Here is a 72089-nt window from a genome sequence, read left to right on the forward strand (position 1 = left end):
GAAGAATTACATAGAGATGCAATTAAAGCTTTCAAACTTTTGGCCTCAAATAAGAAAATATTTTCATATCTTGAATCAAAAGTTGAGAAAACCGAAAGGGATATGGAAGCTTTAAAACAATCTATGCTAGACATTCAAAAGGACAAAGTTGAAATTGATCCTACATCATGGTTTGGTTGTGAGACATGTCACATTTGGCAAAAAGAAGTGAGAGATATAAAAGCCAAGTTAGACAAGGCTCTACAACCAAAAGTGACTTTTGCGGTTGATCCAAACAAGTTCAAAAGATCGTATACTCCTTTATATAGTAAATACACTTTTGTACCAAAAGTATCAACTAGCAAAACTCCATATTCTCATCATATTACCTGTCATTATTGTTGCAAAAAGGGACATACCATTGAAAAATGCAAATTTAGGAGAATTTTAGTTCCTAAAGGAGTATTTCAATGGTTGCCTAAGTGCAACAAATTGTGTACTCACCATCCAGGACCCAATGAAGATTGGGGACCTTCTACTCTAATTTAATCTCGCAGGAAAAGTGTCTTGACATCGCCGAACGGTGGTAGTTCCTTGACAGCTGGTGCTCAAGACACATATAGGTAGACATACCAATTTTGGTAGGTCATCTATGAAGACAGTTTGAAGAATCATACTCGGCAAAGGAAATGTAGGTGTTATAGCCATCGCAAATGTATGAGATACATCACAAATACAGATATTCCGAAAAACACTTAGGACGCAGTACTTGATGTGCAAATTGGCAAGTTGCATTGCAAAGAGATTTTAAACTTATTCTTAGCAGAATATTGTTTGGGACTATGTCCCGCATCCGGGAGAACATCGAGTAATCGATACTAAATAAGTTTTTCGCAAAAATCAACCTGTGAAACATTCCATCAAAACAATTCATTATCAAATCTAGGAGTATGGCACACTGACAAGAAGACTCCACACGATGATGACAAAACACCTACATATTGAGAAAGCGGTAACATGTTTATTGTTCACTTCCAAAAATTTTATTGATGCTATAATATGCTATCAATTAACATGCTTATAGTGACTTCATGTGCTCTTATCTACTCTTCTCAAATACTTATGTATATATGTTCATCATTTCATTCATAACATACAATGGTTGTGCATTCAAGCAAATGACAAAACAAAAATACATCATATAGAAACATTTCTAAGGCATTTTCATCATTGAAAGAAACTTAGGTCGACCTACCCTGTATTTGAGTCGACCTACATAAGAAGCTTCTTTAGAAAAACCAAAAAGGTCCAGTTGCGTCGACCTACTCACAATTTAGGTCGACCTAATTTGGTCATTTGTTGTTATTACTTCTGTTAGGTCGACCCAGCTTCACTTTAGGTCGACCTACTGCGTAAACTTTTCCATATTTGGGTCTGTTAGGTCGACCCGACCCAATAACATTCATTCAAAACACTCCATTCTTGCATTCCCTCTCATTCTCATCTCTTTTGGTACGGCTAACCCTAATTCCTCAAACTCAAAACTGTCAAAAATCTTCCCTCTCTCACTCAAAGCATCTCCAACCATGCCTCCAAAATCAAGAAAAGGAAAGGAAATTGCTTCCAGTTCATCATCTCAACCGGTAAGTGCTCTTGTTCATCCTAATTGTAGAGAAAACTTTGAGAAGTGGCAGATGAAAAGGAAAATTGTTAAGCAATATACTTATGATCCAAATCTTGTCGAAAACATGCATATTCCTGATGTCGCTGCGTTAATTGAACATCAAAATATTCATCCCTTATTGCAATGTGATACCCCGTACTGTGAAAATACCGTTAGGGCTTTCTATGCAGGATTTACAAAAGGAGACGGTTGTAACTTCCGTTTCAAAATGGGATCTAGATCGCATGTTGTTGACAAACGGGTCTGGATTAGTATCTTCGGTCTGACAATTGTTGGTGATGAACTCCGTATGGTAGACGGGGATGTACCGGGAAACTATGACCATGAGGCCTACATGAAGTCAATCCTCAAAGATCCTTCCGTATTTGACAGATCAAATGAAACAATAACAGCTGGTCATTTGAAGCGAGATCCTAGGCTCTTGAACTGGGTAATCTCAAGAATCATTCGACCAAGGGCAGGAGGATATTCGAGAATTGAAAGAAATGAAGTGGTGCTCATGTATCTGCTGCAAAATAGAACGCGTTTACACTGGCCTCACTTCCTAGCTGCTAAGTTTCATGAGGTCAAACAGAAAACTACAGCCCTATGTTATGGTTCAATCATTCAAACAATTGTCAATCACTTTGGTATGCGACTTGATCACTTACACTACACTCGCGTACATCAATCCCAGGAATTCTCACAAACCACCTTGACTCTTATGGGATATCATTGGAATCCTGTGAGGAAAACATACTATCTCATTCAAAAAGGAACAGGGAAGGTTATCTACAACTATGATGATCCTACGGAGTTTGGAAACAATGTAGGAAATGAGGAAGAGGGAAACGATCAAGAAATAGCAAATGATGAGGATCAAACCATGGAAGACACAGCTCATGACACGGATCCAAATTGGCAATATGTTCCGTCTCAACAGGAAGAAGTTCCTTGGGGATACACTGCTCCACCTCCTCCTGATCAATCCAACATAATATCTATGCTTGAGGCTATGCAAATTCAACAACAGCAGAACTTTGAAACTCAACAGCTTCAATTTCAAACAATGCAGCAGCTTCAACAAGATAGATATGAGGAACAACAACGTCAATACCAATCCTTGTACGGCTTGGTTCAGGAACAAAGGAACGATTTTGAAACGTTTGCATCCAACTCCATATTGAGGCAGAATCAGTTTGAGGAAACGGCGTTGCACCGTCATGCTAACATAAGCCAAAGCTTCAACACTCTTAACATGTCTGTGCTGGATTTATTGGAACAGGTTGAAGAAGATCGACCTCATACATTTCAAAGAGGAAGAGGAAGAAGGGGCAGGCGTTAGGACATATTGTTTATCATAACATCATTTCATCGCATTTCATGACATTAAGTTTTTGTTGTCTTGTTGTTAAAAACATCATATGATGTAGTACTCTCTGCTTTCTTTTATAATTCTCTTGAACTACTATGTATGTTGTTAGCTTGCTTTAAAACATGATTAGCTCTTATGATTTCACCATTTACATGTTATCTATCTCTATGACTACCGGTACTCTTTATTTTTCTTGTTTCTCTCCTACTCTGCTCTCTTTGTTTCTCTTTTTGATGTTGTCAAAGGGGGAGATAGATACAATAGATGCTGAGTGTACGGGGGAGCCGTGGTGAGAGATTGCCCTGTTGAGAGATAGATGCTGGATGTACGGGGGAGCTCTGTTGAGTCTTTATCATTTACTACCAAAGCTTAGACGAATGGTTGACGAATGGTTTGCCATCATCAAAAAGGGGGAGTATGTGAATACAAGATTACACTCAAAGATGTTTTTGATTCATGGCAAACTCAAATAAGCAATCAAACAACAAGACGGAAGCAGAAAATTTAAAGAAAAACAAGCATTGATCATTCATAGGTCAACCCATTATGTTTATATGTTTATAGGTTGCCTCAACACAAGCAAAACAAGAAGAATGCAGAAAAACAGCAGTTAGGTCGACCTACCATCAACCCAGGTCGACCTAAATTGATGAATTCTACATACCAGCCTGTTAGGTCGACCTACACATCAACTAGGTCGACCTAATCTGTGAAAATGTCCCCAGAATGCATCAGAAGAAGATTCTGGTCGACCTACTCCTTCAACAGGTCGACCTAACTGGGAGCAAAATTCTGCAAGCTCTGATAGGTCGACCTAAGCACTACAAGTGGTCGACCTAACTGATCAAGAAAGTTCAAAAATCAGTTTTTCTTGGTTCTAACTGTTATGCAATCATATATATTGTACAAGGGTAATTATTCAAGTAACATCAACGACTGAAAGATACACAAACGCTTCTCATCTTCGTTCTTCATCATCTCCAACACAATTACACATAATCATTCTTGCGTTGCGGGTTAGTGATGAGTTCGATAACGTCCATGGAACGGAATTGAAGATTCCTAGTGGGTGAAGGTTTGTGGGGTTTGTTGGTGAATAAAATCTGCGGGTTTTGTCCTCCACGACGGGTGGTTCTTGGGGGTTTTTATCAAGAGGCGTTCATTGAGGATTCGGCTGAGTGTAACGATTGAGGAACGGGGAGTTCAAGGAATCAAGACACTGCAGAAGGGAATCAAAGTGAAGCTCTTGGATAACCTTGATCTGGCTCAAGATTAAGGGGGAAGAAGATTCAAAGGATCGACATAATTGGTTTATCGTTTATCGCTTTGTTATCTTCTTTGTATATACTACTTTCAACATTAATGAAAGATTACCCAATTTCAATTTGGAATTGGGGGCAGACGTAGTCGTAGCGAGGACGATCGACGAACTGCCTAAACAAATATCGTGTTCTTGTCGCTTTTACTTTCTCTTTTACTTTCTGTTCATAATTGGTTATAAGTGCAAAATTGATCAACGATTCAAGTGTTAAAATTGTGAATTAAAGTTCTGCACAAACATCACAATTCACCACAACTTGAATCACTATCAATTTGAACGTATCACCAAGTGTTTGTGTTTTTGCTTAATCCGATCTTACTGCATTGCAAATCAAAATTGTCAATCTAGAAGTTAATTGGTTTTCAGTTGTAAAACGTATTGTTTAGCTATCATATTACTTCACCATCAATTCCACTTACTCTTTGGTTTTGAAACACATACGACCTTTGCAATAGCGGTCCAGAATAGACGCAAGTCGATTCAGAACCGCTTTCGCTCGAGTCAGTAGAAAAATCCTCAAAAACTTAGTGAGATCTATTCACCCCCCCTCTAGATCTTTAGGCCAGCGTCTAACATCTTAGGGTTATGTAATTTTAGCCTGGAAACATAGATCACCTATGTATTAAAATCTCACACACCAATAATGTACCTTCACGTAGAAATTGCAATACATACTTTGGACAATTCAGCATGAGTACTACTTATTTCAAGTGGATAGAACATAAAGGATAAATTGAGAATTTTGTTAACAGAACACTCTCGTGATATAAATGAGTACATACTCTATTAAGTGAATGTTCATTCTCATTTTCTGCTCAAATTATTTTGAAAAATTAATGAGATAATACAAAATATCAATGAACCAAAACACAAACATGATGAAGAATATAATCGATTTACTATAGATTCTTTGGCCCGTGTTCATTGCATGAGAAGTTTCTTACCATAAAATAAGTAGAAAATTTAAACAAAGAAATTAGAGGAAAAAATTGAAGAAAGATTTTTCCCCTTGAAAACAAATATTATGAAATCTTTAATTTCTTAAACAAAAGTACATATGCAAATTTATTACTTATAAGCTAAAAATCAAAATATATTGAACTAATAAGGCAACAAGGTACAAAGAATGCTCATAAAACTCAAAAGAATGTTGATAAGGTATGCACCTTCTCGATATGTTGGTAAGAATTAGCAACATAGAACATATACAAAGGTGATTAAGAAATAATTAGCAACATAGAACATACCAGTAACATTAAGAGCGACTTCGCGCGCTGCATTTAGAGAAAAACCACCAATCTTCTGTCCTCTCAGTGAAATTGTATACACAATTTCATTTTCCATAAATCTGACAGATGAGAACAACATACACAGAAAAAAATCTCAAACTTGCAAAATCAAGTAAATCCACCCATATTAGAATATGAATCTTCCTGAAACATTTTGAACGAATAAGACATAATCCTACACTATCACGTACTGTAAATAGAATTAGAAGTTGTAACAACAATATGAAACTAATTTGCTTATCAGAATGCAAAATCAATTATAAGAGCATAACCAATCTTATCAAAGAAGGTTTACTCTTTAGTTACAATGAAAAAGTGAGCTCAGAACTAAATTTATACAAATTAGTTTTATTTTGAATAGCACCACTTCTCGCATAAACTACCAGTCGACTCATCGACGATAATTTCTTAAGCTCTTTAGTCTGCAGTATTTGACATGTAAAACATAAGTATAACCTATAGTTTAATTCATGAGAAATGATTGATGTATATGAGCATCCTTATCCTTAAATTAAGTGAGAAGAAAAACATGTCATCTCAACAAATTAGAAGAAATTTGTTAGAGAGGAAAGGGATAGAATCACACTATTTTGATGCACAGATCAAACACAGTGAATACATAAACATGAAGTGATATCATGTTCAGATATTTCTCTAACAAATAACAAGTTGAAAATAGCTTATGGATATGTTATAAGTTGTTTCTAGAAGTTTTCTCAAACAGTCTCACGAATATTTATATTATTAGATAAACACATGTAAGTAAATACAAACAGACCCTAAATCAGACTAAGACAATGAATTACCTCAGAGTCATTGATGCATGCTTCGTCACTCTCTTTGAAGGATTTTGCAACTGATGCACCGCCTATAGCCTCTTCCACAAAATTATCGCTAAAAGTAAAGTACATAATCAACAAGTTTAGATAAAAATTGAAAGCTACCTCATACCTAAAATAAATCCTTTTACCAAAGAATAAACATGTACCTCAAACGCAGTTGGTGATGGTTGTATATAGGGTGGAGATAGTGGTTATGGCGGACAAGAGCATAGAAATGGAGAGAGAGAGAGAGAGAGAGAGAGAGAGAGGGTTTCAGAAACCCTATTGAATGAGAGAGAAAGTGAGATAATGAATGTTTGAGTCTTTTGCAGAAACCCGGGTATAACAACGGTCCTGGGCATTTGAGTGTTTTTTCGAAATTTCTCTATAATCCTTGCGCCACCTGGACACATTGGATTATTTGATTGGTCAACAATATTGCATTTAGTCAATTACACACATATGGGCATAATTTAGTGTGGCTTAATTTTTGTAAAACAAATAATAGTATCAGTTATGTAATGTATAAGAAGAACATGTACAACAAAGAAGTCCCACTGGAATGCTAGAGTATGTTGTGTTGAACTAATTCAACATCTGGAACAACATGTCACATGAGATGTCACGACATCATGCCTGAACTGAAGTAAAGAGTTTTAGTTAAATCAGTTATGATTTAACTACTACAGAAGAGCGCAGAATATTCCTGAATATTGTGCAAATCATATACAATGTGATTTATTTAACAGGTCCAAAGAATCAAGAAGAATATTGAAGAATAAAGACTTTTTATAATTGGATACAATTTAGAAAGATTTAATTGAATACCTTGATTGTAGCAGAAGTAACTGCTATATTGTAACAGCAAATATGCTGTGATTGAAGGCCCAAATCCAGTTGGGTATGGGTTATAAATAGAAGTGTTTGTAACCTAGAAAATAAGCCATCCAAGAACAGAAAAGATGTAATCATTAGGGCTAGGTTACGTGAACCTCCCGGGTTGTGGGAAGGTCACCGTAATCCTCGAAGCATGTAGGTAAGATGAGTACGTATTGTTCTTGGAGGAAGCTTTGAAGTAAATCCAAGTTGTTGTTTATATTCAAGAGTCTTGGCTAGGGATTATCATGGAAGTGTGTCTTCTAAACTGTTTGTCTGTGTGATCAGAATGTTGGGTATTAGGTCGTTGCTACAGCTCCTGGGACTGGAGAACTGTACAACATCACTGCGGTCTTAGGAAGTGGGATGGGGATATTCCATATCTAGAGAGGATCTAGGTAGAAGGGTAAATGGGTAGGGATTAAGTGAGAAGTTGTAAACTGGGATTGTTTAGCTTCAAATTAATACTACTGATAGTGGACTTTATTCCTGGCTTGGTATGCCCCAGAGTAGGTGTGTTTGTCACCAAATTGGGTCAACAATTACTAGTGTCATTTATCTTTCAGTTTGGCATAAATATGTGTATATACCTTGCTAATATTTCTTGACAGAACAAATGTTTAAACATCTTTCAAAACATCTGGGTCTGTTACACCAGAATTTCACTTATGTTGATAATACATTAATCTCATTTTATCATTTCTTTCATGTCATTTATTTTTACTTATGTATTAATATTGTATTCCCTTCCCTTGTATTATTTCTTTTATGCTTTATTCACTCTATTTTTTGTATTTTTCTTTAATTATCCATTATTATCACAAATGTACTCTCATTCCCTTATTTGTAATTTACTTTTCCGCTTATCATTGTAATCTCCCGATGTAAGTGATACAAAAATAGTAGATGGGGATTTAGGGTTTTGGTTGGGGTGTGGGTATTTACCATGTATGTTTATTTTGCTTTTGTTAATTAGTAAAAAACCAAAAACGTAAAATGAACCATTTTAAAAAAAACAAAGAAAAGAAAAAATAACACTCGATCCAACATCGAGTCATTTTTAAAATAAAAAACAAAACAAACATAGATATTTATAGTTTGGAAAACTTGATCAATATCAAGGGCATTTTCTAAAACAAGTAAGTTGATTGCGTTCACATCTACTCACTTCACGAATAAAATCAATTTCGTATTACCATTCAAAACCTTTTTCAAACTTGAGCCATTTTTTTCAATTTAATAAAACCTTGGTCAACACCAAGTTCTTTTCGAAACCTTTTCTCAAATAAACCCTCCACGGATCATTCACTATTTCATAAATAAATTCAAAATCCATTTTCACAACAAATGCAAAAATAATTAAGCACTTGATCCAATGTCGAGTTCACTTCAATCTTTTCACAAAAACCTAATAACAACTCAAACTCATCACTGTTTTCCACCCACGTGCAAAGCATCTCATTGCCCACGTGGAAACCTCGTTTCAAACTTGTCTTTCTGTCCACGTGTGATTAGACCCCTTTTCATGAATAAAATTAACCAACCCACGAGTTTTAGTTTGCCAAGAACTACGTGTGTCTTGAGTTTGTAATCACACCTAAGGATATGTAGGAGAGAGATCCCAAAGTCTTGTTAGACACCCTTTTAAAAAAATTCCAAAAGAGTTTGTCAAGAATTAGGTAAGCTCTGACTTTCCCATGACACTTGGGGAATACATAGGCACAAGATTGCGAAATCTTGTCAATCTCCATGATAGAAAATCAAAAACATTTTCCCCGCATAATAAGTAGAAGAATGTAGAGATAAGCTAACTCTCGATTGTGAAACCAACTAAATGGATACCATTGAGTACAACGGATGTGAGGGTATCTTCCTTTCGCATAACCAACTCTTGAACCCTAATTTAGTTGCGATGACCATCTTATCCTTTCTCTTTCAGATTTTATCGATATTTTCTCTTTCCTTTTGGAATAAATAAAGTTCGGTGGTGACTCAGTTGTATTTCGAGCGTGCAATGCGCTCGAATATTTTTCGTGCCGGGATAGTACCAAAGGCCTAAAGACCATTTTTTTTGGGTTTCCATTCTTTACCCTCAATTTTTTATTTACTTCTTTATACCCAACCACACCCCTTTCCAATTTCAATTGTTATTACTAAGGGTGTCTGCGGTTCAATTTGGATCGATTTTGAGATAAATAATCACCTGATCTAAAGATACAAAGAGCATGTGGTTGGTTTAGTTTTTGGATGACTAAAAAATCCCGATCCAATCCGTTCCAATTTATGCGGCTTACTTCAGTTCGTTTGGTTTGGTTTTATTCGATTTTTAAACAAACAATAAATAAATACTTGTAAATAGTTTAAAATTTTATTTTTAACTAGAACTAACTTCTTTTAAAAAAATTAAAAATTAAGCAATCTTAATTGATTTAAAACAATGTCAACAACCATGACCTAATTGGTTTTAATGTTGCCAACAAAGTTTACACAAATGACAATATACATATTGGTTATATATATATATATATATATATATATATATATATATATATATATATATATATATATATATATATATATATATATATATATATATATAACACAACAAAAGTTCCATAATTGAGCACAATAGTTCAAAACTTGCTAAAATAAAATCATTAAATTTCCAGCATAATAGTTTGAGAATAATTGTTTCAAGCACAACGGTTCCAGTTTGATAAAAATAAAATTAGCAAATTCTCAAAACAATATTTCCACCATAATAGTTTGAAGCACAATAGTTCCAACTTGGTTAAACAAAAACAGTAAATTCCCAAAACTATTCACTAAATTCAAAAAACTTAACATATAATGAGTAAATAAAATCAGTAAATTCCCAATGTCATTTATAGAGATATGAAAAACAAAGTCTTCACCATTCTTTTAAATTAAGCTTGTAAAAAAGAAAATACAAATATATCAATAGAGTGAACCAAGTACAACAAGTAAACAAGAAATATGATCATATTAACATAAGCAATATAGTAATACCATAACAAAAATAGATCAAAGTGCAACAACTAATCATAATCAATATCATACACATCTTCAAAAAATTGTGGGATTAGATTATGTACTATAAAAGTATATCATATGCTAGATAAAAAGAAAGATATATATATATATATATATATATATATATATATATATATATATACACACACACACACACAATATGAATGAATAACAAATTTTGACAAAGAAATACAAGTTATATGTAATTTACCTAATTATGAATTTTCTAACTCGTCTACATGCTTTTTAATATCTACTGACACTGGGAAGGATTAACAACAATTTGTGTACAAATTAAAGCTTCAATTGTCTTTGGCATAAGATATCTTCTATAATAAGTAAGCATTATACCCTCGATTTAGAATGCAAACTCTGAAGCAACTTTAGACATAAGCATGGCCAATACATCTCCATCCATTCGACCAAGAATAGGATATTTGGTGGAATTCACCTTCCACCAGTTCAAGATATCAAAGCTGTAACACCCCATATTTTACATTTATTAATTTAATGGGAGTTTAAATTAATTTCTTGAATTATTGGTATTTTAATTGTACTTAAGTTGGAAATTGTGTAAAATAAGCTATTGGGCCAAGTTGTGGTTAGTAATGGAGGGGGTGTGATTGATAGGCCCTATTACTAAAGTTATTTTGCTTTATTTTCATAAAATAAGAAAAAGAAGAAAATTGGAAAATAGAAGAGGAAAACCTAAGAGGAAGAAGGAGAGAGCTCATGGACAAAGACCTATTTTCGTATTCATGGAGCAGCTCCCACAAATCATGTCATAACTTTCTGCTCGTAGCTCCAAATCAGGTAATTCTTGAAGATTCGGATTCTACATGAAATTTCCTTCGATTTGATATATTAATTCGTGTCAGGGAGATTTTTGATGAGGGAGATAAGCGAGTTCGGAGATGGGAGATTCTTGCTGAATTTGAGGAAAAGGGCTTACGGGTTTGATGGAGAAGAAGGGGAAAAGTCCAGATTCTTGGCTAAGGTAAGGGGAGACTCTTCTGATTAACATCTATTATCGGGTTATGGATAATAGGACTGATATAGGTATATTATTTCATGTCAATTGAGTCGTATGATACAGTTGGATTTTGGGGATGTTTGTTGATAATTATTTGTTTTGATGAATTCCATGAATTTGGTGTTGTATGACGCTTGATGATGCATAATATATGTTATATGTGTGTATGATATATGTTGTGTGGCTGTTTTGTGGTGTTTAATCAACTAGAATTTATTTGGTCGAGGTTGAGGAATTTGGGATTCAGGTTCGCATGCTGTCATTTGCGATTGGGATCTCTGATCTGGTCAGTTCGCGCCGCGTCCAATTGCTGGCGCCGTGAACTGCTTGGCAGAAAGCTTAAGGAAAGTTATTTCACTCAGTTCGCGCCTCGTCCCTTGTTGGCGCCGCGAAGGCGTCGTTTCCTGGAAGCGCGTCGCGAACAATGTGTGGCGCCGCGTGCTGCTAGTAAATTTTGAAAAGTTTAAAGATGCATAACTTTTGAACTGTTGGCCTGTTTTAAGTGCCGTTTCGAGTAGGATGAAGCTTATGAAATATTCTTTGTGTTATAATGATGAAATGAGCAGCATCTTGAATTTATTTTATCATTATTTGCTTGTTTTGATGTATGATGTGTTGTGGATATATATCATAAGATATAACGATGTATGCTATGTTTAAAATGTGAGTCGTATGATGATTTTTTTTGAATTATATGACGACGCGTATGAGACATCTTATGCGAGGATATGAGTATGATGTGAATATTTTGTTAGTTTAATGAATGATGTATTGTTGACATATATGATGAAATGTGACAATATAAGATGTATTTTGAAAACATTATTATGTGATGATTGTTGAGAATTATATGATGATGATTGATTTGTTTTAGAATGATGTGGATAGATGTATGTTATTTCTTATTGATGATGATGATTGATGCGAATACATGTACGTTCTTTAATGATGATGATGATTGAATTGTAATTGAATGATGCTAATATATATGAACATACTTGATGATGATGATGATGATATTGATGATGATGATGATGGTATAAGTATGTTGTATATGTTGCATTCATTCATATTCATTGTTGATGATGTATCCATGATGATGTGTTGGATCAGTAAAGGGCATGATTCCCATTATGTGGAATATGTGCTGGCAGGGCCGTATCTTGATGATATTGGATCGGTCATGGGTTATTCCCATTTGATGATGTTGGTACCACATGCATAGCGTCAGTTCATACATATGCATACTTTTATAACATGATTGGATGTATTCCAGTGTTATGAATATTGATGATGTGTTGGTTGTTGTGATGATGAAACTTGTCTGAATATATGTATATGATACAATTGGGTGAATAATGTGACTATGATGTGTTATTGTGTATGACTCTATAACATTTGTTAATTTGAATGAGACTCACCCTTACTGTTAACATTTTCAAATTGGCGAGTAGCGGCTTTTGGCTTTGGTGAGGATAGCTCATAGGCCAGTTTGTTTAAGAATAGCGTCGGTGTCATGCTCTGATATTGTAACACTGGGGGAACGCTAGTTTAGAGTTTATGATGATACTCTATTTTGTTGTTATCGGATTAACTTTGTGAGATATTGCATGGATGGTGTTATGCTTATCCGTTGATTAATGTTCCGCTGTGTAGAAACATGATTTTGTTAAATTGATGATTTGTCCCTAAGTGAAGCATGACAATTGATTTATGATAATTTGTTTTAAATTGAATTGTGGCACCCTTGTTTTCATGTTTTACTCTGAATTATTTTATTAATTTCCGCGGGGTTTAGAGGGGTGTTACAAAAGCCATGAATTTTCTCCTCCAATTTCTCCATAAGATATAAATCCACTTCATTTTTCTACATGCTCTTATAAAGATTCATGTCCATCTCAACCTCCAAAGCAAATTCATCCTCTTACACTTTAAGTTCTACCATTTCCACTTCATGGGAGGAATGTGTAGGATTTTTCGTTTGACCTTGGCCAACAAAAAGCCTATGTGTCATACCCCAAAATTTGCCCATCTTATTTCTCTTAATTCAAACTCACATCAAAGTTCAAAGTTCAAAGACACCTCTCCTAAACAAAGGCTCAAGAAACTAGGGTTGTGTTGTTCTGAAGAAAATCAATGGATCAAAAGCTCGAAGGCATCTCATATGGTTTATGATATTCCAAACTACCCCCATGACAAAATTCAGGTCTCAATTCAAAGAGTTGATCACTCAATTACTCAGAAAGTCAACAGTCGACTGATTTGACCTAAAAGTCAACTGTGGTCAAAGTACAGTCAAAACTCCTGATTTTTTGTCAACATCCTTATTTTGAAGTATCATTCACCATTTGATCATGAATTGATCATGGTTCATCAAGGAAATATCAGAAATCAACAAATTCAAAAGTTTCTAAATTAGGGTTTTCATATGAGAAAGTCACAAGTCTAAAAATGCTTCATTTGAGGGATATGGATCAAAACATTATAGGTCCTTTTCAAAAGTCAACCAAAAGTCATCTTTTTCCAAAGAGCACACAAGGAGCATGGAAAATTATTTTGACATGGGACCAAAAACATTGGTTATAGGACTCTTCAAGGTTTCTAAAAAGTCCTAGAACCCCTCCATACCTCAAAAATTGAGAGAGATATGCCTTGTCAAAGTTGACTAATTTTGAAGGAAAAATGTGAAGAAAAAGGATTCAAAATGAATATTTTTGCAAAGAGGCCCAAGTTTTTATGATCCAAGCTTGTTCTCCAAGTCATCAAAGATATCCAATCTTAAAGCCACGAAAATATTATTAATAGTTTATTTTATTTGAATTTTTTATTCATTTAAATCATATATTTAGTCAATATTTGAAGAAAAATTGAAGAGATTGGATTTCCTTTTAATTTCAATCACATTTAATCATCAATTAATCAATATATTTGATTCAATTTCGTGGAAGAAAGATTGGCAAAAGATTGGATTGACATTGGCCTATTTTAGAAGTTTATGCAAATCAAATTTTCCAACATTGAAATTCATGATTCAAAGAGATTTGGTCCAAGATTAGTGACCTAAATCCTCCTACTATAAGTAGACAAGCATTGCAGACCTAGAAGGATTGATTTCTCTGCCTCCAAGAACCCTAGTCGAGTTCTAAAAATCTCAAGAAAAGTGAGATTCGGTTTTAGAGTTTGAGAAGGATTCAATCCAATCCAAGGCTTCTAAGACGTTCCCTGGACATCACTGAAGCGATCCCAATCCTCACACGCAGGCATCAAATCCAACGCTCCAGACAACGCAGGTCCACCATGTTCCTCACATGCGTGCCACACCGGATCAAAAGTTAAGTTTTTTATTAATTTTTTATTTTTAATTACACAACCTAATATTTATTTTTTTATTATATATATATATATAGGGAGCATATCAAGTGAGAGCATTTTTAAATGAGAGATGAGAGGGAGAAATATCAACCATTGGTTTCATCATGAGAGAGAAATTAATAGCCTCATTAATGTGTTAATATTCTCTCTCTTGATGAATCAAATGGTTGATATTTCTTCCTCTCATCTCTCATTTAAAAATGCTCTCACTTGATATGCTCCCATATATATATATATATATATATATATATATATATATATATATATATATATATATATATATATATATATATATGTTTAGATATTATCTTTTTAACCTTTTAATAATTTCCTTAATAAAATTATGGGATAATAGCTATTTTGCCCCCTGCCATATGGGCGAGGTTTGAAAAAACGCCCCTGTAAAAAAAAAAGTTTGGATTCGCCCCCTAACATATGAAGATTCTCCTGTTTTGCCCCTTCAAGAAATTTAATCATCAAAATTAATGACGTGGCAACCTTTTTTTTTTTTTTAAATTATTTTTAATGACGTGGCAGGCTTAGTTGGATTTTTTTTATTATTTTATATAATTTTTAATAACGTGGCAGAGCTAAAATGTTGTCTCCCATAGGTATTGAACCCATGTCCTAGTAATTGCAAGGGGACACCACCAACCACTAAGCTATTTTACTCTTCTTATCATATTCTTACATTAAGTTGTATTTATCTACTTTACTTTTGTCAAATATTAGTTACTTTTGTTGTTCTATTTTACTTTTGTAAAATATTAACGTTAATATATTTATCTACTAAAATATTTTTTAATAAATTAGTTAATATATTAGTTAATTAAATTATAAAATATATCAGTTAAAATATAATAATTATATTATAGTTATTAGTTAATATTAGTTAACATTATTATTAATTAATATTGTTATAATTAATATTTATTTTATTGTTAAAATTAATTAAATTATAAAATATAAATTAATTTACTTTTAATTTAAATTATTTTAATTTGGTTTATTTTTAATTACATAAACAAATTTAATTTAGTCATGTTTTATAAACTAATTTAAAAAATACTGAACCAAATTAATTTAGTTATATTTTATAAGCTATGTTTTAAAATATAGTATTAGTCATGTTTCATAGGCTATGTTTTAAAAAAATAATGTAGCTTTTAAACTAATTTATTAACGTTATTTTTAATTAATAATTTAAATATTTAAATTTATTTAAATTTTAACGTTTTTAAATATCAATGATATTTAATATTTTTTAAATATTTATGTACAATATTTTAAATATTAACGGTAAATATGCAATTCATGTAATATATTAATGTTAATATATTAGTTAATAAAATATTATTAGTTAATAATAATAATAATAAAACATATATTAAAAATTCATAACCTAAATAAATATATTAACGTTAATATATTGATTAATAAAACATTACCATTGATTAACAATAATATTAAAACATAAGGACCTAAATAAATACTTAATAAACATGTTTTCAGAAATTATTATAATATATATACTTTAATGCAAGATTAGAACAACAAAGCTAAAATAGCCTAGTGGTTGGTAGTGCCCCCTTGCAATTACTAGGTCATGTGTTCAATACCCATGGAAGACAAAATTTTAGTTTTAATATTTGACATTTTAACAAACAAACAATTAAATAATAATAATAAAACATGCCACATGGAATTAAAATAAGTAAAAAATAAATAAAAGTTCCAACTAAGCCTGCCACGTCATTAAAAATAATTTTAAAAAATAAAAAATTCCAACTAAGTCTGCCACGTTATTAAAAATTATATAAAATAATTAAAAAAAATCCAACTAAGCCTGCCACGTCATTAAAAATAATTTAAAAAAAAAAAGGTTGCCACGTCATTAATTTTGATGATTAAATTTCTTGAAGGGGCAAAACAGGAGAATCTTCATATGTTAGGGGGCGAATCCAAACTTTTTTTTTTACAGGGGCGTTTTTCAAACCTCGCCCATATGGCAGGGGGCAAAATAGCTATTATCCCTAAAATTATTTTCTCTAAAATTTCCTTTTTCTTACAAATACTAATAAAATTTTTATTTTAATTTATTATTAATTATGTTATTTGATTTAATTTGGTTTTATTTATTTAAGTAGCTTAATAAATCATAATTTGTTTTTACTAATTGATAAAAAGTTATATTAATATTAGATATTTAATCAAAACTTATTTTTTCACCGATTTAATTAATTAGGTTGAAAAACCAATAATTAATTAAATTGATTTATTCATTCTAGTAACTAGGATTAACTTGTGCCCTAATCAGGGTTTACGAGGATCATTCCTACACTGAAAATTTCCTTTTCTTTGTGCGGTTTCAGGGTTAGCATCAGAGTTTCCTCCGACTACGAACCATATCAGATCAAAGCTAAGTCCCTGATTCCATTCTTATTTATTTATTTTTTGCCTTAATTTAAATATTCATTTTTTGCCTTAAATTTAAATATTGATTTTTGCTTTTCTGATTTAAAAATTATGGTTTTATTTTTAATCAACGAACTAGCCATACACTCACCCCTTTGTGTTTGTTTTTCCTTTTCCAATTTTCAGGGTTAGCCAACCGTCAAAGCCCGACTAGTCGGTAACCCTAAAACCTCATTCAAATTATTACTTATGTCAAACCTCCTTGCTCTGTTGGGTTTTTATTATTGCTTTCTCCCCTCCCCATGTTTTATCATGTAACTGCTTTGAGGTTGTATTGTTTGGCCTTGAAGGCACTTAAAACTGCATCATTATATTAACTGCGTGGTTAGTAATTCTAGGGAGTGTTAACCTCGAATTGAAATAGAATCACTTAATTACAAGATAATTTATTCTGAATCTAATCACGTGATTGTTGCACCCACGCACCTTTTATGGTACCCCTCTTGTTGCCCGTTGCCTGTTGCCCGTTGCCTTGTGTTTTAATGCAGAATAGCCAAGTCCCTCGAATACGAGGATACCTCAGCGATGTTGCCCTCAGTTCATTCTCAAGATCATAGGTCCCAATGATGCTGCCTTCGATTCGCTAATATGATCTCGTCCCTTGAAGTTGCCTACGAAGTGCTGAGGTATCCTCTGGTTGCCTAAACGAATGGCTATTCTGATCCTTCCCTTAGACTACCTGCCCCTCTATGGCATGGGACAGTCTTGTGGCGAACGATGATTCGACGACCCTTTAACCTCCAAATAAAAGGACTTCCCTACCCTCATATGGTATGGATAGCCCTGAAAGGCTAAAAGAACATTTTTCATCTAACCAGGTAATTTGCCCCTAATTGCTTTGCTCTGGTTTAAAGATCTTTTTATTACACTTCTTCTTAAAAAACTTCAATAAGGCTACGCTTATTTACGAGCTAAAGTCCTTGTTTCTTATTCTTCTACATTTCTAAACTTTTGGTTTCTGAAAGAGCAAAGCAATTAAGAGCCCATGGAAAACCATGGATGCAAAGGGTGCCTTACACCTTCCCTTTGTATAAATTACCCCCCAAACTCAGTTTTTATTTAAAAGGGTTTTCCTGTTCTTTTAGCCTTTCTGTTAATTTGAATAAAATAAAAGTCGGTGGCGACTATTGCTCAACGCGACATTTCGATAAAGTCAGTTCACCGTATTACACTATGGGTATCAAATATTTCGTATAATGTCCTCTGTTTTTTACACAAATATTAAACAACATCAATCACATAAGCCTTGTTCAAGCCCCACCTAACAAATTGATATTTAGTTGAGGATCAAACACAACAGCAACAAAGATCAACATATTCATATTTTTAACATTACCCCAATATTTATCATATTTAGCTTTTTTATTTTTCATCCATCTTACTAAGCAAGTTTTCTGAACTCTTTAATTATATTCATCCCTTGAATGTAGTCAATATCATAATGTGTTCATTGAAATATTGAAAAGAGGTTACAAAAGTAGAACCTGACACCTTCTTTGTGATATCAAAAAATATTTTCAAAAAATTAACAAACATTTTGCACAATCCCAATCCTCATTATTTGGAATACCACCTTGCATCAACACAAAATCAACACACTTCTCATTCGATCTCTAAAATACCTTTTAAAACTTCAATGCATTTTTAAGGATAATATATGTGGAATTCCACCTAGTGGAAACATCCAACCTAATGACTTTTCTTGTAACCTAACTTACTTAATGTAAGTTTTAAACCTATCCATATGACCTGGAGATGCACAAACGTATCTAACAACATTCTCAATCTTATTGATTGAAGAATGATAGTATTTTAGTCCATCTTGTACCACAATATTCAAAATATGTGCACATCAGCAAACATGCATATGTTCCCCATTCAATGGATATGAATTCCAACCATCCATTGTATTTTTCAAGTGATATCAACATCAATGGAACTAGAATTATCAACCGTAATGGTGAAAAATTAAACTATTAGCCATTTCTCCAAACATTTTACAATTTTATGCCAATGGTCAATCCTTAATGATTCACAATTGGAAAAAAATTAAGAATCCTTTAATGTATTTTCCAATCATGATCAATGAAATGTGCTGTAAGACAAAGATAACTCAAATTTTGCATAGATGTCTAACAATTAGTTGTAGGAAAAAGACATTGATTTGATTTATTTAACACACTTTTTAACTTATGTGTCTCACTCGTGTACAAATTCCAACAATCGCTAGAAATTGTAATCCTTTTTAAAATTGAAAGTTTAGGTTGCACAACACTTATAGATTGAAGAAATCCCTATCCCTCAACAAACTTAAAAAGGAAAATCATAAACCATTATCATCCTAGCTAAAGCTTTCCTACATGACTCAACATTAAAATTAACACCAACGAGAATTTTACAAGATCCGTTCCCAACTTCTTTTATCAATTGTTGAATAACAAAAGTCTCTTAAGTGGGATCAAGACACTCTTTGGGAAACTTTTTACATTGGTGCAACAAATTACTAGTGCCATTTCTATATGAATCAATAACATATGATACATCACACCAATTACACCTAGATCTTGATCCTAGTTTTGTAAAATGTTTCCAAGTCCAAGTCCAAGTCCTACGTTTAATAGGTTTTCTGTTACTTGGATCTCCAGCTGCAACATTAGGATAATTGGATGTGACCAATGTTGAAGCTTCTCCAAATTTCCTTTTCTTATTAGCATTTCTTCATCACTTTCACTTCATTAATTTGAACCAATGGGTAGGGGGTTCAACTGTTTCACGATGCAAAATAAGAAATAAAGAATAAACATGTCCTTAATCAAGAATCATAACCATTGTAGAATATTAACCAACATTTACTAAGGTAAAATAAACTATGATACCTGCATGAGATTACCAATAAGATCATGGGGAATAAATGAAGCAATAGGATCAAAGGGATTTACATGACTAATTCTTTTAAAATAGACGATGGACAATTTATCAAAATGAAAAAAACTAGAAAATAAAAGCTAAAATCAAACACAAAAAACTATAAATTTGAACATAGAAAAGATAAAAAATTCACTAAAAAGAGAAGGAGTTCTTGTCTTCTGTCATGAGAGTGAGGGAAGAAGGGTTCAGGAAGGAAGTGATGGTTTAAGGGAGACAAAACAAAAGAGAGACCCGAGTGAGATGTCAATAGTTTGAATAAGGTGGCAGTGTGTAGCAACCTGCCCTAAAAATTAAATGTTTTAGAGTCGCCACCTATTCTGAAGGGCGAATAGGAAACCCTACGCAGTTTAGAGATTCAGGGTAAGTTATTATAATTAGGTCGAGGGAAGGTGTTAGGCACCCTCAACCCTTTCCTATGGCTTTGAATCTAAGGTAACAGTTTTATGGCTAAAATTTAGAGGTTTAATAGCTAAGGAAATGAATAGGGGAAAAGTGAGATTTTGGGGAAGGGGACTCGCCTTGGTTATCCAAGTGCCTACGTATCTCCTTAGGGAGAATCAGAGTCAACGTAGTTCAGGCACAGGGTTGTACGCCTTAGGATTGAATTTGTGGTTCGAAATTGATTAAAGGCTTTTTGAGTGGCCTATTCGCAGTTTTGAATTTGATTTGAAGATGAAAAGAGTTTTGAGGTTTGGCATACAACCCTGATTTGATATGGCACCGTTTGAATAAAAATCTCTATTTTCGTGTGATTTGATGCTGTTTCCGTTTTCGTTTGAGATTTGATTATTGAAGGTTTGATTCTCTGTGGGCCTGGGCAAGAGATCAAAATAGGTTTGGTGTTTGGAGGTGGCCGCCGCTGGGTTCCGCAAGGAGGGAGATAGGGTTTGCGTTGATGGAGGAGGGTGGCGGCGCCGTTTGGGGAGAAGATGAACAGGGTCCACCAAAAAACCCTAATTTGACTTATTGACCAAGTCAAACTAAATTAATTAATTAAAAAAAACCCAATTAGATATTATATTGAAATATTAAACAAATATTTGGTTAATCTTATTAATAAAATTATTAATAAAATTTAATACCATTAACAAGTAGTGTTAACTAATTGATATTAACATGATCTTTTAATAATACAAAGATGTTTAATTAAAAAAAGATGTTTTAATTAAAAAATTAGTCATATGCTTTTTTTTTCTTTTTTTTTCGCAAGTATATATATATATATATATATATATATATATATATATATATATATATATATATATATATATATATATATATATATATATATATATATATATATATATATATATATATATATATATATATATATATATACATTAGTGCAAAATTTAAGGCAAAAGAAATGTTAAAACCAACAAGGTTTTTCTACATGGGCTTAAGTCGCTTAACTTAATTGGGCTTGTCACACCCTTTTTTCTTTGAATACACCCCCTCCCCTTAATAATAATACTCCCTCCGTCTCATAATAAGTGTCTCATTTGCATTTTTTTTCTTGTCTCAAATTAATTGTCCATTTACAATTTCAATGCATCAATCATTATTATTTTTCCACTATTATACCCCTATTTATTAACTTTCACGTTATTCAACTACTATTAATAGGGGTATTCTAGTAAATGACATTAACTTTTTTACTAAAGCCAACACATCCAATCATTTTTTTAAAAACCGCGCATTCCTCAAATAAGACATTTATTATGAGACGGAGGGAGTAATACATAACTTAAACCCATAATTAATTAATAACCCCTATTAATCAACATAAATTAATGATGGTATTTAGTAAATAATAGTAGGAATGAGTAAATAATGAGAAGCAAACGGGCCCAAAACAAATTGGATCAAAATATTTGTTGTTCACACCTCCACTTATTTTAGACCAATTTATACGGGAATTTTATAAGAGATCGAGTTTAGTAATAGGTATATTAAACCCTATGGCTCCTAATTTTTAACGCCCTTAATAGATTGACAGATGCAAATTAAGTCGGGTAAATTTTGGGGTATGACACAGTGGTTTGAGGGAGACGAAACGGAAGCGAGAATTGTAGTGTTCTGTCTTCTGCTTGTCACTACAAGAATTAAATAATGTTATTTCTAGTTTAGCGCACTTAAATAGATAGACAAATAGTTAGATTTTATGAAGTATACTTTAGTTTTTGCTCCTTTCTCATGCAGCCAACTGAAAACCAAACGGAACCAATCAATTTTACTATAAATTGACCAATTTTACAAAACTAAGTAATACGAGACTTCTTTAACATGTATATTTTCAATCAACACCAACAATTTTCACCTTGATTGAAAATAATACAACAATTTTTGTTGTCTACACTAAAAATCATAGTTCAAAAGAACTATCATACTACACAATAAAGAGTTCATATTCTTAAAACTACATCATTTCAAAAAATTTCACAGTGTCTTCACCAAGAGTCATTGTTTAATAGAACTATCATACTCAATCATAAAGAGTATATTCATTTGAAGCTACATCACTCTAAGAATTTAACACTGTCTTCACCGACAATCATAATTCAAAACTATCATTCTCCAGCTAAAAATTATAATCACTTGAAGTTAAACCACTTAAATAATTTTCACATTGTCTTTCTTGACAACCATATTCCAAAAGAACGACCATACTCCACCGTCAAGAGTATATTTCACCATAAGTTAAACAACTCCAAGAATTTCCACATGTCAAAAATCAGATTGAAAATTTATGGTGCAACTTTCATGTTGGTGTAAAGCTTTTCAACCACTGAAAAATCTCACCCATATTGCATCAATGTCAATCAATACTCGTGTATTAACCAACACCTTGTATAATCTTGATTGTATAAGCTCATATTTGACTTGAATTTTTCACATGTCAAAATTGATTCTTCCATAAAAATTTTCTAGCAGAAATTTCACATCCGAATTTGTGATTGCTACTCAATAACACTCCCACATTTTTTTGATGTGGAAGATCAGATAATGCTGCAACCACAAATCATATGGATTGAACCAAAAGCTCAGATATTAGTTGTTGGAGAAAAATGACATAGAGAAAATAAAGAACACGATCATATCACGATTAACGTGAAAACGATTAACGTGAAAACTTTGAATCTGAAGAAAAAATCATGATCATTGTCAAACGACAACCAAAGAATATTGCTAAGTAAATTTTTTTACAACACATCTACTATCATTGACTACCCCATGACCCCACAACCCCTGATACACGCACATTCCCCAAATATTTAACAACATCTCTACAAAAGTACAAAGAAAAATAAAAAAATTCAAATACAAATTTAATATGCTTTTGACTTTTGCATCTGTAATATAATGTAGAATTATAATTTTTTTAACTTTGTATATTTTTTCTTACAAAATTAAACGATATTTTTTTTAAATATAAATATTTTCAACCAACACCAATAATTCTTTGTATAAGAACTATTTGCTTAAAAAAAACAGCTACTTGTAATTTAACCCTCCTAGATACACACAAACTAAATGTGTAGAACACAAGATGCAAGGGATACCAATAAAGGTACATAGTATATTTTCTATTTATCTTTAAAGATTTACATAAGAGTCCATGCAGTAATGGTATAATCAATGGATGACATCTTAGTCAAACATTTAAAAAAAATCCATAAGAATAAATAACCCAAGCACCTTGAATGCCCTTCAAAAGGAGAACCAATATCACCCAAACCCAAAAATTCCCAAAAGAACAAAGAATCACTTTCTTTTATGCTTCATTCCCTTAGGGACATTTCACATTTCTTCCAGGTCCACCATAATAAAAGTAATTCCCCCAAACATTATTAATTCCTCCTTGTATATCATAGCAATTTGGATGATCTGCTAGAACCCTAAGATTTGACAAGGGTATCAAATTGTTATCCCAATCCACAACTTGCAAATTCCTAAAATATGATGCTTTCCCAAAACCTTCTCTAGCAAAATGTCCACTCCCCATTTGAGTTGAAGTGTGTGACCCTTGATTCGAATTCACAATTTCCCCGCCAAATTGTACCATACTCGCATGATCTTTTAAATGCGTAAACAAAAACGATGGCCAATACCCGACTAAAATCCCCGATCCGAACTCGAGCCACCAATTTCCATGCTTTGGATCCTAAAAAAATATAATAGCACAAACAAAACCTTCAATGACACTTCTTTTGTTGCTTCTTTTGTCATGTAACAAAGCAAAACAATTCATTTAAAGAGAGACATAATTATGAATAGCAACATGCTAGCTTGGTTGGTAAGTGAAATAGGTCAAAAAGAGAAGTAAGAAAAAGTGTGAAGAGTATTTACATAATATTATGATTTTTTTTATATATTAAACAATAGTAAAATGATGATCAAAAGGGTGAAGAGTTCAGAATTAGAAGCTCTTTTGTTGGGAAAAAGAAAGAGAATCTTAAAAAGAAAGGAAGCATAATAAGAAAAAACACAGTTCATTATTCGAATTCACTAGCATGCGTGTAATGTCCCAAAGTATCTATATAGTAAAGTGACTAAAGTGTTGCATGTTAATTACGACTGAACATTGCACAACACTTTCATTTTCTTTGTCTTTTTTCTAAATTTAAATTTTTATAAAATTTTTGCAATGAAAAACATAAATTAACTTACCCTATGCTTCTTCTAATATTCTATTTCACAAAATTCAATGGTTTTTGTTACTTCCAAAACAATGGAGGCCCCACCATTGAGCATTTTTTAATCATATTGTTTATTTATATTTGTTTTTTGAGTTTCTTTGAAGCTTTTGACCATGGAATTTGAAGACTTTAGTGAATATAGTAAAGTATTCAAATCAAAGGTATGAATCAATACTTTAATGAAATATTTTATTCTCTTTTGGTGGGACGTTTAATGTGATCCATTAATATTGGTAGTTGTATTTCAACTAACTTGTATATACTCAAGATTTTAAAAAATTAATTAATTAAAATACTCAAAAAAAATTAGTCCTTTTTATAAAACAAATTATTATCAAATATAATCCTTTTTATAAGACTTGTGTGACAAAGTTTAGCTTTTCAAATCAAACACTAAACACCAAAACTATCCACTAAAAAGAAATTAAAAAATAATAGCAAAATTAAGTCTTAAATTTTTTTTAATAGTTTTCTTATGTAGTTTTTTTTTTTTTAGAAAAAAAATAAAAATTACCTTCCAAATGAGCAAACTAATATCAAATTGACCTCCGGTATACGCTGAAGTTGGAGATATTGCAGCTCCAATTGCAATTTTATTGTTGGTTTGAACAAAACCCGAACATAATAAATTGTAACATCCAGTCGCTTGATAAGCATCACTCTGCAAACAATAATTAATATTATTTTCATTATTGAAAGACTTTTTAGTAGCAATCTTATCTTACACTTCAAGCAAAGGTTCATAATAATATGCTATAATATAGAATATAATTTCTCTTCTTTTTCTTTATAAAGTTTACATACCGTCCAATAAGTAAAGAATCTAGGGTAACTGTCCCCATAGAGCTCAGGGCTAACCTGAAAAAATATAATATAAATTAATTTATTTGGCTAAAAAACAAAAATTAAACTCATGAAAAAAAAAGTATGGTAGGTAGTTGAACATTGTAACTATCTTTGAATGGTAACCAAATATATAAAAGAGATCATTGAAACATGCCTGCCAACCAGCTTCAATGGTGTTTAGATCATCTCCAAATGAACCAGAAATCACCCACATTTGGGATAAACTGAATTCATATTGATTTGCAACTCGTGGGGCCCACACATTTATGCTTGCTTTTGCTCCATAGTATTGATTTCCAGTCACATACCCAACTGCATGCTATATACATCAATAACAACTTATTGTTAGTTAGTTAATGCGAAGATATTCAAATCTGATACGACTCTAATATGTTGACATTGATATAAATATTGAAAAACTTGAAGTTGTTGAATCAGTGTCATCTTATGTAAATTAGTCACTGAATCATTTGCGATAGTATGTCTTACACGTTTTTAAAGACAGTTCTGATCTGATCTAATCCGATAGTAAATGAAATATGTGATGTAAAGTTTTTTAGGGAAATTAAATGTTAAGGTAGACTTTTTATGTAAGTTTTTTCCTTATAAGATTATGATAAAATTAATTTCAAGTTGGACTTTTTGGCTAAATTTTTCTTTGACAAGACAATGTGAAAGTTGAAGCATACACAAGAATGGAAGGATCATTTACTTTGAAATAAGTGAAACATTAATTAACAGAAGAATCATGAAATTCTGTAATCACTAAAAATAGGAAAAAGGTTGAAGTTACACCATCCATGAAAATCCAACTACTTGTTTTCATACCAAACAAGACTAATAAATGGACATTAAAACATGAAAAATTAAAAAAATTAAAACAAAAACTTCAATTTCTTAGTTTGATTTTTGTAGAAATTGAGTTGAATATATATACCTCATGGCCATTGCTGTTTGTGTCTCTTCTAACACGTTTTCTTAATTTTCTTCCAAATGTGTCTATAGAATTAGCTCTTAAGATGTCTTCTTCTGTTGTTCTTCGGATCGGAATCGTTCCTTCCGGACATGATTCTCCGGATGATCTCCATAACTGAAAATTCTCACTCATCTCATCCATTTCGTTATGAGCTTTAGGCCTTTCTGGTGGATCCTACATACATACATGCAAGAAAATAATAATGTCAATATTTTAAAAAATAAAATCACTCATACCTCATCTTCAAACAATAAAATTCTAATTCGTCTATAGCTCAACTGGTAGAAGACGGTATTGGTAGGTTGGATGTCTGAACTCTGAACTGTGATACTCAGAGTTGTGTGTGTGAATTTCAAATAGTTATTATACATACTCAAATGTTTTTGAGTAAATTTAAAATTTACCAATGGTCTTTGTCCTTTTAATAGAGGATGATCAAAAGCTGGTTGAATATGAGAAACAACACATTCTATGATATCACCATCAGGACTCTGAAAAAAATGTGCAAAAAAAAATAATCAACAAATTATGTTCCAAAAACAGAAGAAAAAACAGGGGAAGTAAAAAGAATGAAACTTAGACAAACCTGAATTGTTTTAATGGAAGGTTTATTGATTTGTTGAAGATGATTTTGTATGAAGTTCAATTTATGCAACTCTTGATTTGGTTTCAAAGTGTTGTTATTAACAACAGGGTTGTTGTCAATTTTTGAGGAACAAAAAACCGGACAAAGTAAAGAAAAAACAACAAGAAAATGTACAAGGTTATGAATGATTGGAGGAGTAAAACAAAAGCTAAAATCCATGCTTGAGAATTTTCCTTTCTTTGTTTCTATTGAAGAATCCGTTTGAATCTCTTCACATTGGTCTTGTCCTCTTCCTCTTCTTCCATGCACAAAAACAAAATTGTGTGTTTCTAGATTTTGATTGTGCCAAAGGAAACACATCTTCCACCAAAGGTAGACTATAGAATAATATACATAAACGACTATTCTAAGGAAATTTAGTTTACTATGTTCAATGTTTTGGAAGGAGAGGTATATAAAAAATGGGTTTTGTTACTGACAACTTGAGGTTTCAGGCGTTGGCTGGCAGATGAATTGAAGTCTTGGCCATGTGGGTTGGAGGCCTTATAAATGGTTAGATTAGTGATGAAATCGTGCCACATTTAAAAAAATTTCTAGGAGTGTGTACCAGGGGACATGAATTATGGTTTATAAATAATTAGTACTGAATTTCAAAGGTATCTTTATGGCCAGTGTTATTTGATGGCCATTATGTCAAATAAAGTATTTAGAGGTTATTTTTGTAAATCTCTATTGGCCCAATGTAGGAATCTCAGTTGAGAGAGTTGATTATATTTATAAAAAAATTTAAAATTTGATATTCTTTATGCGGGTAAGATGAAAGTAAAACTATTCTTTTAAGAGAATTTAACACTGTATCATGTTTAAAACTGAGTTTAAATTCAAAATTTTTAACTAAGTTAAAAAAAAAAACCTTTAATATCTCATCCGTCCATATGTTTAGTTGATATTTAAAATTTAGGGTTTGAGTACGAGATTTTTATTTGTTTTTGACACTTTTATTTTTATAGTATCAAAAACTTTTCATTTGATCTTTTACAGATAATCTAAAGATTTATGGATAATAATATTGTATCTTTTAAACTTTTTAATGTAATTTTTGCGATAAAAAAAAAGTAGCGGCACAACTTGTTACCCATTTATCTTTTATTTCTTATTTCTATATAAACTTTTTTATATTGAGATGATTAATGTATTTAGATGAGAAATTACATGGTCAATGAATAAAAAATCACTTCAAGCGAAGCAAACCTATATTAAAAAAAGTTCATCCACATGATGAAGAATAATTTGATAGACAAAATAGTAAATGACTGTGTTTATAAAAAATTAAGATAACTAACTTTTGCCGTAATTTTGTCTTAGAAATTATTATGGAAGGTGTTATCATTAGAAAGCAATCGTTTGTTTGTTTGTTGTATAGTTTAATGATGTCCTTTTTCAACTATTAATCATGATAATTTCTTTTAATAAATTATATTTATTGGTGTTTAAATTAAATATAGAAGAAAAAAAAGGGTAATGTGTATGTAGCTATCAATTATGAAAAGGATTATTACATTTACCATGAGTTTGAGGAAAGAGATAGAAAACAAGACATGTTTCCAGTCTAGAATACAAAGACAGAAACTTTATCTTTTGTGTTATTTTACTTGTTAGTTTATTGGGACAAAATGGGACTGATGATTTCTGTTATTCTTTATTTTGTGTCTGAGTTAGGACAGATTGGAATTACAATTCATTCTGGGTTTCCAAAATTATATCTTTGCTTTTCTTTGTGGCTCTCTTCCCAAGATGTTCTGTTCTGAGTCAGCAACACTATGTAATACTACTCCTACTCCACTATTGGAGTATGTATTTTGGGCAACAATAAAGCTATTCCACTTAGATTTCTAAGACATGATGTGTGTGATTTCCTATTTTGTTGAGATAATCTTGGGATGATTTGGATAAGTTCATTATGTTTAAAAAAGTTAATTTTTTTTGATAAACAACAAGAGGTGCTAACCCATGGATACAAAAGAAAGAGGCCTAAACCACTCCCAAAAACACTAAAAAAAGAAACACCCAACCACAACCAACTAACAAGAGAAATACCTAGACGGATTCGCGCACCAATCCACCAAAATAAGGTCAATTATCTGCAAGATTAAATTGTTTATTGAAACATATATAATCTTTAGTGTGATGAACTACTACATAATCTTGCCACAATACAAGAGAATATGCAAGATTTATTTGTTTATTGATACATATATTTCTACTAGGGGAAAAGGTTTAACTTTGAAAAATATTTATAATAAATGTTTAATCCTTTTAAATAATACTCTCTTTGTTTTAAAATGATTTTCGTTAAGGGTTTTGTACACAGAGTAAGAGTAAGGAGTTCAATAATAGTGTTATAAAATATTATATTTTTATTAAATTAATCATATTAATGTGTTGTAAGTAATGTATAGAGTATTAGTTAAAGAACACAATTGAAAAAATAACAATCATTTTTAAATCGAGAAATGATAATGATATTCATTAAAAAAATTTGCTAGAACTACAACCATTTAAGACGAAGGGACTATTAGTTTATGTAAAAAGAATTTATAAAAATATCAAAAATAATTATAATTAACAGATAAAAGACAAGTATTATTAGAGGGCCATTTCCGAGCTGGTTTTCTCTTCTCCATAAATGGTTTATCAATTGTCTTGTCTTGAGTATGTTTATTGCCATATTCAATATGCTTTTGTTCTTTTTATTTCATTGTGCTGAGGTGTGTAAGGAGTTATTATCTCATTATCAATTATATCCTTTTCATAGAATTATGTTAATTTAGTTGAGGTATATTCACCACCTCTATCTGTTCTCAAACTTATTGATGTCTCACTCAGCTTTCTTTTTAATTAACAACTTGAATTTTTATAAATTTGTGAACACTTCACTTATCTTCCCCGTCAAATAAATTAACATATACATGTTGAATTCATCTATGAAGGTTGGGAAATACTTGTTACCTCCCATTGACTTTACTTTAAATTGTCCACATACATCAGATTGTACTTCAACTTCTGCTTTGACTTCATAGACAAGTCATGCTTGAATGACTTCCTTTCTATTTGGCTACACAACATTCTTCATACAATTGTTTTGGAGTTTTTATTTCAGGCGGTCCATACATCTTATCATGTACATAAAACTAAGAATCATGAGATTTAGATGACCATATCTCTGGTGCCAAAGTCGGCTTTGGTGCTCTGTTGTGGTTGATGCAAGATATTGATGGCCAAGCACGTTGATCATGATTTTAAGTGTTCTGTTGTTTGATAGATGTGTCTTCAAGATTAGTCTGGAACTTGTATCAAACACCTCGAACTCTTTTTCTTATGACCTCGTGGTATAGTTCTTGTCAAGCACTTAGCCCAAACTTTTCTGGTTACTTGCCATTGAAGGAATATATAAAACATCACCTATGACTACTTTGTTCATCTTCCTTTTCACAAGGATATTTTCTATACTCTCATATGAAACAATGATATTATCTACAAATATGATAGTCCTTTACACTAAATTACCAAGCTTGATAGACTAGCTAGTCTTTGTTGTCTATCATGTTACTATATCTTATGTTAAGATACCACACATTAGCTTTATCTTGTGCCAAATGTGTATTAGCCATAATATGACCTTCTAAAAATCACTTTTGTATGCATGTGTAAATTGTGTTTCTTCTTTATCACTACCATCAGATTTCTTGATTGAAACAACAATCTCTTGCATAATGACCAAACATTTTGGCATAAATAACATTGCACTTCCTTCACATCCATTTTTTTTTAATTTCTTGTTGTGAGAGTCACCATTATTGCTCGTCTTTCCTTGAATATTTGAATTATTTCCATTACATTCATCATTCCACTTATTTTCTTCTTTTTCTTCCATTTTATTTCCTTTGGTTGATCTTTGAGGCACGTTCTCTAATGTTCTTGAAGAGCTTAACTTATGAGGCTTGTTTTGTGACCTCTTTTAGAAATCCTTTGCCGCAACTTCAACTTATGTACCACCAGGGATGCTTGCAGTTTATCAAGCTTCACATCACTCAGATCTTTTGATACTTCAATTTCCACAACAATGTGATCAGATTTGGGAATTATAGTAATTAACATTTTCTTAACTTTCAGCAATTTAGTTATCTTTTCACCACAAGATTTTATTTGATCGATCAACAACAAAAATCTTGAAAAGAGTTTTGCAACTCACTTATCATCATTCATTTGTGTGTTTTCATATTTCTTCCTCAGAGATTACAATTTGACCTTCTTCAACTTTCTATCACCTTCATACAACTTCTTAATGCTTCCAATGCACCTGCTGTCGTTTTTACCTCAATTATCTTTCAAATATATTTGAATCCACACATTTATGGATTAAGAATAAACTTTTTCATCTTTCTTGCTCGATTCAAATTGAACATTCTTTTGCACTTCTGTTGCATTGGCTTCTAATGATGTTAGCCAATTCTTCACGATTTTAAGCACATCTTAAAATCTGAATATGAACTTCATTTGAGCGCACTATGTTAGACGCTGGCCTTAGGATCTAGAGGGGGGGGGTGAATAGATCGTTCACAGTTTTATGGAGTTAAACGACTTTTCAGCGGAAGTGATTCTGAATCGTCTCGCGTCTATTCCGAACCACTATCGAAACGATTGTATATGTGTTTAAAAACCAGTCAAAACTTGAGGTAAGTGATAAGAGTATACGTTGCAGAATCAAAGCGTTGCTCTTATTGAAAATCAGATTAACTTCTTGTATGATGGACAATGTTTGCAATGCAGTAAGAGTGATAGAAACAAATATACAAACACTTGGTGATAATGATCAAATTGATGGTGATTCAATATGTGATGGATTGTGATGTTTATATAGGTACTTAATTCACAATCTTAACACTCGAATCGTTGATCAATTTGCTATTATAACCAAATATGAACAGAATGTAAATGAAAAAGTAAAAGCGACAAGAACACGATATTTGTTTAGGCAGTTCGTCGATCGTCCTCGCTACGACTACGTCTGCCCCCAATATCAAATTGAAATTGGGTAATCTTTCATTAATGTTGAAAGTAGTATATACAAAGAAGATAACAAAGCGATAAACGATAAACCAATTATGTCGATCCTTTGAATCTTCTTCCCCCTTAATCTTGAGCAAGATCAAGGTTATCCAAGAGCTTCACTTTGATTCCCTTCTGCAGTGTCTTGATTCCTTGAACTCCCCGTTCCTCAATCGTTACACTCAGCCGAATCGTCAATGAACGCCTCTTGATAAAAACCCCCAAGAACCACCCGTCGTGGAGGACAAAACCCGCAGATTTTATTCACCAACAAACCCCACAAACCTTCACCCACTAGGAATCTTCAATTCCGTTCCATGGACATTATCGAACTCATCACTAACCCGCAACGCAAGAATGATTATGTGTAATTGTGTTGGAGATGATGAAGAACGAAGATGAGAAGCGTTTGTGTATCTTTCAGTCGTTGGTGTTGGCTTGAATAATTGAACCTTTGATAATATATATATGATAGTTTACCAGTTGGAGATGAGAGAAACAGGATTTTTGGCATTCTTGATCAGTTAGGTCGACCTCTTGTAGAGCTTAGGTCGACCTAGCAGTGCTTACAGAATTTTGCTCCCAGTTAGGTCGACCTGTTAAAGGAGTAGGTCGACCAGAATCCCCTTCAGATGCGTTCTGGGAACAATTTCTTAGGTTAGGTCGACCTAGTTGTTGTGTAGGTCGACCTAGCAGACTGATATGTAGATTTCTTCATTTTAGGTCGACCTGGGTTGACAGTAGGTCGACCTAACTGCTGATTTTCTGCATTCTTCTTGTTCTGCTTGTGTTGAGTCGACCTATATGCATAGTAGATCAACCTGTACTATCATGAGTGATCAATGCTTGCTTTTCTTTGAGTTTTCTGCTTCCGCCTTGTTGTTTGAATGCTTATTTGAGTTTGCCATGAATCAAAAACATCTTTGAGTGTAATCTTGTATTCACATACTCCCCCTTTTTGATGATGGCAAACCAATAGTCAAAACTTTGGTAGTAAGTGATAAAGACTCAACAAGGCTCCCCCGTACATCCAGCATCTATCTCTCAACCAAGCAATCTCTTCACAAAACTCCCCCGTACACTCAGCATCTATTGCATCTATCTCCCCCTTTGACAACATCAAAAAGAGGAACAAAGAAACAGAATAGGAGAGTAACAAGAGAAATATAAAGAAAATATCGGCATTCATAGTTATAGATAACATGTAGATAGTGAACCACTAATAGCCAAACATGTTTTAAAGAAACACCACAACATACATAGTAGTCCAAGAGATTTATAGAAAACAACACAAAAAGTACTACATCATATAGAATTTTAACATAATGCTTAATGAAATGAAATGCAATGACATGATGATATGATGAAGAATTCATCCTAACGCCTGCCCCTTCTTCCTCTTCCTCTTTGAAATGTGTGAGGTCGATCTTCTTCAACTTGTTCCAACAGATTCAGCACAGACATGTTAAGAGTGTTGAAGCTTTGACTTATGTTTGCATGACGATGCAATGCCGTTTCCTCAAACTGATTCTGTCTTAGAGTAGAGTTGGAGGCAAAAGTCTCAAAATCGCTTTTGTGGTCTTGAACCAAACTATATAGCGATTGATATTGACGTTGTTGTTCATCATACCTATCTTGTTGAAGCTGCTGCATGGTTTGGAACTGAAGCTGCTGTGTTTCAAAGTTCTGCTGTTGATGAAGTTGCATAGCTTCAAGTATAGATACTATGTTGGATTGATCAGGAGGAGGTGGAGCAGTGTATCCCCAAGGAATTTCTTCCTCTTGAGGAGGTACATATTGCCAATTTGAATCCATGTCATTTGCTGCATCTTCCATGTTGTGATCCTCATCATTGGCAATTTCATGATCATTGTCTTCTTCTTCATTCTCAGGAATATGACCAAATTCCGTAGGATCATCGTAATTGTAGATGACTTTTCCCGATCCTTTTTGAATGAGATAATAGGTTTTCCTAATTGGATCCCAATGATATCCCATGAGGGTTAAGGTTGTTTGAGAGAAATCTTGATTCTGTTTCAAGTGAATGTACGGCAATCCATCAAGATTCATGCCAAAGTGGTTCACAATAGTTTGAATAATCGAACCATAACATAAAGCCGTAGTCTTCTGCTTTACTTCCTCAAACTTAGCAGTTAGAAAGTGTGGCCAATGCACACGAGTTCTGTTTTGAATCAGATACATTAACACCACTTCGTTACGTTCAATCCTTGAAAATCCCCCTGCTCGTGGTCGGATTACCCTTGAGATGATCCAGTTGAGAAGCCTAGGATCTCTTCTTAGATGCCCAGCTGTGATTGATTCATTTTGCTTGTCAAGAATAGCAGGATCTTTGAGAATGGATTTCATATAGGCGACATGATCATAATTTGCCGGAATGTCACCGTCTTCAATGCGAACTTCATCTCCCACAAGTGTAAGGCCGAATATACTTATCCATGCCCGTTTGTCGACAATATGGGATCTTGACCCCATTTTAAATATGAAATTACAGCCCTCCTCTCTTGTGAAACCAGCGTAGAATGCCCTAATGGTATTCTCACAATACGGTGTAGCACATTCCAAAAGTGTATGAATATTTTGATGTTGAACCAAATCGACCACATTTGGAATATGCATGTTCTTGGCAACATGTTGATTATAGATATATTGTTTGACAACCTTCCTTTTCATTTGCCACTTTTCAAAATTATCTTTGCAATCCGGATGAACAAGAGTTAAAGCACTTACCGGTTGAGAAGATGAACTTGATGCAATTTCCTTTCCCTTTCTTGATTTTGGAGGCATGTTGTTGAAGATTTGAGAGAGAGAGATGATTTTGACACTTATTGAACTTTGAGGAATTAGGGTTAGCCGTACCAAATGTGATGAGAATGAGAGGGATTAAAAAAAAATGGAATGTTTTGAATGAATGAGAGTGGGTCGGGTCGACCTAACAGACCCAAATCTGGAAAAATGACAGCAGTAGGTCGACCTAAAGTGAGGCTGGGTCGACCTAACAGAAGTAACATGAAAAATGACCAATTTAGGTCGACCTAAATTATGAGTAGGTCGACGCAACTGGACCTTTTTAGTCTTCTGTAAAGAAAATTCTTCTGTAGGTCGACTCAAATACAGAGTAGGTCGACCTATGTTCCCTTAAATGATGAAAATGCCTTAGAAATGTTTCTATATGATGTATTTTTGCTTTTTCATTTGCTTGAATGCCCAAACATTGTATGTTATGAATGAAAATGATGAACACATATACATATGTAATTGAGAAGAGTAGATAAGAACACATGAAGTCACTATAAGCATGTTAATTGATAGCATATTATAGCATCAATAAATTTTTTGGAAGTGAACAATAAACATGTTACCGCTTTCTCAATATGTAGGTGTTTTGTCATCATTGTGTGGAGTCCTCTTGTTAGTGTGCCATACTCCTAGATTTGATGATGAATTGTTTTGATGAAATGTTTCATGACTTGATTCCTTGATTTTGCGAAAAGCTTTTCTAATATCGATCACTTGATGTTCTCCCGGATGCGGGACATGGTCCCAAACAATATTCTGCTAAGAATAGGTTTAAAATCTCTTTGCAATGCAACTTGCCAATTGCACATCAAGTAATGCGTCCTTTGCGTTTTTCGGGTTAACTGTATTTGTGATGTATCTTATACATTTGTGATGGCCAGGTCACCTGCATTTCCTCTGCCAAGTATGGTTCTTCAATCTGTCTTTATAGATGACATACCAAGAGTGGTATGTCTTCCTTTATGTGTCTTGAGCACCAGCTGTCAAGGAACCACCACCTTTCGGCGATGTCAAGACACTTTTCCTGCAAAATTAATTTAGAGTGGAAGGTCCCCAATCTTCATTGGGTCCTGGATGGTGAGTACAGACATTGTTGCACTTAGGCAACCATTGAAATACTCCTTTAGGAACTAAAATTCTCCTAAATTTGCATTTTTCAATGGTATGTCCCTTTTTGCAACAATAATGACAGGTAATATGATGAGAATATGGAGTTTTGCTAGTTGATACTTTTGGTACAAAAGTTTATTTACTATATAAAGGAGTATACGATCTTTTGAACTTATTTGGGTCAACCGCAAAAGTCACTTTTGGTTGTAGAACCTTGTTTAACTTGGCTTTTAGATCTCTTACTTCTTTTTGCCAAATGTGACATGTCTCACAACCAAACCATGATGTAGGATCTATTTCAACTTTATCCTTTTGAATGTCTAGCATAGATTGTTTTAAAGCTTCCATATCCTTTTCGGTTTTCTCAACTTTTGATTCAAGATATGAAAATATTTTCTTATTTGAGGCCAAAAGTTTGAAAGCTTTAATTGCATCTCTATGTAATTCTTCAAAAGCAAGTTTTAGTTGAGAATGAGATACCTTATCTACGAGTTCAGGTTTAAGATGACTTACAGCTTTCTTTTTCTTGTGTTGATGAGCCATGAAACATAGGTTTGCTGATTCTTCTTCATCGCTTGATGAGCTTTCACTAGATGAATCACTTTCCCATGCTATGTAGGCTCTTTTAGATTTGTTATGACCTTTGCTTTGGTTCTTCTCCTTTTCTTTCTTAAGGTATGGACAATCCGGTTTGTAGTGACCGGCTTTCCCACAGTTGAAGCAAAGACCTTTGATTTTTCCCTTGTTGTCGTCATCTTGTTTGAACATGTTTGATTGCTTTCTATAGTTGATCAAGCCTTTGTCAGAATGTTTTGCTCCATTTTTCTTTAGATATTTGTTGTATCTTCGCACAAACAGTCCCATTTCCTCATCATCGGAGTCTTCGTCATCACTTGTGTCACTATCCTTTGGTTCTCGTTTTGAGGTCTTGGAGCTCGAAGCTTTTAGAGCTATTGACTTCTTCTCTACCTCTTTCTCCATGTTCTTTTCTTTCTTTGTCCTTTTCTCATGCATGTCAAGGCATTTAAGGTGTTGTTCATGTTCCTCTAGTTTACCAAATAGAGTTGTGATGTCTAAAGTGTTTAGATCATTTGCTTCCTTTATTGCTGTAACTTTGGGTTGCCATTCCCTGTTCAAACATCTTAAGATTTTGTTAGTAGCAACTGCATTGGAAACAGGTCTATCAAGAGAATTTAACCGATTTTTCAGATGAACGAATCTCTTCTGCATGTTTTCGATGGATTCACCATCTTCCATGTGGAAGAGTTCGAACTCTTGAGTTAACGTATTGATCCTAGCTAGTTTGACATCATCCGTTCCCTCGTGGGCAACTTGCAATGTGTCCCACATAGCTTTAGCTGATCTACAATGGGAAACGCGATAGTATTCATCAACTCCTAGAGCTGAGATTAGAATGTTTCTCGCTTTCCAATCGTATGCATATCTCTTTTCATCTTCAGCATCCCAAGTATTTTCTGGTTTTGGAACAACTGCACCAGCTGCATTTGTCATGGTGATCTCAAAGGGACCATTGACAATAGCTGTCCAGATGTTCCTATCAATTGCATTGATGTGGACACTGATCGGTCACCATTTCTAGTAAGTTTCCGCACCTTTTCCGACTAAAAATCATAATCTTGGTAATACTATGTGGCATTGTTATAGGTTTTGTTAGTAAGTTTCTTGTTTGTTGATTGTGTGATGTTGTTGCATGATTAGTATGTTCTGAGTATTATTCAAGTGCCGTTTTATGCGTTGGTTGTTAGTTTGTGTGTGGTCAGGTTAATGCACGGGAGAGGTTGAAGTTATGGCGCGCACAAGCGAGAAAAGAAGCCAAAAGAGCCAAAACTGAGGTCAACACGGGCACCCGTGTGTGTGCACACGGCCGTGTCAAAAGATGGCTGGAAAGTTGGTTTTGGGAAGCAAAACAGAGGTTTCACACGGGCACCCGTGTTCCTGCACACGGTCCGTGTGAAAAGCTGCGCAGAAAGTGAATTTTTGGTGCTGAAGCAGTTGACCAACACGGGCACCCGTGTTCCTGCACACGGTCCGTGTTGGTAGGCGCGGGCAGATTTCCAACTTTTGAGATTTTGAAAGCCTTGAACTCATTAAGGGTATTTTGGACCTTTCGGAGACGAGGGATGACTGTCAACACTACTAAAACCTAACGGGAAGAAGGATTGAGGCATCTTGGATCATTGAGCATAGAGAATTACAGAGAAAGAAGAGTCAAGGGTTTTGGAAGAAGATCTTCAAGAGCACTCGCGATTGGAGATCATATCAACCGATAATTTCTTGTAATGACTTCATTTACTCTTGTTATTTTCTTAAACACTATGAGTAGCTAAACTATACTATGCTAGGGTGATGTCCCTAAATCTTGTCATGTAATGAATTGTTAAAACCGTTGTTGATGATTTTGATGTTTTTATAAATTGAGTTTATGATTCAAAGTTTTTCATGCTTTATCATATTGGAAAATATTTTATTGATCTATGATTAGGGTTAGGCGTGACACACCACTCTAATGCGTTTTGAATCACAACATTACCGGTAAATCACTTAGGAATAAGGATTTCACCATAGTGATCATTCATTCTAGATTACAATGCGTAATGCCTTAATACTAAAATCAATTATTGAGGAATTGAAATTGACTTTTAAGTGTTAATAAGTTTTTCACTAAGGAATTAGGGAAAACTATCTTATGGAATTGATACTCAATTGTGGTTACATATTTTCATGAACAACGGTGTTTTCAAGGAGTTACATAAGATTTATACATCTACCTTAGCATGCTTTCTCATTGGTGAACCAAATCATCATTTACTTGTCATTGTTAATTATAAACAATTAGTAGTTTCATCAAGCAAATCAAAAACCCAACAATAGCTTTTTGTTCAATTGAAATTGAGTACTGGCTTATACTTTACTCGCAGTCCTTGTGATCGATACTTGGATTCAACTCCATTTTAATAACTACATCGGTATCAAAAGTAGTACACTTGCTATTTTACCGATCAAGTTTTTGGCGCCGTTGCCGGGGACTGCCAAACTATAAGCCGAACTTTAAGTCAATTGAAATTTTGTTGCTCTGCGACCAAAATTTTATTTTTATCTGTTAATTTTAATTTCGTTGCAGTCTTGTATCTGTTCTAACTGTTGTCTAACTGTTTATGCGAGGTCAGACCTCAGCTAAATTTTCCTTTGACACAGAACCAGAAAGAGCTCTGCACGAGAGACGCCGCAAGGCAAGACTTGAAAGACTGGCAGCACCAAGTGCAAGTCTTAGTGTTCCACATCAGGAAAGCGACGACGAAGTGTCTGTGCATTCGGAGCACAGCGACTCTGACTTTGACAGGGAGGTAGTTCAGGAACCAGTTAACATGGCTGGAAATCAACCTCCTGCAGAAAGATTGTTAGGGGACTATGGAGGGGCAAATGCTCACCCCAACCGGATGACTATTGTTAATCAACCCGTGAATGTGGCACATTTTCAATTGCATCCATCCACCATTCGCCAGCTAGAGAGCAAGCCGTTCTCCGGAAGAATAAACGAGGATGCAAATAAGCATCTTCAGAGATTTCTCACTACGACAACTTCGTTGAAGATCGAAGGTCATTCAGAGGAGGCCAAGAGACTTGTTATGTTTCCGTTTACACTTACTGATGACGCAGAGGAGTGGTTTTACTCACTTCCGGCTGCAAGTATCACGACATGGCAAGAGATGGAAACGGCATTCCTCAATGAATATTTTCCTGCGTCGGTGTTTATCCGAAAAAGATACGATATTGTCAATTTCAAACAAAAAGAGGGGGAATCATTAGGGGATGCATACAAGAGGTTCAAAAGGTGTTTGACTGCATGTCCAACTCATAACATGGACGCTACCGAGCAAATGCAGAATTTCGTGAATGGGTTGCGACTAAAGACAAAGCAGCTTATTGATACCGCTGCTGGTGGTTCAACAAATTTTGCTACAGCCACAGTTATGAAAAGAATCATAGAGGCAATTGCTGCTAACGAGCATCTTGAGTTGTATGATCGAACCATGAACCAACCAGAGGGAAAAATTGATTTGAAATTGCCAGAGCAGGTTGTTAAGATGGAGGATCAGATTGCTGCAGAGGTAGAGAGAAGGTTAAAAAAGATGAATATTGGAACTCAGACAGTGGCACAGGTGGAACCAGTTAAAGCGGTTCTTTGTGAAATATGTGGTGGACCGCACTTTGCTATGCATTGTGTGGCAACTCAAGAACAGGTTGAGCAAATTCATATGTTGAGGCAGAATAATCCTTATGCCAACACATATAATCCGGGGTGGAAAAATCATCCGAACTTCTCATGGAAAGACCAGCAAGGAAACATCCAGAAGCCGGTTCAAGGCCAACAACCACATCAACCACAGGGGCAACAATATCGTCCGCAACAACAACCATACCAGCCATATCAACAACAATTCCAACATCATCCTCAACAATTTCAACAACAGGTACCAAAGAAAGAAGATTGGGAGATCGCTCTTGAAAAAGTGGCAACCCAAAACTCTCAGTTTCAGGAAGAGACAAGAGCCAACCTCAGGAACACCACGGCTTCAATTAAAAATCTTGAAGTTCAAATGGGTCAAATAGCACAACATCTCACCTTACAGCCACAAGGAAACTTTCCGAGCGAAACTGTGAAAGATCAGAAAAATCTGGAGAAGATCAATGCTGTTTCAACAAGAAGTAAGAAGGTGTTAGAATCGGAAAAAGAAAAAGAAGAGATAGATGACCCTATGGTGATAGATATAGATTTGGAAATAAGAGAGGACTCAAGAGAGCCAGAAGTGGTGATACCACCAGTTAAACCACCTGAAGAAAAAATTAAAAAAGATGCTGAACCGGTAATTAAACTACCCTTCCCTTCAAGAGTAACAAAGAAGAATTCAAAAGAGAAAGACTTTAAGAAGTTCACCAAATTGTTCAAAAGGTTAGAGGTGAATCTACTTTTTTTTGAAGCACTTGAACACATGCCTTTGTATAAGAAATTTATGAAGGAGGTGTTGGCGAAAAAGAGATCACTAGAAGGAGAACCAAAAATTGTAATCGAGGAGTGTGGTAGAGTCTCTTCAGCAAGAAAGATCCCAATTAAGAGGAAAGACCCTGGGGCGGTGGCGATACCATGCACTATCAAGAATATAGCATTTAAAAAGGTACTCCTTGATTCTGGCTCTAGTGTGAGTTTAATGCCTTTATCCATTTTCAAAAAGCTTGAATTAGAAAAGATTAGTGAGAGTAAGACACAGTTAAGGTTCGCCGATCACACCGTTAAGAAATCCTATGGGGTAGCTGAAGATGTACTAGTGGAAGTTGATAAGTTTGTTTTCCCTGTTGACTTCCACATCATGGACATTCCGGAAGATGAAGAAACCCCTATCCTTCTTGGGAGACCCTTTTTGTCAACAGGCCGCTGTAATTTTGACATTGAAAAAGGAACGCTAACGCTGAAATCATTTGATGAAGAAGTAACCTTGAAGATGTTAGGAGTCAGGAAACATAGGTCAGATGTGAATGAGAAAACCTCAACTGGTATGACGGAAGGTGAACAAGAAGACAAAAATATTAAAAATCTCCAAGAAAAAGTTTCTAGCATAGCCTCTATGATGGAACCAACTTATGTAGCTGTCAACAGTCCTAAGAAAGCTAAAGAAGTAGAGAAAATTGTGGGAAGCAAATTGAAGAGAAAAGTTATCCAGGCTTTTCATCTTCATGAGTTCGCGGTTGCGGAAGTGGCAGGCAACAAGGTTGGGAAAAGGAAATACCCTCCATAATAAAGGGTAATGGACCGTCGAGCCATGCGACGTTAAACGAAGCGCTTCGTGGGAGGCAACCCACGGTTTTAATAATTAATTTTTCTGTTTGTTTGATTTATTTTCAGGAAATAAAAGAGAGCATCTCTAGTGGAAGCTAGGAAGTGATCGTTGGAGTGCAATACCTCTGTAAGCAACCTCTCCAAGGCTGGTTCTAAAACATTGAGGACAATGTTTAGTTCAAGTGTGGGGGAGGTTCTTATTTTATTTGCTTTATTGCTCTGCTTTCCGTTTTGAATTCATAGTTTAGTTTGTTTAATTTGAACCATTTTCTTTTGTCTTTCTGTTAGTGTGTTTATTTCAAGTTTGTAGTGCTGCCATGGTGTTACCAGATAAAGGATACAAGTCGGAAGGGAGCGAACTAACAGTTAGTGGTTGAACAACACATTCCACACTTAATCTCTGCAGGCACGACGGAAGCTGACACAATCAAAGAGAAGAAGGTAGGACGCAAGAAGCCGACACTGAACCAAGAGAGGAGTATGGTAGACTTTAGATGAAAGGAAATTGCAGGACACCTAGAGCACCTTGAAGCATGCAAGCTTAACCGACCCGGTGAGATGTCAGAGCCAAATTCATAAATCCATATGAGAGTCCAGTCAGGTATGGCACTATTCACTTTGATTTTGCGTACGTTCTCATAACACAAGCACACTACGAAAGCGCACACTGAGGCAAGTTTTTTTTGTAAACCCCGAGCCTTTCTAGCCATCCTATATGCATTATATCATTTGTTTCCCTTTTGAGCCGTAATGTGTGTTTTGTTCATTGTTGTTAGTTATTTTTCTTTCCACCCGCATTCCCATCATTCATATTATCGCTCGGCATTTATAGTAATCATTAGAAGGACACTAAAGAATCTAAGTGTGGGGTTGTAAACAAAAAAAAAAGAAGGAAAAAAGGGGCAAAGAAAAAAAAAAAATTTGATTGATTTCTCAAAAGAAAAAGAAGAAAAAGAAGAGAAAAGATGAATATGGATCTTGTGAAAAAAAAAAAAAAAGAAGAGATTTTAAAAATTCAAGCAAGAAAAATCTTTACCTTTGCCCACTTTTGAGAAAGACCGGATAAGGTCCAAACCCCACTTTTACGATTCAAATCAGTTTGAGTAGAGAAGTGAATCCAATATAAATGCCGAGCACCAAACCATTTGTTATTCCGTTTCTTGTTTACCCACCAAACCCAAGCCACGATACAACCCTAAGACCTCATGAAGTGTGTGCAATCCGTGTGTGTAGTGATTTGAGAATTTATTCAAAGTTGAAAGTAATATGCATGCCTTGATACTGTGAGTGTAGACACTTTAACCCGGAGAGATTTGGTTAGAGTGTGAAAAGCTTGCAGGTGAAAACGTGCTCGAAAGTGAGAATGCAGTTGATAGTCTGAAGAAGGAAACTTTACACTCGATTGCTAAGTGTAGGAATCTTGCGAAAAACCGGATTGTGTTGTGGAGAAAAGAGTCTCGTCGGTGACCTTTGTTTTGACTCGATACATCACTTGAGGACAAGCAATGAGATAAGTGTGGGGTTGTGATCGGTCACCATTTCTAGTAAGTTTCCGCACCTTTTCCGACTAAAAATCATAATCTTGGTAATACTATGTGGCATTGTTATAGGTTTTGTTAGTAAGTTTCTTGTTTGTTGATTGTGTGATGTTGTTGCATGATTAGTATGTTCTGAGTATTATTCAAGTGCCGTTTTATGCGTTGGTTGTTAGTTTGTGTGTGGTCAGGTTAATGCACGGGAGAGGTTGAAGTTATGGCGCGCACAAGCGAGAAAAGAAGCCAAAAGAGCCAAAACTGAGGTCAACACGGGCACCCGTGTGTGTGCACACGGCCGTGTCAAAAGATGGCTGGAAAGTTGGTTTTGGGAAGCAAAACAGAGGTTTCACACGGGCACCCGTGTTCCTGCACACGGTCCGTGTGAAAAGCTGCGCAGAAAGTGAATTTTTGGTGCTGAAGCAGTTGACCAACACGGGCACCCGTGTTCCTGCACACGGTCCGTGTTGGTAGGCGCGGGCAGATTTCCAACTTTTGAGATTTTGAAAGCCTTGAACTCATTAAGGGTATTTTGGACCTTTCGGAGACGAGGGATGACTGTCAACACTACTAAAACCTAACGGGAAGAAGGATTGAGGCATCTTGGATCATTGAGCATAGAGAATTACAGAGAAAGAAGAGTCAAGGGTTTTGGAAGAAGATCTTCAAGAGCACTCGCGATTGGAGATCATATCAACCGATAATTTCTTGTAATGACTTCATTTACTCTTGTTATTTTCTTAAACACTATGAGTAGCTAAACTATACTATGCTAGGGTGATGTCCCTAAATCTTGTCATGTAATGAATTGTTAAAACCGTTGTTGATGATTTTGATGTTTTTATAAATTGAGTTTATGATTCAAAGTTTTTCATGCTTTATCATATTGGAAAATATTTTATTGATCTATGATTAGGGTTAGGCGTGACACACCACTCTAATGCGTTTTGAATCACAACATTACCGGTAAATCACTTAGGAATAAGGATTTCACCATAGTGATCATTCATTCTAGATTACAATGCGTAATGCCTTAATACTAAAATCAATTATTGAGGAATTGAAATTGACTTTTAAGTGTTAATAAGTTTTTCACTAAGGAATTAGGGAAAACTATCTTATGGAATTGATACTCAATTGTGGTTACATATTTTCATGAACAACGGTGTTTTCAAGGAGTTACATAAGATTTATACATCTACCTTAGCATGCTTTCTCATTGGTGAACCAAATCATCATTTACTTGTCATTGTTAATTATAAACAATTAGTAGTTTCATCAAGCAAATCAAAAACCCAACAATAGCTTTTTGTTCAATTGAAATTGAGTACTGGCTTATACTTTACTCGCAGTCCTTGTGATCGATACTTGGATTCAACTCCATTTTAATAACTACATCGGTATCAAAAGTAGTACACTTGCTATTTTACCGATCAGACACACATACAATCCTTCCAATAGCCATAGTTTTCACCGTTGAAAACTGGAGCTCTATTGTGAGCCCCTTTAGGTCCGGAAGCCATCTTTCCAATAAGTGTTTCACGTAGCACGGAACAAACCAGAGCTCTTGATGCCACTTGTTAGACGTTGGCCTTAGGATCTAGAGGGGGGGTGAATAGATCGTTCACAGTTTTACGGAGTTAAACGACTTTTCAGCGGAAGTGATTCTGAATCATCTCGCGTCTATTCCGAACCACTATCGAAACGATTGTATATGTGTTTAAAAACCAGTCAAAACTTGAGGTAAGTGATAAGAGTATACGTTGCAGAATCAAAGCGTTGCTCTTATTGAAAATCAGATTAACTTCTTGTATGATGGACAATGTTTGCAATGCAGTAAGAGTGATAGAAACAAATATACAAACACTTGGTGATAATGATCAAATTGATGGTGATTCAATATGTGATGGATTGTGATGTTTATATAGGTACTTAATTCACAATCTTAACACTCGAATCGTTGATCAATTTGCTATTATAACCAAATATGAACAGAATGTAAATGAAAAAGTAAAAGCGACAAGAACACGATATTTGTTTAGGCAGTTCGGCGATCGTCCTCGCTACGACTACGTCTGCCCCCAATTCCAAATTGAAATTGGGTAATCTTTCATTAATGTTGAAAGTAGTATATACAAAGAAGATAACAAAGCGATAAACGATAAACCAATTATGTCGATCCTTTGAATCTTCTTCCCCCTTAATCTTGAGCAAGATCAAGGTTATCCAAGAGCTTCACTTTGATTCCCTTCTGCAGTGTCTTGATTCCTTGAACTCCCCGTTCCTTAATCGTTACACTCAGCCGAATCCTCAATGAACGCCTCTTGATAAAAACCCCCAAGAACCACCCGTCGTGGAGGACAAAACCCGCAGATTTTATTCACCAACAAACCCCACAAACCTTCACCCACTAGGAATCTTCAATTCCGTTCCATGGACGTTATCGAACTCATCACTAACCCGCAACGCAAGAATGATTATGTGTAATTGTGTTGGAGATGATGAAGAACGAAGATGAGAAGCGTTTGTGTATCTTTCAGTCGTTGGTGTTGGCTTGAATAATTGAACCTTTGATAATATATATATATATGATAGCTTAACAGTTGGAGATGAGAGAAACAGGATTTTTGGCATTCTTGATTAGTTAGGTCGACCTCTTGTAGAGCTTAGGTCGACCTAGCAGTGCTTGCAGAATTTAGCTCCCAGTTAGGTCGACCTGTTAAAGGAGTAGGTCGACCAGAATCCCCTTCAGATGCGTTCTGGGAACAATTTCTTAGGTTAGGTCGACCTAGTTGTTGTGTAGGTCGACCTAGCAGACTGATATGTAGATTTCTTCATTTTAGGTCGACCTGGGTTGACAGTAGGTCGACCTAACTGCTGATTTTCTGCATTCTTCTTGTTCTGCTTGTGTTGAGTCGACCTATATGTATAGTAGATCAACCTGTACTATCATGAGTGATCAATGCTTGCTTTTCTTTGAGTTTTCTGCTTCCGCCTTGTTGTTTGAATGCTTATTTGAGTTTGCCATGAATCAAAAACATCTTTGAGTGTAATCTTGTATTCACACACTATATATCATAATGTTCACCTTTGAATACTAATAGGTTTAAGAGAATTGATTAGAGGACATGCTTCTATTTTCCTTTAAAGAAACATTAGATCGAATCGATGCTCTTTATATTAATTTGTTAGGATACCTTGATACAAAAATAATGAGCACAAAGAGAGGAATAGATGACTCTAGAGTGAATTAGACTAAAATTAGGGTTATATATATATATATATATATATATATATATATATATATATATATATATATATATATATATATATATATATAGAGAGAGAGAGAGAGAGAGAGAGACACACACACAAACAAGGGAGGTTTCAAGGCCCGACCTGGCTGGGCACATGCCCAGACTCTGGCCCAAATTTTTTTAATCTGAGGTTAAAAAAAAGGGAAAATAATAGGTCAAAAAAGGGCAAAATAACAGAAAGACAGGAAGGTAAAAAATTAAAAGAATGAAGAGAAAAAATCACAACGGCCACTACGACGAAGCCAGACTGTGACTTTAGAACCTGAATCCGCGATCTATTTCTTTGATGTTTTGGACTTATTTTTTTTTACGGTTCTGTTTTCATTGTTTCGGGTTAGTTTTTCAATACAATTTCGAGCTAGTTCTAGTTTTGCGGTTTTGGTATTGATTCTATATACTAGCATACAACATTACGAAGCTAAGTGGATGAATGTTTACCTGTTAAAAATGCAGAAAAATACAACTTTTAGTCTTACCCGCAAGGTGTTCGATAGAATGCTTTAACCAATTTCTCGTCTCTTTTCGCTTCAATTCTTTCACTTCATGATGTTCAATTATAGTTGTTGTTGATGATTGTTGTTGCTGAAGATTGTGGTTTATGAATCGGTATCAAATTGTCATCGTCACCACCATTTTGCAACAACAAGTTTTCAACAAACATTCAAGAATAGTTTGTCCAATAAGTGAAACAAATAAGTCAGGTGGTTTTTATACATTGTATTTCGATGTCGACAATATTCTTCGTCTTCTTTACAACGGTCCTAAAGTATAAAACATTTATTGGTCGGATCCTTCGCTTACTGATTGGGCTGCTAATAGGGCTGGTTACAATGACAATAACGTTGTTGTTTCAAACACTCTTGGTAACTAGTTCATCATATGATTTCTATTTCACGACATCTGACTATGGATATGAACTGATGCAGAGAAGACTAAGACTTGATCCTGATGGAAACCTTCGCACTTATTGTCAAAAATAATGCGGAGAAAACTGGTATGTTTCATGGCAAGCCAAAATCAAGACGTTGTAGAATTCACGATGTAAATAGTTTGTGCTCTTATTATAGTGACAGTGTGAAATGTTCTTGTCTTCCGAGATACAAAATGAAGAATCCTCAAGATTGGGCTTATGGATGTGAACCGAAATTCTTTGTCATGTAACAAAACTCAATTTTAGTTTCTAGTTGTATCCAATGTGGTTATGACAATGGAATCTTGGAAAATTACACACTTGCTCAATGTCAAGAGTTTAAAATCACAAAGGTTTACTATTGGATGAACGGGTCTTCACGGTGAAGATACTCGCAGAAGATAATCAAGGCGAAGAATAATTTCTCGTAGAAGAGACTCGCGAAAGGATATGTTGAAAGAGTTTTTTCAGTAATGAAGATTATCAAGTCTAAATTGCGCACAATAAGATCAACGATGTGAGGTTCAATGACTTGATGGTATGTTACACCGAGTGAGAAATATTCAAGTCACTTGATGGTATTTTTATTATTCAAACATTCACCATAAAGAAGTCTCGAAAAAAACATTTGCCTCCTGATTTTATTTAACACGCTATTGTAAGATTATGTTTCATCTCTTTTATTTAAACTATATTTTTGTTGACAAAATGACGAATCTCTTTTATTTTAATTGATGACTATTTATATATTATATACCATGTGAATTTGCGGTCTTTATATTTTTATCCAAGCTTCATAATTTTTCTAACTCTACCACTACATACAAAATCAAAGAATCAATTAATTAATTGAATTTTTAAACTATCAAATTTTGACAGTTTGCTTGTATTGCAAATCATTTACTTGCAACTCAATCAAACTGCACATATAGATGTAAAATTAGTTGATTAAATTCGACTTCAATTTTGATGAATTCAGTACAATTTAAATTTTCAGTTAAGTCAACTGAAAATTAACAGTACATAAGTTTATAGAATTATATATTCTACAACTTTACGAGTTAATTTGTAATTTTAACAACCTTTATAATTGTGTTAGTATATTTATGTACGCACTCATATCATGCACATACTCCATGCACCCTCCATGCGTATCATAGTTTGTCTATCGTTTTATTTTTAGACCTCAATATTTTCTTTCTTGTACTTGAAAGCAAAATGTGTTACATCAATATATGCTATGAGACTTTTAAGACAAAGTCACATGATCACTATATCAAATTCTTTTATGAATAAAACTTAACTTACTAAGGCATCTTTATTTTTTACATGTATTTCTTTTCTTATGGCTTATATATACCTACAATCAAAATAATAATTAGTTCCAGCAATACATTGTGAACATGAATAAAGTTTCAAACTGTGAGAAGGCTTAATAATGAGAACACCAAAGGTAAAGTTGGCTTTGTTTCACTGTGTTTTCTCTTTTTTGTGTTCAGGCAATGATGCCTACCATTTTGCCACCAGTCCCTTTATTTCTAGCTCTGAATTTTTAAATATCTAATTATTTTTCACTTCTCATATTATATAGAGAGAATAGAATCTGGTCCCCTGTGAGTCACTCTCATTACAGCTAATTGGCCAGCATCAATAAATTACATAATCTGAGTGAAACAAGAAACTCATGTCTCTTACATTTAGAAACATTCAGCAATGTACTTTATGTATAAGTTGGTTGAATGACAAAGAACGAGTTATAGTTGGATAGCATGCTATTGCAAACAAACACTAGAGGCCAAAGAATATGTTTTCTTGTTTCATCAACATATGTTGTTTGAATGAAAACCGAAAGCAAATAAATTTTTGGGTTAATGAACTTTTTTGTTCTTTTAAATATTTTAAATTTCGTTTTTAATCCCTCTAAAATTTTCTTTCAAGAAATCGTCCCTTCAAAATTTTTCTTTCGAACTATTGGTCCCTAACGTCAAATTTCGTAGCTAATCGGTGGCTAAAGTCGTAGCTAATCTCTAGCAAATTTGACGTTGGGGACCAATAGTTTAGACGAAAAATTTTGAAGTGACGATTTCTTAAAGGAAAATTTTGGAAGAACTAAAAACGAAATCTGCAATATTTAGAGGGACCAAAAAGTTCATTAACCCTAAACTTTTAATTAACTCTAGGTGAATTTTCAGACAATGGGTTAATTTTTAGATGACTATTACAAATAGGGATGGTTCATGGTACAGTTTGTGAGAAAACTAAATTGAACTTAATCAAATCATAGTAAAAATTTATTCGAATGAGTCGAACCGTTTCCATTTACTAAGAACCGAAATGAACCAAAATCATTAGGTTGGTATGCTGTTTCTAAATTCCAAACCATAGTGAACTGTTAGAAGACAATTTTTTTCAAATCGAACCGTTCATTAAAGAACTGAACCGTTAAGTTATTTTTCAATCTTTTTTTATTTAAATTTAACGTGTTTCAAGTATTTTTCATTTTCAGTTTTGGTTCGGTTCGAGTTCAGTTTCGGTTTGATTTTAGAACTATTTGCGCATTATAGTTTGGTTCACTAATCAAACATAACAATTCGGTTATTTTAATTTCAGTTCGATTTGGTTCGACGATTCGGTTCAGTTCTTGAATTTTTTAAACCACCCTAATTACCAAACATAAAGTGTTGAAATATGTCTTGAAACCTTTTGTTGATAAAGAGAAAGAAAACATATTTGAAGAATACATAAATTAGAAAATTGAAAAATTCCACGAAGTATTTCAGAAAGTAAGAGTTTTTGAAATTAGGGCGAAAACATAGCTGGATGTGCCAGAGTCGCGACATAGTCGGTAGGGGTGTCGCGGTGTGGTTTGGGCGGTTTTGATGAAAAAATCATCCGAACCGCAAGACAAAAAATCGTGCGGTTTGGTTTGGTTCGGTTGGCTTTTAGAAAAATACCAAACCAAACCAATGCGGTTTGGTTCGGTTCGGTTGAGCCGGTTTTTAACAAATATTTTATTGAGTCATACATACACATAAAGATGACAACATAACTTTGTATTTAGGCATTCATACACTATCAAATAACAACAAAATTCGTCATATTTTGACAACACCACTCCATTTAATATGTATAAATTAAATTAGACAAAAGTGGAATAATAAACATAAAATAATAGCATAAAACAATATAAAAATTATTATAATGAAATAAAAAAAATAGAAGAGACAAGAGATAAGTGAAGATGAAAAAGAAAAAACAAAAGAGTTGAGAGATTAGAGAAGAAGATGTACGATAAAAACGAAACTGAAATAAGGAATATTTTCATAAAAATGAGAAGGTGAAAAAGAAAGAATATAAGAGAGTAGAGATTAGAGAAGAAGAGGAAGACGTATGTGGCAAAGAAGACACAATAATGCTATTAGAGATTTGAGAAGATCGGGACTGAAATCATGTGTGGAAGGATGAGAAAATTGTTCGTAATTATAAGGCTAAGGTATAATAGGTTTAAGTTTGGGTTGGATATGAGTTAAGTAAAATTTAGGTTGTAACATAATGCGGTTTGATTCGGTTTACAAAATACAAACCGCAAATCGAACCGAACCGTGCGGTTTTGTTAAAAGATGACTCAAACAAATCCGAACCGAATGCGGTTTTTTGCGGTTTGGTTTGGTTTGGTTTGCGGTTTTATATTGGGTTGGTTTGGTTTTGAACACCACTAATAGGCGGTATCCGGTAAGGTGGTGGCAGAGCCACGATGAACGGACCGCGAAGGCAGCGACGCCTGGATCCGCAAGGCGGGGGCAGACCACAGATCAACAACAGGATTCCAGCGGGGTCGCGCGTGTAACACCCTTAACCTCGAAACCTTTTATTAATAAAAAGTAAACAATTATTTCTCCAAAACAGGTGTTACACATGCTCAACAAATATACTCTTTCAATTAAAACATAAGACAACAGCGGAACTCAATGATAAACATACTTCAAATTGTCCCTATAAAATAAAGTACTTGATTAATTAAATAATCCAAAGAGTAACTCAAAACAACGATAAAACGTATGAAACCCATTGTTACAGATCAGAGCACCAATAGAAACTAAATAATGCGACAAACAGTAAAAAAATGAATAGGAATCAATGTCATCCTCCATCTCAAACAACACAATACAACGAATAACACTTTTTATGACGAAGCTTTCATCTCATCCATGCTAAAAACCGAGAGGATATGTCATGGGAGGGCAATGTTTTATTTTTAGTAAAATAAACAATATGTTACGTCGGTGTTATATAAAACCGAGTTAAAACAACTATAAGTTAGCGCCTTTATTTATCCATAAAAAAAGTAATAAACCTATTATCTCAGTTTTCTCGAGAACCGAGATAATATAGATATAAGTACCTTGCTTCGAATCCACATTTTCAAATTTAAAACTTTGCTATCAATAAACAAGAAAAGGAAATAATAGAAAAAATAAATATTTCATTGATAATAATAAAAAAACAACACAACAAAGAAAACTACTCAACAAATTCAAATTTCCCAGTCCACTCAACTTCTACATTACCCCTAATTATCCCTAACTTATGGAAAAGTTCAGAAAGAACTCTTCAACAAGGTATGAGAAAAGTCGTTTTCTCTCAAGAAGTATTTATCATTTCCTTAAAGAAGTTAAAAATGCTAAGAGAAAGATTAACTGTCATGTTGTAGATAAGGAATAATAAGAGATGCTTGTCATACCAAGTAAGCATCTCCAGGTCTTTCTCTCTTGGGCAGAGATTCGCCACTAGAAATTGAAACCAAAAATTTGCAATAGGGAGTAGAGAAGCAGGACTGAAGAGGTTATTTTGTTTGGCATAAATTCGGTGAAGTTGGGTTGAGTAGACATTGTTATTTTCAAAGTGTTCAACATAACTACCTGTCTCTTCACAATTGATTCTCATTGTAATCAGTGATGGAGTAATGAAGAAATGAGAGCCATTGATATTGGAATGGTTGATTTCATCATGACGAGCTGGAACAAGGGAGACATTCATCCAAAACTCTTTAACGAGATTAGTGTATATGGGGACATGAAGACTTTGAAATTAACCATTCAACCTCTGTTTGTTAACATCTTTCCTTAGTACAAAACGATCAAAATCATTGAAATCTACATACTTCTCATTGATAACGAACAACAAATTTGCATTTAGTTTTGAAACAATAGGAGTTTGAAACAAGGAAACAATAGGAAAATGTTTTGAAACAATTAAGATCACAACAAGGTGTTTAAATAGCTCAAAAGTCTCCTTGATAATCCAAAAGAGAAGTTACGACTAGAATATAGCTGATCAATGCTATTCTAGTGATATGATTCCAATCCATGTGCACCACATCGGTGTTCTAACCTCTCTTTTTAATTTTATTTTTTATTTGTAAATAAATGTTCAAACCCTTCGGTTATACAAAAAAAATAGAGGGAACATTGGAACCACTTTCTTAATTGTATTGTTTATTAGTAAATAAATGTTCTAACGCGTCGAATTTCCAAAAAAAAAGAGGGAACATTGGAACCTCTATTTTAATTGTATTTTTAATTTCTAAATAAATGTTCTAACTTGTCCGTAATCAAATCCTTGTCGTCTATTTCATGACTATCAACCCTCAAGGTATTACCATTAGTGATCCGCGTGAAACAAAAATAACTTTCATTATAAGAGCATTATGAAACATCATAAAGCCCAAACTATCCTCCACTTTAAGATTTGAAACATCATTTTATTTATTTATCTAACATTTTTTTGCTCCCCATAATATTTGCACCCATCATTTTATATTCCCCTAAATATCAAGGATTTGAAGATCCAAGATCATGAAGAGTTTAAGGTTTGCAAGAATGTTTGCCATGAATAGTTCTCTATGATGGATTGCTAGAGCAGAAGATTATTTGGGTATAAGGTGTGTGTTCTTATATGAGTAGAAAATTATTTATTTATCTAACCCTTTTTTTGTTCATATCAGAAACAAATGCAAGCAAAAGCCATAGAGAATACCTTTTTTTTTGGTTTGGAGAATATCAAAGGATTGAAGATCCAACATATGATCTTCATGGACAATTAATTTTTTTATTATGGATAAACATTGTAGTTTGTAAACAAATTATTTTATTAATGTTCTGTGTAAACACTGTAACGAGGTTTATTAAAAAAACTAATGACCCCTCGGTTTTTATAATAGATCGAGATAAAAAAGCACTAGTTTTTGTAAATAATAAAAGTGCAGAAGCTAGGGTTCGAACCCATACCATAATCAACCCTTTACCTCAGTGATTTAAAAACCTAGGTGTTAAGTCATTAATTGTCATGACGCCCTTTGTCACCTCGATTCTTTTGCCGAGGTAAGATGCATTTCGCGTCTGACGTTAGAATCACTTTTTGTAGTAGTGACACCTACTCCTCTACCTGATTATATGTACTCCAAAAGAGTATAGAACTCCAGAAACAAACAAACAGGGGCAAGAATAAATTCACAGATGTTATCGGTGCATAAAACAACAAGGATAGTTTTGAATAACATTAACATCAATCACACATATTAATTCACACTAAAAAATATTTACAATGCAAATATGAAATGTCATGTAATTATCCTCCAAATGCACGTGCTACCAAGTTTTTGGATGTCTGAGTTATATTACTGAATTATCCATGTCTCCGGTTCCTCTTTGAACCTGTGACCGTCATTGATTTCTCTCTGAACTGTGACCTCATTGGACCAAAGTCCTACCTATCTCCGATATACATGAATGCATGATTCCCAATAATTACATTCAAAACTCATATTTAACAACAGATAAAATTCACATGTCACACTTAATAAGGTTCCTCTATGAACTCATGATTTTGCAAATGTAAGGCCAATTTTGAAGTTTTCTCTGAACTACTCAACTCAACATATTATACAACTATAAGTCAAACACATAATCATATAATATTCAGACATACTCATCAACAGAGAAAAATTATTAACATTAAAGCTCAAAATTACTCATCAATCGAGTCAACCCATCATTACTTGTATAAGACCATCAACAAAGTAATAATAATATTCCACAACTATACATGATTAATTTAGTTAACTCAAAACATGCCAGAGTTCACAAGCGAACTTTAAAGCAATTCTAAATAACTCAAAAATATCTCTGACAACTCTATAACAACTCTAACATAACAAATATGACTTTTAATCTTATCAAAAAGGTAACAAAGGGTCAATGAACAAAAAATTACTCAAAACTCGCCAAATTGGACAACGTACCCAAAATAGTGACACCTGACGTCAGAAAGACCGTAGAAACCTGCCGACCATTGCACTGCTGACCTGCGCTTCTGCGACTTCATACCGCACACGCTCCGGTGCCGATGCAGCCTCGCGCCTGCCCCTGACCGCAGCCCCTCTGCCGCGTCGCGGCTCCTCCTCTTACGCATTCACGCACAGTGCGCTACAGCCTCTCGCCACGTGCGCTCCGACGCCAGTGCGGCCTACCGAAGCATTGCCGCACCTGCAATTCGTCGTCGTCGTACAACGCAGCATCACACCTGCGTGCCACATATTTGATGCGAGCGTCGAGGCTACGTCGCTCCTGAATCGACTCGATTTATGATTTTTCCTCAGTTGGAATTTTTTTGATTTTTTATTCTCTGAATTTTACGATTTATCTAATTTCCTATCCAATCGATCCCAACAACCACAAAAATACATATCCACAGCCGAGACAATTATATACCATAATCAAATTAAATTAAATTAATAATTTTAATAATATAATTATTCGATTTGCGTGTTTGGGAATTTTTTTGATTCGGTTCAAGAATGTATTTGCAAATGGGTTGTGTTTTGGGCTTTGTTTGTTGGGTTTTGCCTATTATAAATATGTATCTCTTCCGTGTTTACAGTGTGAAAGTTTTAAAGTATTAGAGTAAAGGGGTATCCAAGGGAAATCTTAGAAAGACTGGGTTTTTAGAAATTTTTGAAGTTATATAAGGGGATTGAGAAATACATCTAAACACCAAGTTTGTTTGATTCTTATATTGAGAGTTGGAGAGATTAAGAAACACTTGGGTAGAAAATAAGGTTTGTTCTTGGAAACTTGGAAGACTATTTTATTGTAACTCATTTGTAATCTTTTGTAACAAATTTTGGAGTATAGTGAATTAGAGAGATGTTCTCTCCCCTATACGTAGATCATTTGATCCAACATTGGAGAGTTGCTACTGTTCTTTGTTCCCACAAATCAATTTTTTGGTGTGATTTAAACTTTATCATTTTTCAGCACACAAAGTTTTGTGTAGCTGTATAAAATGTAATCATTATTAAAATTATGAAGCTAGGACGAATGAGAAAAAAACACTTAGTGGACTATTTTGATATAAATGTTTGGTATTAAGCTTCCTCCTTATTTAAAGAAATACTTAAATATGTTCATTTGTGTTATATATATATATATATATATATATATATATATATATATATATATATATATATATATATATATATATATATATATATATATATATATATATATATATATATATATATATATATATATATATATATATATATATATATAGGGTCGTTCTAAGGTAAGAAAAAGAGATAAAAAAGGAAAAGATTAACCCCTAGTAAAAAATAAAGTGAGAAAATTGTATCTAGTTTTCTCAAACCAATCTTAAGAAAATAGCAATTACGAATTTATTAAACATTAGATCGAGTTAATTTTTGGACCGAAGATATGGGAGACATAGTGCCACACTTTCATCATTTGAATTGTCAAAAAATTAGAAAAAAAATAGAAACTCTCCCGACTACAATTTTTGCACCAAAGTTATCTGCAAACACTCTCCTGACACATAAATACTAAAGCTCAATTACACATATAAGGGTAGAGTTGTTGCGATGGAGAAAATTCAAAGTAACTCTATATTTATATTAATAATAACACTCTAGTTATTTTTTCTTCCTTCTATTAAATATAAGACTTGAATGACTACCCACTTTTATTATGGAAGAAGAAATTTATCTTAAACAACTTGATGATTTTCTTGTTGAAGGAAAAGAAAACTATGTGTGTAGACTTAAAAATATTTTATATCATTTGAAGCAAGTTCTAAGATAGTACGGTACCCAAGGTTATTGATGATCTCAAGATTATTGAGATATAGATGGATGGTGAGGTCAAGGCTCTACTCTTGTTGAGTTCATTGTCCATATCCTTTGAACATTTTAAGGATGCCCTTATTTATGATAAGGAATGTACTATTACTTTATATGAAGTCCAGATGGCGGTAAAATCCAAATAATTTTCAAAGGCGGAAGATTTGCAAATTGATGATAATGGTGATTGTTTGAGTGTCTCAAGAGAAGGAAGTGGGCGTATAGGGACGTCCAAATAAAAGAGGTTTGACAAATTAAAGGTAAAGTGTTTTAATGGTTAGAAAACCACTCACTTCAAGAAGGATTATCTTGAGAGAAAGGTTAATGATGATTCTGTTTAATTTGCGGTTGTCTTAGATGAGGATGGTTATGAGAGTGTTGATGCACTAGTGGTATTGAGTTTGGAGGTTGAAGGTAGTTGGGTCATAGACTCATATTGCTCTTATCACATGTATCCTAAAATAGAATACTTTGAGACTTTGCAGTTGGAGCAAGGTGGAGTAGTTTTCCTTGTTGATAATAAGGCTTACGAGGTTCATGGCATTGGTATGGTCAGACTTAAAATGTTCGATGATAGTGATTTTCGTATTCACAATGTGAGATATGTTCTAAAACTTAAGTGATATTTGTTGTCTATAAGCATATTTGATGATCTAGGCTATTGCACTAAAGTTGAACGTAGAGTGTTGAAGGTTTAACATGATGAAGTGATTATTGTTAAATGGTCTAAAATATGTGGTTTATATATTATAGAAGAATCAAATGTTATTGTTCACTCATCATTAACTAGTGGAGGATTTCATGACAATAAAAGCTATGTGATTTGAGGTAAAGGCATTATGAATGCCTAGAGGCTATTTCTAAAGTGTATAATGAATTTTGAAGAAAACAAGAGATAAAAATGCATGTGACCGCTGATTTGTTATTGAAATTTTGGGGTATGGCTGATTAATTTCAAAGCAACTTACTTGGTTGGCAAAGAGTTTTTTCAGAGAAAGAGGAGTAAAAGCCAAGGGATAAATCTTTTAGAAACTATGGCGGATAAAACTTAATTTGAGGTGGAGTTTCCTATTATGGATACTAGTAGTAGTGAGAGAATAATTACATAGATATCTGATTATCATTTGACTCATGATAAGGTAAGGAGGGAGATTGTAGCATCTCAAAGGGTCAATTATGCTAGCCTTAGTTTTTTTGCTTTGAATGTGGCTGAAGGGTTGCAAAATTCATAAAGAAGAACCTTTAGAGAGGCATTAAAAAGTAGGTGGAGTCAATGATGGTTGAAGAATCATACTTGTGGGCTTGTTAGATTACCTAAGCAGAAATGGGTAATTGGAAACAAGTGGATGCAAGTGGCGAGATCAAGATTCAAGGGTGTCTTGAACTTGATCTAGGTTATTGATTAGAGTTTCAACATGGTAGAGAGCAGTAGGTTGTTGATAATTAAATTAACATTTACACGGTTTAAAGTTAAGGTGGAGATTGTTGAAGTATGCCCTAAAATCTTTGTTGTTAAAGAGAAAGATAATATATTTAAAGATTGCATAAACAAGAAAATCGAAAATTTCATAAAGTATTTTAGAAGGTCAGAGTTTCTTAAATTAGGGCAAAAACGGAGTTGGAGGTGCCAGAGCCGTGACAACAACAGTGGCTGGCGACCGAAGGAGGCGTCGGGCAAAATTCTGATGGTCGAACCGCAGGGGAGGCGACCAGAATTAGGATCTCCGTTGATGTCGGAACTCGCACGACGGCGATGGGTTATGGGTCGGCGGTGACCAACGGAACATGGATCAGTGGCTAGTGGCAGGCGGTGGCATGGTCACACGCGATAGCTGTTGGGAAAATAACAAAGTAAGGCATAGAGAAAAAGTGGAACACAATCACAACATAAAAACATCACATGGAAACTCCAAAACCGGAGAAAAAAACCACGGTCGTTGTCATATAACAATCAGAGAATAATACTATGTGAAAATTGTTATAACACATAGACTATCCTCAACCACCCCAAGACCCTAATACATCTGCACTCTCCAAAGCAAATACTTAACTACATCTCACAACACTATAATACAAGAGCATAAGAGAACAAAGAAAGTCAAACACAAGCTTAAAGTGTTTTTAACTGGTGCATCTTGTAAAGAAAAACTTGAATGCTATATATAGCTTGGACTCCCTCTTCTTTCACAAAATTAAGCAATGTGGGACTTCTTCAACTTATATATTTTCAACCAAACCCAACAATCTCCATCTTGATTGAAAAAAATATGTAAGCTTTCATTGTCTTCACTGACAATCATACTGCACCATAAAGAGTATCAACATGCATATTTTTAACCAATCTCATCAATCTTCACCTTGATTGAAAATAATACATCAACTTTTATTGTCTTCACCGACAATCATACTCCACCATAAAGAGTATAGTCACTTGAAGCTACACCACTCCAAGAATTTTTACATTGTCTTCATCGACAAACATACTCCACCATAAAGAGTATAGTCACTTGAAGCTACACCACTCCAAGAATTATCACATTTTCTTAACCGAAAATCATATTTTTAAAAACTATCATACTCCACCTAAAGAAGAGAATACTTCACTTGAAGTTAAACCACTTCAAGAATTTTCACAAGCCGAAATCAGGTTGAAACTTTATTGTGCAACTTCCATGTTGGCAGGAAGCTCTTCAACCATTGACATAATCTCACACCTTTTGTAATCTTGATTGTATCAACACATTTTTGACTTAAACTTTTCACATGTCAAAAACAATTCTTCCATTAATTTTCTCTAACCGAAACTGCACAGCGGAACTTGTGACTACAGCTCAACAACTCTTTCACAATACTACTCTTCTTTTCTGATGTGGAATATCAGACAAACTGCAACCACAAAGCAAACTAAGAACTCATATACCTGGATCAAACCAAAAGATCTGATACAAGTTTTTGGGAAAATAACAAAGCAAGGCATAGAGAAAAAAGAGGAACACAATCACAACACAAGAACATAACGTGGAAACTCTAAAACCGGAGAAAAAAACCATGACCGTTGTCAAATGACAATCAGAGAATAACCCTGTGTGAAGATTATTACATCACATAGACTATCCTCAACCACCCAAGGCTCGAATACACCTGCATTCTCCAAAAAAAATATTTAACTATATCTCACAACATTCTAATACAAGAGCATAAGAGAATAAAGAAAGTCAAACATAAACTTAAAGTGTTTTTTACTATTGCATCATGTAAAGAAAAACTTGAATCATATATATAGCATTGGACTCCCTCTTCCTTCACAAAATTAAGCAATATGGGATTTCTTCAACTTATATATTTTAAACCAAACCTAACTACAGCAACAATTGGTTTTTCAACGGCGGATAGAGTCTGTACGGTTGGCAGCGGTTCCGTACGGCGATGCTCGGGTCTATTCGTACGACTTCGAGTTTTTCGGTGATTTTTTCCATTTTCTTGGTTTGCGTGTTTTGTAACTTTTTGGTTCGGTTCATGAATCCTTTTGCAAACTGGTTGTGTTTTGGACTTTGTTTGTTGGGTTTTGGCTATTATAAATATGTATATCTTATGTGTTTATAATGTGACAATTTTAGAGTTTTAGAGCAAAAGGGAGAAATAAGGGTTTAAGGAATTCCAATGGAAAATTCAGAATGACAATGGTTTTTGGGAAATCTTTGGAGTTATCTATGGGGATTGAAACATACTTCTAATTATCGGGTTTGTGTGATTCTTATATCGAGAGTTGAAGAGAATGGGAAACACTTGGGTAAAAAATAGGGTTTGTTGTAAATCTTCGAAGTTATTGAAAGGCTATTTTCTTGTAACTCATTTGTAATCTCTTTTAACAACTTTTGTAGTATAGTGAATTGGAGAGCTGTTGTCTCCCTCATACCTTTCATGTTTCTCGCCATATTTTATCTTCTTCTACTAAATCATTGTTTATTGGATATTATTGCTAAAGGTTATTTATTTTGATTTTCATTGTTCCTTGTCCCCACACATTAAATTTTTTTGGTGTGAATTGAATCTTATCATTTTCACAACATAAAGTTTTGTTTACTCGTATAAAATGTAAACATTATTAAAATTAGGGTTAAATATATTTTTGATCCTTATAAATATCTCAAATTTTTCTTTTAGTCCCTATTAAAAAAATTACATATTTTGGTCCCTACAATTTTTTTATGAATGCAGTTTTAGTCCGTATTATTTTCTAAAGTTTTAAAAGTTATTTAATTACCCTTTAACTTTTAAATTTTTGAATAATTTTTTTTATACATGTTTAGAATACTGTAAAATACTTATTTACCAAATTTTAGAATTTTTTAAAATTAGAAGAATTAAATATGAATTTTTTTTAAAATTTAAAAAATACTGATAAAAGTAAGAAAGTTTCTCAACACACCCCATAGGTCTCTTATACACCACGTAAATTTTTATTTTTGCCCCCTGCTTCCGTAGATGCACATCCGGAAGCACCCCATTTTTTGAAAAAATTTGATTCCTTCCGTAGATGCATCTACGAAAGCGTATAAAATAAAAAAAACACAGTTAACTTCACCTTATTTTCATTTTAAAAATACTTCCGTAGATGCATCTATGGAATGTAGTGAAAATAGAGTGTTCCGTAGGTGCATCTACGGAACAATATGCTTTTTTTGAATTCATGTCATTTTCTTGATGAAACTCCATTTTTAAAGACATACATTTTCAGACTCAGTAATGCAATTTAAAGACAACAATAGGTAGACCAATAAAAATACAATATATAAATAATGTCGGTCAAAGTGTCGAGTACAACATCAAATACAAACAAAAATGAAATATAAATACATCATCAAATATAACTACTGAGTATGCTGGGCGTCCTCCTGCGTACCAACATGCGCATCCCCTCCGAATCCACAAAGGGATCTGCTGGCTCTACCCCTAGCATCAAGTGTCCCACGGGTCCTAGCACGATGTCGACGGTACAGAAATGCACTCTCTACCATCCTGATCATATCATCCAACACACGCCTAGAAGCAGTCCCCTCAGGGAATAAACCCTCTACAATGACACAAATAAAAAAGTAATTAACAAATAAAATGTACCTCTCCATCCCATATACGTCTAGCTGCATGCTCGCCATACCCTGTCAAAAGGGATGCGTCTACAGGACCCCTAGGGTACCAAATAGGCTCCAGCACCGGCTCATCCTGCGTAGGTGGCACAGAAGATCCTGCATCGCCCGTCACTGCCACAAGCACTTGAGTAGAAGTAGAAGTAGTGCCACAATGACGTCTGCAGGGTGGTGGAATCTGTGAGGAACCCTCAGGATCATCCCGAGGCCTCATTGGTACAGTAGTAGAGGGGGACGAGATGGTGAAGGCCCGACTGGGACGGGTGAAGGAGTAGGCATGGCTGAAGTGGGTGATGGAGAAGGAATGGAAGATGCGGGTGTATCAGATGTCGTAGGTGAATCAGGTGGAACAGCTGCTCCATCAGTGACCTGAGATACTACACGCGACCGTTCTCGTCGGACGGATGCATGCTGTGCGGTCTTCCCATGAACGTATCTATCCGGGACGTGCGTCATGATGTCTACATTATGATACAAAAAAGCTCAATTTTGATACTGCGGATTTATAAATAAACATCAAAATAAAAACATAAAATTACTCTTCTGTAGATGCATCTATGGAAGTACTTTATTTTCATAACACTACATTCTTCCGTAGATGCATCTACGGAAGTACCTTTGTTTCAAAAACATTGTGTGCTTCCGTAGGTGCATCCACGGAACACCCTAATGTTGATCTCTTTCGTAGATGGATCTAAGGAAGCTAGTGAAACCAGAAAACGCAACAATGGCGTAATTCCACTGTTCAATCACCAAATGACCATTTTTGTGGCTTGATCGCACGTTTTAAACCTAAAACATTACCTACATTGTATATAAACACTATTTCTAAACCTATCCAATCATTTCTACACCTAAATATCGAATTCTAATTCGATTTCACAAATACTCTAAAATAACTCAAAATATCGAAAACTTATCGATTAAATAGAGATTTAAACTTGATGGAATGTGTTGATACTTGATGTTGACAATGTAGGCCGAGCTCAGGAGAAACAAATGTGATGTTTGAAATTTGGGGTCGAGAGAGTTTTAGAGTGTTTAAGAGTTGAGAGTTTGAAATGGGGAGAATGAGGGAGGGGAAGGGTCTAGCGCGAGATATAACACCAAAACCTTTCCGTAGATGCACATGCAGAAGACTTCCGTAGGTGCATCTACTGAACAAAGCATTGTTAAAACAAAAAAAAAGGGTGCTTCCGGAGATGCATCTACGGAAGCACGAGGGCAAAATTGACAATTCGCTAGTGCGTAAGAGGGGCATCGGGTTGGTTGAGAAATTCTCTAAAAGTAATGAAAATTTCGACTTAGAAATCAAATTTTGAGTTCTTTTTTTCAAGGAACTTTTTATAACGTTCTTAACATGTCTATAAAATAATCATTCAAAAATACACATTGGTTTAACAGTATGGACTAAAAGTACGTGCGTAATAATTTTGTAGGAACCAAAACATGACAATTTTTTTTATAGAGACCTAAAAGAAAATTTGGTAATTTATAAGGACCAAAATAATATTTAACCCTACAAATTATGATGCTAGGACGAATGAGAAAAAACACTCAGTGGTCTATTTTGAGATAGATGTTGGGTATTAAGCTTCCTTCTTATTTCAAAAATGCTTAAATATGTTTATTTGTATTTCATATATATTAATCAGAGAGGGCCATTCTAAGGTTAGAAAAAGAGAAAAAAAGGGAGAACATCAACCACTAGTAAAAAATAAAGTGAGAAAATTGTATCTAGTTTTTCACAAACCAATCTTAAGAAAATAGCAATTACGAATTTATTGAAAATTGGATCGGGTTAAGTTTTGGACCGAAGGTTCGTGAGACATAATGCTGAACTTTCAACATTTGAATTGTCAAAACATTAGAAAAAAGACTAGAAACTCTCCCAACTACAATTATTGCACCAAAATTGTTTGCAAACACTCTCATGACACATAACTACTCAAGCTCAATTACACCCATAAGGGTAGAGTTGTTGCGCTGAAGAAAATTCAAACTAACTCTATATTTATATTAATAATAATATTCAAGTTATTTTTTCTTCCTTCTATTCAATATGGGACTTGAATGAATATCCACTTTTATTATAGAGGAAGAAATTTATCTTAAATAACTTGATGGTTTTTGTTGGGAAAAACGATACCAATAACAAAGTATAATAGGGAATTATAGGGGAGAAGAAGAACACAATAATTGGTTATAACCGTTATTCTTTTACTTTGTCTTAAAACAAGATTACAAGTTTACAAGAATAACAAATAACCTCTCTCACCCTAAATTAGGATTTTCAGCTTAGCAATGATGAGAGACTAGTATGCTATTTATAATAAAACCTAACATACTAACTAATGGGTTTTTTCAGCAAGGCCCATTACACAAGCCAACTTAATACACAAGCTAACTTAACAAATTAGGGTTTAAACACTAAAACCTAATTTAACATGCTAACAACCCTAGCATCTTCGACATCTGCATGGTAGACCCATCTTCGACTACAGCATGCACACTTCGACACCAGCATGTGAACAATCCTTCGACTTCATGCTTAACTCTGTCGAACTGTCGAACCAAGAAGCTACCCTTCGACAATACTAGAGTTCGATCCAATATCTCACAAATCTCCACCTTGGACCTAACTCTACAACGTCAAGGAACAAACTAGCTTTCTTCATGCAGCTTTATCAACTGCATACAGTGGAAAAACTTGCAACTCAGCAATGTCTTGGTGATCATGTCAGCAGCATTGTCTTCAGTCGAAACCTTCAACACTTGGACTTCTCCACGCTCGATTACTCCTCTGACGAAATGCAGCCTCACATCAATGTGCTTAGTTCGCTCATGATAGGCTGAATTCTTCGACAGGTGTATTGCACTTTGACTATCACATTTAACAGTGATACCTCGATCTTGAAGTTTCAGCTCCTTCGCAAAACCTTCAAGCCACAATGCTTCTTTCACAGCTTCAGTTAGGGCAATATACTCCGCTTCAGTGGTTGATAGAGCAACAACCTTCTGAAGTGTTGCTTTCCAACTAATTGCAGTGCCAAACATAGTGAAAACATATCCAGAAATAGATTTTCTGGAATCCATACAACCTGCATAATCAGAGTCGACATATCCTTCTATTACTGCTTTACTATCTTCACCCAAGGCTCCACCATAAATTAGGACTCTATTCAGAGACCCATTTATGTACCTTAAAATCCACTTCAATGCTTGCCAGTGAGCCTTTCCAGGATTCGCCATGTACCTGCTTACAAGACTTACTGCGTATGCTATGTCGGGTCTAGTACAAACCATAGCATACATCAAAGAACCAACTATATTAGCATACGGAATGCTATTCATATAGGCTCTTTCGTCATCAGTACTGGGACACTGATCAATACTCAGCTTGAATTGAGGGTTTGTTGGAGTCACAACTGGCTTCGAATTCGACATACCAAACTTTTCAAGAATCTTCCGTAGATATGCCTCTTGAGATAGACATAACTTCGACTTCTTTCTATCTCTTCGAATGTCAATTCCAAGAATCCTGGAAGCAGCTCCCAGATCCTTCATATCGAACTCCTTATTGAGTTCAGCCTTCACCCTCATCACATCTTCAACACTGTTGCTTGCTATGAGAATATCATCCACATAAAGCAACAAAATAACAAATGAATTACCAGGTCGAAATCTGAAGTAAACGCAGTGGTCGAACTGACTTCTAATGAAACTTATGCGTGCCATGAACTTGTCGAATCTCCTATTCCACTGTCGAGGAGATTGTTTCAGCCCATACAAAGATCTCTTTAACTTGCACACATAATCTTCCTTCCCCTTTTCGACATACCCTTCAGGTTGCCTCATCAGGATCGTTTCATCTAGATCACCATACAAGAACGCAGTCTTCACATCCATCTGTTCCAGTTCAAGATCGAACTGTGCCACCATGGCAAGCAACATTCGAATGGACCTATGCTTCACAACAGGAGAAAACACATCATTGAAGTCGACACCTTCTTTCTGAGTGAAACCCCTTGCAACTAACCTTGCCTTGTATCTTTTCGACGTCACTCCTTCAATTCCTTCCTTAACTTTGAAAATCCATTTACAGCTGACTAACCTTGCCCCAGCAGTTTTCTTGATCAGTTCCCAGGTATGATTATCATGAAGAGATTTTATCTCATCATCCATGGACTTCAGCCATTCAGTTTTATTTCGACTCCTCATAACTTCCTTATAGTCTCTAGGTTCTTCGTCTAGAACCTCACTTGCAGAGATTAAGGCATAAGCTATAAGATCTGCATATCCAAGTCTCTGAGGTGGCTTGATGACTCTTCTCGACCTATCTCTCGACAATAGGTAGTCATCGTCAGTTTCCTCAACTTCAGCATCTTCTGCTTCTTCTTCGACTTCATCTGGGATATGCAATTCAGCATCAACATGCTCCACCTCAACAGGAATCTCTACCTGTTCCAGCTCTTCGTCAGATGTTTCTGTACTTCGACCAACATCATCAGTTTTCTTAAAAGCCATTTCAGCTTCATTGAAAACTACATCTCGACTGGTGATACACCTCCTGTGACCTGGCTCTAGGCACCATAGCCTATAAGCTTTGACTCCTTCAGGGTATCCCATGAACATGCATTTCAGAGCTCTAGGTTCGACCTTGTCTTGCCTAATGTGAGCATAGGCTATGCAGCCAAATACTCTCAGTTTGTCGAGATCTGGTGGATGTCCCGACCAAACTTCTTCAGGTGTCTTCATATCTAACGCTGTCGAAGGACATCTGTTTATCAGATATGTTGCTGTCGAAACAGCCTCAGCCCAGAACACCTTCTTTAACCCCGCACTAGTCAACATGCATCTGACTCTCTCCAAAATAGTTCGATTAAATCTTTCAGCCAAACCATTTTGCTGTGGAGTACCTGCAGTAGTTCTATGCCTTGCAATACCAGAGGCAGCACAAAAACTGTCGAATGCCTCATTGCAAAATTCAAGGCCATTGTCGGTTCTCAACCTCTTGACCTTTCTGCCAGTCTGATTTTCAACCAGAGTCTTCCAACTTTTGAAATTCTCAAAAGTTTCATCCTTAGTCTTCTGGATGAATACCCATAATTTTCTGGAATAATCATCTACTATGGATAGAAAATACCTTGCTCCTGAATGTGATGGACACCTTGCAGGCCCCCAAAGATCAGCATGGATGTAATCAAGGGATCCATGTGTTCTTTGTTTGCCTTTGTTGAACTTCACTCTGCAAGATTTTCCAAGTACACAGGGTTCACAAAACTTCAGCTTTTCGATTTTGTCTCCACCAAGCAGATTTTGTTTCCCTAATTCGACCAGACCCCTTTCACTGACATGGCCCAATCTCATGTGCCAGATTTCTGTCTTCGACAAAGGTTTCGTGGATACAACATTTGTCGAACCACTTACAACTTCAGCCTCAAGGGTATACAAGCCTTGTTTCTTCACGCCTCTCAAGACTTCCTTCGACCCCTTCATGACTCTTAAGATACTTTTCTCTCCTTGGAAAACATATCCTTTCTTGTCGAATTCACCAAGAGAAAGCAAATTTCTCTTCAAATCAGGAACATACCTGACTTCAGTCAACAACCTTATTGACTCATCATGGAGCTTGAATCTCACAGATCCAACACCTGCAATCTTGCAAGCCTTGTTGTTTCCCAGCAATACTGATCCACCATCTTGATCACATAATTCCTCGAACAAGTCTTTGTTTGGAGTCATGTGCCAAGTGCAACCTGAATCCATAATCCACTCCTTCTTAGAGTCACTGCTTGAAACCACAAGAACATCAGATGATTCGAAATCATCTTGAACAATGGCAGCGTTGCCATTATCCTTACCTCCATGATATTTCAGGCGTTCAGGGCACACCTTTCTTGTGTGACCCTCCTTCTTACAATGGTAGCATCGAATGCCAGATGCTTCGCCACCGTAAGACTTCGACTGGCTTTTGCCTTTCTTCTTGTCAAACTTACCATCCTTTCGTAAGAGTTTTCCTTTAACGGCCAAACCTTTGCCAACAGTCGAAGGTTTATGCTCCTTTCGTTCATTCAAGTCCTTAGAGTACAAGGCTGATTGAACTTCTTCAAACGTCAGGGACTCCCTTCCATACAAGAGAGTTTCTTTGAAGTGAGCATGTGATCGAGGCAAAGAACACAATAGTAACAACGCTTGATCTTCATCATCGATCTTCACATCAATATTTTCAAGATCAAGAATCAGCTTGTTGAACATATCCAACTGCTCAGCCAATACTTTGTCTTCAATCATCTTGAATGAATACAAAGCTTGCTTCAGGTAGAGTCGATTTACCAGCGATTTGGTCATATACAAACTTTCAAGTTTCACCCATAACCCTGATGCCGTCGTCTCCTTTGATACCTGCCGGAGAACCTTATCACCAAGGCTCAACAGAATTGCGCTGTGTGCTTTCTCGATCATAGTTGTCTTCTCCGCTGTCGTTAATGCAGCATTCATGGCTGCCTCTCCCTTCAACGCTTCCAAACAACCCTGCTGAACCAGTAGGGCTTTCATCTTCAAGCGCCACAGACCGAAATCATTCACTCCGGTGAACTTTTCAATCTCATACTTTGTTGAAGGCATCTTCTCCACGCTCACCGCACCAATTTGTTGGGAAAAACGATACCAATAACAAAGTATAATAGGGAATTATAGGGGAGAAGAAGAACACAATAATTGGTTATAACCGTTATTCTTTTACTTTGTCTTAAAACAAGATTACAAGTTTACAAGAATAACAAATAACCTCTCTCACCCTAAATTAGGATTTTCAGCTTAGCAATGATGAGAGACTAGTATGCTATTTATAATAAAACCTAACATACTAACTAATGGGTTTTTTCAGCAAGGCCCATTACACAAGCCAACTTAATACACAAGCTAACTTAACAAATTAGGGTTTAAACACTAAAACCTAATTTAACATGCTAACAACCCTAGCATCTTCGACATCTGCATGGTAGACCCATCTTCGACTACAGCATGCACACTTCGACACCAGCATGTGAACAATCCTTCGACTTCATGCTTAACTCTGTCGAACTGTCGAACCAAGAAGCTACCCTTCGACAATACTAGAGTTCGATCCAATATCTCACAGTTTTCTTGTTCAAGGCAAAGAAAACTATGTGTGTAGACTTAAAAGTATTATATTTGGTTTGAAGCAAGCTATAAGAGAGTGTGGTATGCATGAAGACTATTTATGATCATTGTATCTTTGTTAGAAATTTTTATGTTGATTTCATTATCTTTTTATTATATGTTGATGGTATGTGTTTTATTAGCAAATATATTTTTACAGGTTTATAGGTTAAAGAAACACTTGGGTGAGTTTTTTTGCCATGAAAGACATGAGAGAAACTAAACAAATTCTTGGTATAAGAATCAAGCATGACAAAAAGGAGAAGAAATTTATATTGCTCTAGAACAATATATTCAAAAGGTGTTGCAAAGATTTCAGATGGAAAACTCTTACATGATAAGCACTCTTCCAACTACTCATTTTAAATTGAGTTATAGACAAAGTCCTTATAGTGAAGATAAGAAAATATATATGGAACGAGATTTCTTATGCGTCATTTGTGAGTAGTTTTATCCATGGAATAGTATGTACAAAGTCATATATTGCTCATGTTTTTGGTACAATAAGAAAAAAAAATTCTAGTCTAAATAGATAGCACTAGAACGTAGTAAAATGAATTTTGAGGTATCTTTATGGTGCTATTTGTATGAGATATTTTAAAGGTGTTAAACTTATTTTGGTGGGATACTCTAACTCAGATATTAATGGAACATTGATTCTAGAAAGTTTTCTTTGAAGGAGTGAAAAACACTTAGAAAGGGGGGATTGAATAAGAGTTTCTTCTAAAAATGGTAGATAAAAATGAATCACACAATCATTTTTATCCTGGTTCGTTGTTAACTAAACTACTCCAGTCCACCCCTGACAAGGTGATTTACCTCAACTGAGGATTTAATCCACTAATCAGACTGATTACAATGGTTCTCCACTTAGATACCCTCTAAGTCTTCTAGAGTATTCTGATCACAACTTGATCACTCTAGGAATTCCTTTTACAATCAATGTAAAATAACTATTACAAGAGATTCAAATGCTTCTTAATAAGCTATAATCACAAAGTCATTTTTCTCTTAAGTTTAAGTTCTAACACTCACTAAAATATTACAAAGTTGTGAGGTTGAAGATGAAGTTCTTCTTTGCTTTTGTGTGATTTTAGTTTGACAGCGTTTTGGTTCTTTTGCGCAAGAGTTGTTTTTGCTTCTGAATTAGAACTTCTATATATAGGCGTTGAGGAAATGTGACCGTTGGGAGCATTTAATGCTTTACGTGAATAGTACATTACTGCATTTAATGTTTCACTCTTTTGTTAACTACATCGAGCCATGCTTAAGCTGCTTTTATTGACTTTGCCTTTTGTAGCTTCTAACGTTCCTTTTGTCAGTCAGAGATTTGACGTTATAGCCTTTTCATCTTGTACTTGTTTCTGGACTAAGATTGTGTAGAATAAACATTTGAATATTAGAGTCTTCAGCTTTGGTGGAGATGCAACTTCTGTCTTTAAACTTTAGAAGTGCTTGGACCGTGATACCATCAGATCTTCAGAACTTTACTTCTGACTGCCATCTTCTGATGCTTTCCAGATCATGTTCTGAATTCTGCAGAACCATCTTCTAATGTCTGTTAGACCATTTTCTGATGAAGCACTCTAGATCTTTGGGTCAGAGCTTCTGAGCGTTGATTTTGTGCATACTCTTTTATACTTTTCCTGAAATGGAAAATGTGAATAATTAGAGTACCACATTCTCTTATACAAAATTCATATATAATGTTATCATCAAAACTAAGAATATTGATCAGAACATTTCTTGTTCTAACAATCTCTCCCTTTTTGATGATGACAAAAACATACAGAATTGATATGAATTTGTATCCAGAATATCAGATAAAAAAGACAATACACATATATAGCATAAAGCATAATAATCAGAGTGTGTGAATATGTCTTCCCCCGAGATTAACAATCCCCCCTGAAATTAATACTAGAAAATTTTATAAATAAAAGACTTCCCTGAGTATTTTCTATTTCATATGAGACTTTCACGTTGAACTTTAAACTTCAGATAATTATGGGCTTCACTTCAGAGCTTCCATTGGAAAGCTTCAGAGCTTTGAATTTCTCTTTGAGAGCACTTGGCTTTATCAGATCATCAAGAAGACTTGCTTATATCAGAGCTTCATAGCTTCTTGTATCAGAGCATAGCTTCTTTCTGACCTTGAAACTTCTTGTATTAGAGCTATCAGAACATAGCTTGTATCAGAGCTTGAAACTTTATGTATTCAGAACATTAAGCTTGATTGCTTCAACTCTTTAATAGATTTTCTTCAAATATGCTTGTCCTCTTTTTGAGCTTGTTCAGAGTATCACATTTCTGCAAAACTATCAGAGACAGAAAACTTGCAATATAATTGTTAGGAATGTTGAGACTTAAGCCTATAGCAACTGATATTATAAATCAATTCAGTTAGCACGCTTCTCCCCCTTTTTGTCATAACATCAAAAAGTATAAAAGATTCAGATAAAAGACATACAGAGTGAAGAAAGAAAACATATTTCATTGATTAATCAGAAGAGAGAGTACAAAGCAGATGTAAAACAAATCAGATGCAGAAACAAAGATAAACAACTAATACACAAGACACAGACTGTGTCTGGCTAAACTTAGAGGCTAAGGCTGCC

At 34.5% G+C, this 72089-nt stretch overlaps 1 protein-coding gene across 1 annotated transcript; it reads right to left on the reverse strand.

Annotated features, from left to right (window-relative positions):
- Positions 1-23746: 23746 nt before the first annotated feature.
- Positions 23747-27919, reverse strand: LOC131650692 (protein neprosin-like). Its single transcript, XM_058920393.1, has 7 exons — positions 27295-27919; positions 27113-27199; positions 26670-26882; positions 25887-26051; positions 25691-25744; positions 25401-25547; positions 23747-24351 (listed from the first exon to the last, which is right to left on the reverse strand). Exons 1-7 carry the CDS (start codon positions 27652-27654, stop codon positions 23977-23979), a joined length of 1401 nt encoding a protein of 466 aa, XP_058776376.1. The 5' UTR covers positions 27655-27919; the 3' UTR covers positions 23747-23976.
- Positions 27920-72089: the final 44170 nt, after the last annotated feature.

The sequence above is a fragment of the Vicia villosa genome, linkage group LG2 (assembly GCF_029867415.1).
Source record: "Vicia villosa cultivar HV-30 ecotype Madison, WI linkage group LG2, Vvil1.0, whole genome shotgun sequence".
NCBI lineage: Eukaryota > Viridiplantae > Streptophyta > Magnoliopsida > Fabales > Fabaceae > Vicia > Vicia villosa.

Bases quoted from the DNA above. Each gene is read 5' to 3' on its own strand.
- LOC131650692 (XM_058920393.1), bottom strand. From the start codon at position 27,654: ATGTGTTTCCTTTGGCACAATCAAAATCTAGAAACACACAATTTTGTT. The intron at 27,200-27,294 runs GTTTGTCTAAGT...CATTTTTTTCAG, and splicing joins CTTCCATTAAAACAATTCAG to AGTCCTGATGGTGATATCAT. The intron at 25,548-25,690 runs GTATGTAAACTT...TATTGTTTGCAG, and splicing joins GATTCTTTACTTATTGGACG to AGTGATGCTTATCAAGCGAC.